General features: G+C 38.2%; 1 protein-coding gene across 1 annotated transcript; it reads left to right on the top strand.

Moving 5' to 3' along the window:
* The first annotated feature begins 21,412 nt into the window (after positions 1 to 21,412).
* Positions 21,413 to 50,479, top strand: LOC148570780 (uncharacterized). The gene is made up of 4 exons (XM_088507160.1): positions 21,413 to 21,434; positions 21,519 to 23,455; positions 50,026 to 50,080; positions 50,460 to 50,479. Exons 1-4 carry the CDS (start codon positions 21,413 to 21,415, stop codon positions 50,477 to 50,479), a joined length of 2,034 nt encoding a protein of 677 aa, XP_088363286.1.
* The last annotated feature ends 21,610 nt before the right edge of the window (positions 50,480 to 72,089 follow it).

Raw genomic sequence — 72,089 nt, 5'->3', positions numbered from 1 at the left:
CCAGAAAATACCTGAAATTATAGAAAAACACACAAACTCATAGTAAAGTCCAGAATTGTGATTTTTATTTAAAAACTAATAGAAATATAATAAAAACTAACTAAATTACATTGAAAACATACTAAAAACAGTGCCAAAAAGCGTATAAAGTATCCGCTCATCACAACACCAAACTTAAATTGTTGCTTGTCCCCAAGCAACTGAAAATCAAATAGGATAAAAAGAAGAGAATATACTATAAATTCCAAAATATCAATGAAACTTAGCTCCAATCAGATGAGCGGGACTTGTAGCTTTCTGCCTCTTGAATAGTTTTGGCATCTCGCTTTATCCATTGAGGTTCAGAATGATTGGCATCTATAGGAACTCAGAATTTAGATAGTGTTATTGATTCTCCTAGTTTAGTATGTTGATTCTTGAACACAGCTACTTTATGAGTCTTGGTCGTGGCCCTAAGCACTTTGTTTTCCAGTATTACCACCGGATACATAAATGCCACAAACACATAACTGGGTGAACCCTTTCAGATTGTGACTCAGCTTTGCTAAAGTCCCCAATTAGAGGTGTCCAGGGTTCTTAAGCACACTCTTATTTTGCTTTGGACCTTGACTTTAACCGCTCAGTCTCAAGTTTTCACTTGACACCTTCACGCCACAAGCACATGGTTAGGGACAGCTTGGTTTAGCCGCTTAGGCCAGGGTTTTATTCCTTTAGGCCCTCCTATCCACTGATGCTCAAAGCCTTGGATCCTTTTTATTTACCCTTGCCTTTTGGTTTTAAGGGCTATTGGCTTTTTGCTCTTGCCTTTTGGTTTAAAGAGCTTTTGACTTTTTCTGCTTGCTTTTTCTTCTTTTTTTTTTCGATATTTTCCTTTTTTTTTTCGCAAGCTTTTGTATTCACTGCTTTTTCTTGCTTCAAGAATCATTTTTATGATTTTTCAGATCATCAGATAACCTGTCTCCTTTTTACTTATTCTTCAAGAGCCAACATATTTAACATTCATAAACATCAACTTCAAAAGACATATGCACTATTCAAGCATTCATTCAGAAAACAAAAAGTATTGTCACCACATCAAAATAATTAAACTAGTTTCAAGGATGAATTTGAAACCATGTACTTCTTATTCTTTTGTAATTAAAACATTTTTTTTATTTAAGAACGGTGATGGATTCATAGGATATTCATGACTTTAAGGCATATACTCTAATTTTTATTTATTATTTAATAAAAATAATATAAATTAGGCATAAAAGAAGACACTTAATAATAAAAGACAGGAAATTAAAGACATAAAAATAAATGACTCTAACTCTAATACTCATATACTCTTAACATAGATAAAAGATTATCTCAGAGTTAGGACTCAACAACCTTTATTTTGGGAGGTAGATGCCTCTTTAGTCTGTGAAGTGCTTGGCCCTTCAAGAGACAGCTTCTGGCGCTTCAGTTCCTTTATGTCATGCCCTTGCTCTTCTTGTTCTTTAAGCAGTTTGCATAGCATGCTGTTTTGATTTTGCTATTCTTCCTTCAGTTGATCCACAGCTTCTTGCAACTTGGTGACAGATGCTTCTAGGCGCTACCAGTATTCAATTTGAGGGATTTCCGGGAGGAGCTCCTCTGCTTTTCTCTTGATGGGATCGTCCTGCACTTGTAGTCCTTCCATAGACTTTTTGGTGATTGGTTGTTCAACTAAGATATACTTATCTACTCCCATTTTTATTCCAGCATCTTTACATAGCAGAGAGACTAAGCTTGGATAAGCCAATTTGGCATCTTTGGAGTTCTTATTTGCAATTTTGTAGAGCTCACAAGTAATCAGCTGATGAACTTCCACTTCTTTTTCTAGCATAATGCAATGAATCATCACTGCTCTTCTGATGGTGACCTCAGAGCGGTTGCTGGTGGGCAGTATAGAGCGCCCAATGAAGTCCAGCCAGCCTCTGGCAACTGGTTTGAGATCTCCTCTCTTGAGTTGGTTCGGGGCACCCTTTGTGTTGGTTGTCCACTTGGCTCCAGGGAGGCATATGTCCTCTAAGATTTTGTCCAATCCCAGGTTTGATCTCATCATTCTCCTATTGAAGGAATCTGGGTCATCTTGCAGTTGAGGCAGCTTGAAGATTTCCCTTATTTTGTCAGGGTGGGCGTGAACAACCTTCCCTCTGACCAGAGTTCTATAGTCATAGAATGCGGTTCCAGCAATTCTCTGCCTGTCCGTCTGCCATAGATTAGCATAGAATTCCTGAACCATGTTTCTTCCCACCTTTGTTTCAGGATTAGCTAGGACTTCCCAGCTCCTGTTTCGAATTTGCTCTTGGATCTCCGGATATTCATCTTCTTTCAGATCGAATTTAACTTTCGGGATCACCGATCTTAGACTCATTATTTTGTAAAAATGGTCTGAATGTTCTTTGGTTATGAACTTCCCTTGATTCCAAAGTGGTTTTGGAATATTCTCCTTCTTGCCTCTTGAGTCGGTTTGTTTTCCCTTGGGAGCCATGATCTTAGTGGGTATTGGCTTAGTGATCACGGATAAACACACCAAATTTAGAGGCTTACTTGTCCTCAAGCAAAAGAAAAGAAAGGAGAGGGAAAGAGGGAGAGCCAAGCACAACTTGTGGAGGAGAGGAGGAGACCGAATGAGTATTTAAAGGGAAAAAGGGAGGGTGGGTTCGAAAATTTAGAAGGAGATATGATAGAAGATATGATTTGTAAAAGAAAAGTATACTAGGAAAAAGATATGATTTAAAATTGAAAAGATATGAAAGATATTTGAAAAAGATAAATCTGAATTTTGAAAAAGATGATGTGAAGATTTGAAAAAGATATTGATGATTTGAAAAGATTTTAGAGTGAAAAGAGATAGCTTTTTTTTAAAGGGATTTGAAAAAGGGCTTATGAATTAAGATACATTTGATTTTTTTGAAATTCGGGTTTTAGAAATTAGGGTTTGTGACATGTTTTTGCAAGAAATTATGAATTGAAACATAAAAAATGGAAAAAATTTGAATTGAAAACGAAATTGCCTACTTCCCACATTCCTGGCGTTAAACGCCCAACTGCTGCATGTTTTGGGTGTTTAACGCCCAGTTAGTGCTTGGTCTGGGTGTTTAACGCCCAGCTGTTGCTTCTAGCTGGCGTTAAACGCCAGAAACCCCTTTGTCACTGGGCGTTTTTCTGAACGCCCAGGATGCTGTCAATCTGGCTTTAAACGCCCATAAGCTGCTTCTTTCTGGCGTTTAATGCCCTGGCTATCATTACTGGCGTTAAACGCCCAGTAGATGCTCCTTTTGGGCGTTTAACGCCCAGTTGTGCCTCTTACTGGCGTTTTCTTGCCAGTGAGCTCTTTTTTTCTGTTTTGTGTGCTGAATCCTTCTGTAACCCTGTGAACCTCTGCAATTGACTCTTTACCTTATTAACAGTGAACTTTATATAAACAAATAAAATCAAGAATAGGGCAAAATAACAGAAAAAATTTTCCCAATGGCTGGGTTGCCTCCCAGCAAGCGCTTCTTTATTGTCTTTAGCTGGACCTTGCTGAGTTTTTTAATCTAGCCTCAGCCTTGAGCACTCTTGCTCAACATTTCCTTCAAGATAGTGTTTGATTCTCTGTCCATTAACAATGAACTTCTTATCAGAATCAATGTCTTGAAGCTCCACATAACCATATGGTGATACACTTGTAATCACATATGGTCCCCTCCACTGGGATTTTAGTTTCCCAGGGAATAGCCTGAGCCTAGAGTTAAACAACAGAACCTTTTGTCCTGGTTCAAAGATTCTTGATGACAGCTTTCACCTTTTTTATTTCTCCTTATAAAGCTTGGCATTTTCGAAAGCAGTGAGTCTAAATTCCTCTAGCTCATTTAGCTGGAGTAATCTTTTTTCTCCGGCTAATTTGGCATCAAAGTTCAGGAATCTGGTTGCCCAGTAGGCCTTATGTTCCAGTTCCACGGGCAGATGACAGGCCTTACCATACACAAGCTGGTATGGAGAGGTCCCTATAGGAGTCTTGAATGCTGTTCTGTAAGCCCACAGAGCATCATCCAAGTTTCTTGCCCAATCCTTTCTACGGGTACTTACAGTCTATTCCAGGATTCTCTTTAGTTCTCTATTAGAGACTTTAGCTTGCCCATTTGTCTGTGGATGATATAAAGTGGCCACCTTGTGGCTAATCCCATACCGGACCATGGCAGAGTAAAGCTGTTTGTTACAGAAGTGAGTGCCCCCATCATTGATTAGTACTCTAAGGACACCAAACATGCTGAAGATATGTTTCTGGAGGAACTTCAGCACTATCTTAGTATCATTAGGGGGTGTGGCAATGGCCTCTACCCATTTTGATACATAATCGACTGCCACCAGAATATAAGTGTTTGAGTATGATGGTGGGAAAGATCCCGTGAAGTTAATTCCCCATACATCAAACAACTCAATCTCCAAGATCTCTTGTTGAGGCATGGCGTAACCATGAGACAGATTACCAGCTCTTTGGCAGCTGTCACAGTTACGTACAAACTCTCGGGAATCTCTATATAGAGTAGGCCAGTAGAAGCCACATTGGAGGACCTTGGTGGCTGTTCGCTCACCCCCGAAATGGCCTCCATATTGTGATCCATGGCAATGCCATAAGATCTTCTGTGCTTCTTCTCTAGGCACACACCTACGGATTATTTCGTCTGCACATCTCTTAAAGAGATAGGGTTCATCCCACAAGTAGTACTTTGCATCAGTAATTAATTTTTTCTTTTGTTGCCTGCTGTACTCCTTGGGTATGAACCTTGCAGCTTTATAGTTTGCAATGTTTGCAAACCATGGTGTTTCCTGAATGGCGAATAAATGCTCATTCGAAAAGGTTTCAGAGATCTCAAAAGAGGGGGGGACGCCCCTTCTATTGGCTCTATCCGGGACAGATGATCAGCCACTTGGTTCTCTGTCCCTTTTTTGTCTCTTATTTCTATATCAAACTCTAGCAGAAGCAACACCCATCTTATAAGCCTGGGTTTTGAATCCTGTTTTGTGAGTAGATATTTAAGAGCAGCATGGTCAGTGTACACAATCACTTTTGATGCTACCAAGTATGATCTAAACTTGTCAATGGCATAAACCACTACAAGTAATTCTTTTTCTGTGGTTGTGTAATTTTTCTGGGCATCATTTAAAACACGGCTAGCATAATAAATAACATGCAGAAGCTTGTCATGCCTCTGCCCCAGTACTGCACCAATGGCGTGGTCACTGGCATCACACATTAGTTCAAATGGTAATGTCCAGTCTGGTGCAGAAATAACTGGTGCTGTGACCAGCTTAGCTATAAGAGTCTCAAATTCTTGCAGACACTCTGTGTCAAACACAAATGGCGTGTCAGCAGCTAGTAGATTTCTCAGGGATTTTGCAATTTTTGAAAAATTCTTTATAAACCTCCTATAGAATCCTGCATGCCCCAGAAAGCTTCTGATTGCCTTAACATTAGCAGGTGGTGGTAGTTTTTCAATTACCTCCACTTTAGCTTGATCCACCTCTATTCCCTTGTTTGAAATTTTATGCCCAAGGACAATTCCTTCAGTTACCATAAAGTGATATTTTTCCCAGTTTAAAACTAGGTTGGTCTCTTGGCATCTTTTCAGAACAAGTGCTAAATGGTTAAGGCAGGAGCTGAATGAGTCTCTAAATACTGAAAAGTCATCCATGAAGACTTCCAAAAATTTTTCTACCATATCAGAGAAGATAGAGAGCATGCACGTCTGAAAGGTTGCAGGTGCATTACACAGACCAAAAGGCATCCTTCTATAAGCAAACACTCCAGAAGGACATGTAAATACTGTTTTCTCTTGGTCCTGAGGATCTACTGCAATTTGGTTATAACCTGAATAGCCATCCAAAAAGCAGTAGTATTCATGACCTGCTAGTCTCTCTAGCATCTGGTCTATGAATGGTAAAGGAAAATGATCCTTTCTGGTGGCTGTATTGAGCCTTCTATAGTCAATACACATGCGCCACCCTATAACTGTTCTTGTAGGAACCAGTTCATTCTTTTCATTATGAACCACTGTCATACCTCCCTTTTTGGGGACAACATGAACAGGGCTCACCCAGGGGCTATCAGAAATAGGATAAATAATCCCAGCCTCCAGTAATTTGGTGACCTCTTTTTGCACCACTTCCTTCATGGCTGGATTTAGCCGCCTCTATGGTTGAACCACTGGCTTAGCATTATCCTCCAATAGGATATTGTGCATGCATCTAGCTGGGCTTATGCCCTTAAGGTCACTTATGGACCACCCAAGAGCTGTCTTGTGTGTCCTTAGCACTTGAAGTAGTGCTTCCTCTTCCAGTGGATTTAAGGCAGAGCTTATGATCACTGGAAAAGTGTCACCTTCTCCTAGAAATACATATTTTAGGGATGGTGGTAATGGCTTGAGCTCGGGTTTAGGAGGTTTCTCCTCTTCCTGAGGAAGTTTCAGAGGTTCTTTCGATTCCTCTGAATCCTCCAAATCAGGCTGAACATCTTTAAAGATGTCTTCCAGCTCTGACTCGAGACTCTCAGCCATGTTGATCTCCTCTACCAAAGAGTCAATAAGATCAACTTTCATGCAGTCTTTGGGTGTGTCTGGATGCTGCATGGCTTTGACAGCATTTAACTTGAACTCATCCTCATTGACCCTTAGGGTTACTTCCCCCTTTTGGACATTAATGAGAGTTCGTCCAGTTGCTAGGAAAGGTCTTCCTAGAATGAGAGTAGCACTCTTGTGCTCTTCCATTTCCAGCACCACAAAGTCAGTGGGAAAGGCGAATGGCTCAACCCTGACAATCATGTCTTCAATCACGCCTAATGGGTATTTAATGGAGCCATCAGCAAGTTGGAGACATATCCGGGTTGGTTTGACTTCTTCAGTTAAACCAAGCTTTCTAATAGTGGATGCAGGTATTAGATTGATGCTTGCTCCAAGATCACATAAAGCTGTCTTGGTGCAATTACCCTCTAGTGTGCATGGTATCAGAAAGCTCCCGGGATCCTTAAGCTTTTCTGGGAAGCTTTTCAGAATGACTGCACTACATTCTTCAGTGAGGAGAACTCTTTCAGTTTCTCTCCAATCCTTCTTATGACTCAAGACTTCTTTCATGAACTTGGCATAAGAAGGTATTTGCTCAAGTGCCTCTGCAAACGGAATCTTTATTTCAAGAGTCCGAAGATAGTCTGTAAAGCGAGCAAATTGCTTATCCTGCTCCTCCTTATGGAGTTTTTGAGGATAAGGCATCTTGGCTTTGTATTCCTCAACCTTAGTTCCTGAAGGTTTACTTCCTACAGAGGTGGTTGGAGAAGCTTTTTTAGAGGGGTTGTTATCAGAACTTGTGTGTGTCTGATCCCTCACTGGCATTTGAATGCCAGAGTCAGAAACTGGAGTGGCGTTGGACGCCAACTCCTTACTTGTTCCTGGCATTTGAACGCCAGAACTGAGCTTCCATTGGGCGTTTGACGCCAAATCCTTGCTTGTTTCTGGCGTTTGAACGCCAGAGTTATTCCTCTCTGGCCTCTTACTGTCCTCAGAGGGATTGTGAATAGTAGTTTGTTCATTCCTTGGCTTCCTACTGCTTTGAAGTGAGGTATTTAATGTTTTCCCTCTTCTTAATTGAACTGCTTGGCACTCTTCTGTTATTTGTTTTGATAACTGCTATTCTGTTTGCTTCAACTGCACTTCCATATTTGTATTAGCCATTCTTGTATCTTGTAATATCTCCTTGAATTTGGTGAGCTGTTTTGTTAAAAAATCTAATTGCTGATTGAATTCAGTAAATTGTTCTGCAGGATTGAGTTCAGCAGTTACTGTTTTAGCCTCTTCTTTCATGGAAGATTCACTGCTTAGGTACAGATGCTGATTTTTGGCAACTGTATCAATGAGCTCTTGAGCTTCTTCAATTGTCTTTCTCATGTGTATAGACCCACCAGCTGAGTGGTCTAGAGAAGTCTGAGCTTTCTCTATAAGCCCATAATAGAAGATGTCTAACTGCACCCATTCTGAAAACATTTCAGAGGGGCATTTTCTTAGCATCTCTCTGTATCTCTCCCAGGCATCATAAAGAGATTCATTATCTCCTTGTTTAAAGCCTTGGATGTCCAACCTTAGCTGTGTCATCCGTTTGGGCGGGAAGTATTGATTCAGGAATTTTTCTGACAGCTGTTTCCATGTCTTTATGCTAGCCTTAGGTTGGTTATTTAACCACCTCTTAGCTTGGTCTTTTACAGCAAATGGAAACAGTAATAATCTGTAGACATCCTGATCTACTTCCTTATCATGGACTGTGTCAGCAAGTTGTAAAAACTGTGCCAGAAACTCTGTAGGTTCTTCCTGTGGAAGACCGGAATACTGGCAACTTTGCTGCACTATGATAATGAGCTGAGGATTCAACTCAAAGCTACTGACTCCAATGGAGCGTATACATATACCGCTCCCATATGAAGCAGTAGTGGGGTTAGCATATGACCCCAGAGTCCTTCTGGACTGTTCACTTCCACTTAGGTCCATGATGGAGAAAAGGGAATTGATTTGAATTGCAAATAGAATATATATAAATTTTTTTTTATAAAAAAAACAAATAGATAAATAAAAATGAAATAAAATAAAATAAAATAATTAGAAATTAATTATAAATTTCAAAAATTAAAAATTTAAAACTAAAGTAATTACTTAATTAAGAAGATTTGAAAAACTTTGGATATGATTTTTGAAAAAGATTTTAAATTTTGAAATAAAAATCTGAATTTTAAAAGTAAATTTCGAAAATTTGCTTTAAAATAGAGAGAAAAGATATTTTTGAATTTAAAGAGGAAAGAGAAAAACAATAAGATAGCACAAGACTTAAAATTTTTAGATCTAATGCTCTTTGTTTTCGAAAATTTTGGAGGAAAAACACCAAGGAACACCAAACTTAAAAATTTTAAGATCAAGACACAAGGAAAACTCAAGAACACTTTGAAGACTCACAAGAATAACAAGAACATGAAGAAAGAATACCAAACTTAAAATTTTTAGAAAATCACAATAAAATTTTCGAAAATTATAGAAAGATTAACAAGAAAACACCAAACTTAAAGTATGAAACTAAACTTAAACAGAAAAACTCAATTATTAGTAAAAATAAAAATAAAATAAAATAAAATAAATAAAATAAAAAAATAAAGTTTCGAAATTTTTTTTTTGAAAAAGAAAATAAGGATTCTGACCCAAAAGACAAAATCTTCCTAATCTAAGCAACAGGATGAACCGTCAGTTGTTCAAACTCGAACAATCCCCGGCAACGGCGCCAAAAACTTGATGCACGAATTGTGAATTACACTTTTCACAACTCGTACCACTAACCAGCAAGTGCACTGGGTCGTCCAAGTAATACCTTACGTGAGTAAGGGTCGAATCCCACGGAGATTGTTGGCTTGAAGCAATCTATGGTTATCTTGTAACTCTTAGTCAGGATATCAATTATAGTTATCAGTTTGAATTGCGAAGAATAAAAGAGCATGAAATAAATACTTGTTCTGCGGTAATAGAGAATATGCTGGAGTTTTGGAGATGCTTTGTCTTCTGAATCTCTGCTTTCTCCCTGTCTTCTTCTTCACGCACGCAAGGTTCCTCCTATGTCAAGCTGTGTGTTGGTGGATCACCGTTGTCAATGGCTACCATCCGTCCTCTCAGTGAAAAAGGTCCAGGTGCGTTGTCACCGCACGGCTAATCATCTGTCGGTTCTCGATCATGTCGGAATAGGATACATTGATCCTTTTGCGTCTGTCACTATGCCCAACACTCGCGAGTTTGAAGCTCGTCACAATCATTCAATCCCTGAATCCTACTCGGAATACCACAGACAAGGTTTAGACTTCCGGATTCTCAAGAATGCTGCCAATGGATTTTAGCTTATACCATGAAGATTCTGATTAAGGAATCCAAGAGATATTCATTCAAACGAAGGTAGAACGGAAGTGGTTGTCAGGCACGCATTCATAGGTTGAGAATGGTGATGACTGTCACGGATCATCACATCCATCATATTGAAGTGCGAATGAACATCTTAAATAGAAACAAGCGTGTTTGAATAGAAAACAGAAATAGTTGCATTAATTCATCGAAACACAGCAGAGCTCCTCACCCCCAACAATGGAGTTTAGAGACTCATGTCGTCAAAGAGTATAAAGCTCAGATCTAAAATGTCATGAGGTGCGAAATAGACCTCTAAAAGTTGTTTAAATACTAAACTAGTGAACCTAGGTTTACAGAAAATGACTAAACTATGATAGATGGTGCAGAAATCCACTTCTGGGGCCCACTTGGTGTGTGCTGGGGCTGAGACTTAAGCTTCTCATGTGCCTAGGCTGTTTCTGGAGTTGAACGCTAGGTTGTAACCTGTTTTTAGCGTTTGACGCCAGACTGCAACATAGAACTGGCGTTGAATGCCAGTTTACATCGTCTATCCTTGAGCAAAGTATGGACTATTATATATTGCTGGAAAGCCCTAAATGTCTACTTTCCAACGCAATTGAGAGCGCGCCATTTGGAGTTCTGTAGCTCCATAAAATCCATTTCGAGTGCAGGGAGGTTAGAATCCAACAGCATCAGCAGTCCTTTTTCAGCCTGAATCAAATTTTTGCTCAGCTCCTTCAATTTCAGCCAGAAAATACCTGAAATTATAGAAAAACACACAAACTCATAGTAAAGTCCAGAATTGTGATTTTTATTTAAAAACTAATAGAAATATAATAAAAACTAACTAAATTACATTGAAAACATACTAAAAACAGTGTCAAAAAGCGTATAAATTATCCGCTCATCAATTATCTTTTATTTCTTAGATACATAAACAAAAATTCAAATTTAACTTCCTCATATCTTCTTCAAATCTCTTCAATTTTGAAAACAATCTTCTCTTTTGCATATCATGTTTATCTTTTATCAATCATATCTTTCAATCATATCTGTTTTTTTTTTAATTTTCGAAACCATACCCCCTCCCCTCTACTTATACATTCGGCCATCACCCCTCCTCCATCATTCGAATCACTCTCTCCATCTACTCATCTTCTTTCTTTGCTTTTGCTTGAAGACAAGCAAACCTCTAAGTTTGGTGTGATTTTCCGTGATCACTGACCAAGATCATGGCCCCTAAAGGAAAACAAACCACTCCAAGAGGCAAGAAAGAAAACAATCCAAAACCACAATGGATGCAAGAGAAGTTCTGCACCAAAGAACATGCAGGTCATTACTTCAAAATAGTGTGTAGAAGATTGACGAACCACTATTTTATGGTTTATAATGTGTTTAATTGTGTAGTTTTATCATGATCTTTACCCACTTATTCATATAATTAGCATCCATTTATATTTCCTTCCTAAAATTATTACATGATTGAAAACTTGCTTCCTAGAGACTTTTAATTATGTATTTTAATTCTCCTTTATTCCATTCGATGTCGTGATCTGTGTGTTAAGTGTTTCAGGCTTTATAGGGCACGAATGAGTTGGAGATTGGAAAGGAAGCTTCCAAAAAATGGAAGGAACACAAGAAATTAAGGAGATGACCAGCGAGAAGTGACGCGACCGCATGGCTCACGCGACCGCGCGGATTGGAATAGCATAAGTGACGCGGAGGCGTGGACGACACGTTCGCCTGGAGAAGCAAAACGCCGAATGACGCGTCCGTATGAATGACGCGATCGCGTGACGTGTGCGATCTGCATAATCTGCAGAATCGCTGGGGACGATTTCGGGCCCTATTTTGACCCAGTTTTTGGCCCAGAAAAGCAGACTAGAGCCAGAGAACATGCAGAGACCAAAAACAACATTCATTCCGCATAGTTTTAGTTTTTTTTAGATCTAGTTTTCCTCTCCTCTAGGTTTTTCTCTCTACACATTCATAGTTCTTAGGATTCTTATTTTCTATTGCTTTTTGCATTGGGATTTTGAGAAGAGTTATTACCTCATCAAGACTTCGTCATTCTAGTTCGTTTTCTTTACTTGGCTTTACTCTTCCATGTCCTTTAATTTACTTCAATTTTACTATTGGATTATTTTAGAATTTATTAATACAAGAGTTATTTTTATTTTTAATTGATTCCTTTGAGTTTTATTTATCATGTCTTTCTTTAATTCCCTTTCCTATGTTATGAATTCCACATTCACAATGAGTGAGTAGTTCCCTAACTTGATGGGGAGTTGATTGAAAGGAACCCTTGAGTTAGAATGCTCAAAGGAGAAATTATAATTGGGTTTATTGTTGGATTGCTCTCTTATCACTAACGCCAGTCCTTCCAAGTAAGCGGACTGGGACTTGTGAATAGAAACAGCATTCCAATTTATTTGACTTTCCCTTACCTAGTAAGGGATAACTAAACAGAACAACCCCCAATTATCAATTAATCTTGAGAGTACTGCAACAAGAATAGGGCTTCCAACTAATCTACTCCCAGTCAAGGCTTTTATTTAAATTACATTAATTCTCTGATTTAATTTCCTATCATTCAACTCAAATCTTTTTGAAAACCATCTGATTAATAAAATAGCACACTTTCCTACAACTCGTTGAGAGACGACCTGGGATTCATACTCCCAGTATTTTAATTTTAATTTCTGTGACACCCTTTTTAAATTGATAAGCGGATTTCTGGTTGGTTAAGGACTATACTTGCAACGCATATCTTATAACAATTCTTAACTCGCCAATTTCCGCCACGTCAATTTTTGGCGCCGTTGCCGGGGAGTTGCAATAGAGTGCTAAAGTTATTAGTTGGAATTTATTTATTTGCATTTTATTTTATTTTGCTACTATGAGCTGCTTGTTTCTTTCGCTAGATGACGCGTTCACTTCCTGATCCAAGCTTGCCAGTATTCGATCCTGAGATTGAAAGAACTATTTCACGAATAAGGCAAGCTCGGCATCGGTTAGTCCTCTCTGAAGGCAGATCTGAAATGTCATTTGAGGAAGAAAACAGCCCCCGTTCTACTGATTCGGTTGATTTACGTATAGGTGACATGGCAGCACCTAGGAGAGTTACTATCCAGGAGGCTGGAGCCCCTGATTTTACAATGCAACCGTTTCAAGCGCATCATCCAGCGGTGGCTACAGACTTCGAAATAAAGACCGCACTGCTCAATTTAATGCCCAAGTTTCATGGCCTACCTACTCAAGAGCCTATCAAGCACTCGAGAGATTTTCAAGCAGCCTGTTCTATTGTCAGGCGTGATGGTGCAGATGAAACTTCAATTTCGCTGAAAGCCTTCCCGTTTTCTCTTGAGGGAAAGGCAAGAGAGTGGTACTACACTCAACCCGCTGCAACTGTATCCAACTGGGATACACTCAGAAGAGAATTTTTGGAAAAGTTCTTTCCAGCTGAAGTTACTGATAAACTAAGGAAAGACATTTTCATGATTGTTCAGGATGAATCTGAAACTCTCTATGAGTACTGGGAGCGCTTCAATAATCTTTTGGAAGCCTGCCCCAACCATATAATTGACAAGATAGTGTTACTCGGCTACGTCACACAGGGCATGAGGCCCCAAGATAAGACCACATTGGAAAGTGCTAGCAATGGGTCTATGAAAAAGTACAAGACCACTGATGAGGCATGGCAATTGATCAGCGACTTAGCTGAATCTACTAGGAATCACAGGCAGAAACAAGGCCGTGCAAAAGCCGTTGCAGAAGTATCCTCTAGCAGATAGACTGCTGCTTTAACTCAGAGTATCTGTGAAATGACCAACTTGCTGAAGCAGATACAATTAAACCAACAACAAGTTCAGCAAGCTCAACCTTCTCCACCACAGCAAAACCAACAGTTAGTCCCACAGAGAGTTTGCGGAATCTGTACTAATTATAGCCACTATACTGATGAATGTCCACAGCTCCAGCAGGAAGACAACACCGTGGCAGCCACTCATAACTTCTATGACCACCCCAACCAAGGATACAATCAAGGTGGCAATTACAACCACGGATGGCAAGACAATTCTAACCAAAATTGGAGGGACAACAACAACAACAGAGGCGGCAGAGATAATCAGGGAAATCAGAGGTGGAATAACAACAACAACAGGCAGCAGAACCAGTACCAGCCTTACAGAGCACCTCACCTGAGGCAATCCTAAGGACCACAGAATACCCAACAGCAGACCTCTCAAATTACCTATCCTTCTTCTTCTGCTAATGATGACTTACTACAATCTATTGATCGGAGACAACAGACCATAGAAAATAACATTAATGCCACTCTGAATGGTCTGAACGCTACTTTGCAAGCTCTTGTCTCACAGATTGGTTCAATGAATAACTCCAATAACCAACCCTTGAGCTCTAGTGGAATTCCCTCTCAACCATTACCCAATCCTGATGTGTGGAAAACGATCTGACACAAAACTCACTGACAAGTGTACCGGGTCGCATCAAGTAATAAAACTCACGGGAGTGAGATCGATCCCACAAGGATTGAAGGATTGAGCAACTTTAGTTTAGTGGTTGAATTAGTCAAGCAAACAAGTGTTGATTGTGTGAAATTGTGTTGACAGGAATTAAATTACATAGAATGTAAAGGGGAGTGGGTGATTTACAGGAAATTAAAGGGAACAAAAAGAAAAAAAGAGCTGAATCTTAAAGTGCAAGTAATATAAATTGCAGAAACTTAAAGTGCAAGAAATATAAATGACTTGAAAAATAAAAGGGGAATCCGAATTAGATCTGCAGGAATTAAACAGGGAAAAGCAAAACTTAACAGAATGAAGAGTAGTTGATGTAATTAGTTGAACCGGATCTCAAAACTAAAAGGAAAATAAACTTGGTGTAGTAATTAAACAAGGAAATTAAAATGGAAACCAATAGATCTCAGGACCCAAGAGACTAGATAACTAAGTCTAGATCTCAATGCCTTCTTAGATCCAAATTTAGAGAGCAAATGCCAAATTAAAGAAGAGAGCAATGTAGAAATGTAAATCCAAGTTCAATTTTCCAGAAGCTGCAGTAAGAAAAACAGAGAGATCTCAAGGTGAGATTGAGACAGAATTTCCTCAATTCTTCAACACCCAAGACTCAAGACAAGTGTAGATGAAATTGAAAAACAAGAAAACTAAGAGGAAGAGAATTCAATTCTCCTTCCCCAAGACTCAAAATCTCCAAACAGCTCAAAACCCAAAAGCTTTATACTGTGAATACTATGAAAATTCTTAAAGAAAACTCTAAAAAGAAAAGCTCCCCTAAAACTTCAAATCCTAAGCTATTTATACACTTTTTTCAAATGATCATTAAGCCTTGAATTGGGCCTTTAGTCTTGATGGAATTGGGTTGATAATAGCCTCCGTTGATTGTTCTTGGTGTTGGGAAGAAATCCATTTGTGAACCGGGCCATGAACCATTCACGTTTGAGTCAACGTTTGAGGCAAACGTTGACTCAAACGTCCCTTGTGTGAGGCATTATGCAGATAGCCCATTTGCTGTCATCCACGTTTGAGCCAACGTTTGAGGTCAAACGTGAGCTTAAACGTGGTTCTTCCCAGGCTCCCTTTTTGGCCAACGTTTGGCCCAACGTTTGAGGCAAATGTTGGCGCAAACGTAGCTCATCTAACCCATCAATCAAGGGTGCTCTTCCATGCTCTTTCTTGCCAAAATGTAGCCAGCGTTTGACCTCACGTTTGAGGCAAACGTTGGCTCAAACGTTGCAGTGCCCAGGAGTGCTATTTCTCTTCTTTTTGGCGCCAATGTTTGACCTCACGTTTGAGGCAAACGTTGGCGCAAACGCTGGCTCCTTCCCCTGTTTCTTCTTCAGCCAACGTTTGCCTCAACATTTGAGGCAAACGTTGGTGCAAACATTGGCGACATCCAGGGGTGTTCTTCAGCTGCTTCTCACGTTTGAGTTAACGTTTGAGGCAAACGTTAGCTCAAACGTTGATCCCTCTTTTCAAGCCCATTCTTGCAACCTTCTTCCAAGCTTTATTCCACCTATCATCAATCAACAATTGTATCAAAGCTATGCCATAATCCTGAGAGTTGTTCTTCTTCTTGTCACATGAGCAATTATGGCACAAAAACTCATGAAAATGCATCAATTTATCCCTGGTTAATTGAATCAAAGGAAACATGAAATTCAACCCAATTGGCTTACTTATGGCTTAAGAAAGTGCATAAAACTAAATGAAAACAAAGGAAAAAGACTAGTGAAACTAGGCTAAGATGACTTGTCATCACAACACCAAACTTAAAACTTGCTTGTCCCCAAGCAAGAACATAATTATGTTCAAAGGTTCTTTCGACTAAGATGGATTGAAGAATAACTTGTAATGTCCTGTGAGTGAAGTGATTAAGTGACAGTGGGGTGAACTCTAAATTATATGTTCATGCAAGGGTTTCAGTGCTTACTAGTCCTTACATATTGGAAGTCTTAGGTCCTAGGACTTTCACCCAAATGATATCATGGAGATCTCTCTATAGGTAATCACCTTGAAGTAGCTTATAGTTGTTGTGCTTTGGCCTTGACTCTAAGTGTCATGTCTCAAAGCGGCTCTTTAAATAAGCTTTCAATTAATACTCCTAAACCAGTTGGTTTTAAGGTATTAGGTGTTAAAGCACCCCTGAGGATTTACTTACTCAAGCCTCTCTCTTTGACACAATTCGACCACAAGCATTTACTAGGATAATAACTCTTTGAGTTCCTGTTTCTTTCTTCTTTTCTGCCTAGTAATTGATGCTCAGAGCCTTGGGCCATGTTCTTTTTGTTTTTGTATTTTCTTTATTTTCTTTTGTTTTGTTTGCTGCTTCTTGGATCAATAAATGTTTGAGAATCTCCACAATATTTCTTTGAACTCTATGTCCTGCCTATGAGCTCCCATGCAAGTTTTCATAAGCATGCAACCTCAATGCATAATCAAACAACTAGAACCATCACTTCTCATAATCTTTTGCTTGCCTCAAGATTGTTTAATTCCTCATTCCTTCTTTTCAAAGAACTTTCGTGTGATGTATATTTTTATTTTATTTTTTATTTTTTATTTTTTTTTGAAATCTAGAGTGCATGCAAGTTTGAAAAGTGTAGTGTTGTGAAAAATCAAACATCTTAATTATTGAATTATAGAGAAACTATACCGGACAGACAGACAGACACGGAAACAAAATCATTCTCACTCATAGCAGTGTTTGATGTAAAATAATCACTTAACAATACAACCTTTTGGAGTTCGCTTGCTTTACTTCTCATCATCACTATCACTGATCCTCACATTCCTCTTTCATCTCTTTGGTTGATGATGTTTAATCCTTCCAAAAGTTTGTATGATACTCTGCAATGATATTGAAAGTTGCTTGTTCCCTAAGCACTTGAAAAATGGTTAGCACGCATGAATTATTTGTGGGCTTTTGAACTTACTTTGGTGTGGAAACACCAAACTTAGTAAGTTGCCAATGGTTTTCATGCATCAAATTAACCATGTGTGAAACTCTTTTTCTTTTTCAAAAGCAATAAAACTGAAGACAGCAGAATAGTTAACTAGTTTGTCTAAATGCTTGAAGCTAGCACTATGCAGAAGGTGAGAATATGTTATGGAATTTTGGTGGAACACCAAACTTAGAATCCTTCATCCTCCCTTAGATTGTTTTGGTGTGCAACATCAAACTTAGCTTCTTGCAATATAGATACAACTAATTAACCTTTTTATTGAAATAGATATGAGAAGATGGTTACCTCCGGTTGGGTTGCCTTCCAACAAGCGCTCTTTTATTGTCACTAGCTTGACGTCCTCCATCCTTTGATCATGGAAGCTGAGGCTTCTGTTGCCTTTGGTTTTCTCCTCCCATCCTGAGTTTCCTTTCCTCTGTTTCTTCTTCTGGAATTTCTCTGTGATGCTTTTCTTGGGTGAGTAATTCTTTTCCCGTGACCTTCTCACTTTCCTTTAGAATTGCTTTCCATTTCAACCCAGCAGCTTTTTCGCTGTTCTTTGGGTTGACTTCAGTGGCCCTTAGGGGTATATTTGCCTTTCTCTCGCTCATTTCAGCAAAGTTTTGAGCTAGTTGTTCCAATTGCTTTTCAATTCTTCTGAGTGAGGCTTCTTGGTTCCTGCTTATCATCTCTTGATTTTTCCTTATTTCTTCCTGCTCTATTGTTGTCATTTCTTGAACTTTCATAAACCTCTCCATCATCATTTCTAGAGTGTAGAGTCTTTGAAAGTTTAGAATTGGTTGTGGCTGTGTCAACTGTGGTGGTTGGTGAAAGTCATTTTGGGCGAGTGGTGAGGTAGGACGGGGTTGGAAGTGTGTGTATTGGGGTGGTGAGTGATGATTGTTGTTCTGGGAGTGGTTCAAATGTATGAGATGGACTGGTGGCTGTGGAAAACCTTGCGAAGGAATTCCACATGTATTGTGTGGGTAAAAGGTAGGTGTTGCAAAGGTATTCTGTGGATTTTGTGGGTTGTTATGAGGTTGAGGGTGCATGTTTTGTGAGCATTGGTTTTGTTTGTCATTATTGGATGGATGACTTTGGTTGTTTGTGATCATGGGTTTGCCTATGTTGGAACTCCTCTATTCCTGATGTTGATATTCCCCCATTCTTAGATAAGAATGTGGCTTCCATGGTGGAAATTGTGCATTCACTGTAGTAGAATGTAGAAATTCAATTTGTCTAGCTATTGACTCCAATTGTTGCTGAGTTTGCTGGTGTAGCTGTTTGTTTTGATTCATGATTGCCTTCACTCCTTCAAGATTCATCACTTCCTTTTCTGAAATTGCATTCTGTGGTTTCTCAAATGGGTGTTGGTTATTGGCTCTTTTGTCATTGAATTCTGCAGTTCCTTGGCCGGTTGTTGTTGCTTTGAGTAGGCCATCTGAGAAGTAATTCACCGCTCTTCTTGTTTCTGAGGTTAATCCTTCATAGAACGCTTGATAACCCACTTTGTCACTTGCTTTCTTGTATCTTTCCCATGCTTTGAACAATGGTTCTTCCTCTCCTTGTATGAATGGATGTATTCCCTCTTTCATCTTGATGTTTTATTGGGATGAGGAAAATTTGGCTAGAAACTTGGCAACCAAATCATCCCAACTAGTGATACTTCCTTGGAGAAAGGTTTCAAGCCATTGTGCTGCTTCATCCCTCAGTGAGAAGGGAAATAACAAGAGCTTATAGGTATCATGATTTACACCATCGAGATTGACAGCACCACAAATCCTCAGAAAAATGGATATGTGCTGTTTAGGATCCTCCAATGGATTTCCACCATAGGAACAATTGTTCTTGATTAGTGTAATGAGTTGCGGCTTCATGTTGTGGTGTTCTTCTCTCTCAGAAACTCCTTCTTCAATGATATCCTTCCCTCTGGCCTCTTCTTAATCTCCTGAGAGTCCTCTGGTCAGCTTCGGATAAGATAGGAGTAGCTCTCCCTGTTCCTGACATACAAACAAAACAAGAGAAACACACAACCAGTGATACTTCAATCTATTGCTAGAATGAAGTTTTAGTTAGCTTAAGCAAAAATTCAAACAGTTAGTAGGTTAGTCAAAATTAAAGAAAAAGTGCTTGATCTAAACTACCACTTCACTTAATCATTGTCAATCTATTCAATCCCCGGCAACGGCGCCAAAAACTTGATGTGTAGAAAACGATCCGACACAAAACTTACCGGCAAGTGTACCGGGTCGCATCAAGTAATAAAACTCACGGGAGTGAGGTCGATCCCACAAGGATTGAAGGATTGAGCAACTTTAGTTTAGTGGTTGAATTAGTCAAGCAAACAAGTATTGATTGTGTGAAATTGTGTTGACAGGAATTAAATTACATAGAATGTAAAGGGGAGTGGGTGATTTGCAGGAAATTAAAGGGAACAAAAAGAAAAAAAGAGCTGAATCTTAAAGTGCAAGTAATGTAAATTGCAGAAACTTAAAGTGCAAGAAATATAAATGACTTGAAAAATAAAAGGGGAATGAGAATTGGATCTGCAGGAATTAAACAGGGAAAAGCAAAACTTAACAGAATGAAGAGTAGTTGATGTAATTAGTTGAACCAGATCTCAAAACTAAAAGGAAAATAAACTTGGTGTAGTAATTAAACAAGGAAATTAAAATGGAAACCAATAGATCTCAGGACCCAAGAGACTAGATAACTAAGTCTAGATCTCAATGCCTTCTTAGATCCAAATTTAGAGAGCAAATGCCAAATTAAAGAAGAGAGCAATGTAGAAATGTAAATCCAAGTTCAATTTTCCAGAAGCTGCAGTAAGAAAAACAGAGAGATCTCAAGGTGAGATTGAGACAGAATTTCCTCAATTCTTCAACACCCAAGACTCAAGACAAGTGTAGATGAAATTGAAAAACAAGAAAACTAAAAGGAAGAGAATTCAATTCTCCTTCCCCAAGACTCAGAATCTCCAAACAGCTCAAAACCCAAAAGCTCTCTACTGTGAATACTATGAAAATTCTTAAAGAAAACTCTAAAAAGAAAAGCTCCCCTAAAACTTCAAATCCTAAGCTATTTATACACTTTCTTCAAATGATCATTAAAACTTGAATTGGGCCTTTAGTCTTGATGAAATTGGGTTGATAATAGCCTCCGTTGATTGTTCTTGGTGTTGGGAAGAAATCCATTTGTGAACCGGGCCATGAACCATTCACGTTTGAGTCAACGTTTGAGGCAAACGTTGACTCAAACGTCCCTTGTGTGAGGCATTATGCAGATAGCCCATTTGCTGTCATCCACGTTTGAGCCAACGTTTGAGGTCAAACATGAGCTCAAACGTGGTTCTTCCCAGGCTCCCTTTTTGGCCAACGTTTGGCCCAACGTTTGAGGCAAACGTTGGCGCAAACGTAGCTCATCTAACCCATCAATCAAGGGTACTCTTCCATGCTCTTTCTTACCAAAATGTAGCCAATGTTTGACCTCACGTTTGAGGCAAACGTTGGCTCAAACGTTGCTGTGCCCAGGAGTGCTATTTCTCTTCTTTTTGGCACCAACGTTTGACCTCACGTTTGAGGCAAACGTTGGCACAAACGCTGGCTCCTTCCCCTGTTTCTTCTTCAGCCAACGTTTGCCTCAACGTTTGAGGCAAACGTTGGCGCAAACGTTGGCGACATCCAGGGGTGTTCTTCAGCTACTTCTCACGTTTGAGTTCACGTTAGCTCAAACGTTGATCCCTCTTTTCAAGCCCATTCTTGCAACCTTCTTCCAAGCTTTATTCCACCTATCATCAATCCAATTATATCAAAGCTATGCCATAATCATGAGAGTTGTTCTTCTTCTTGTCACATGAGCAATTATGGCACAAAAACTCATGAAAATGCATCAACTTATCCCTGGTTGATTGAATCAAAGGAAACATGAAATTCAACCCAATTGGCTTACTTATGGCTTAAGAAAGTGCATAAAACTAAATGAAAACAAAGGAAAAAGACTAGTGAACTAGGCTAAGATGACTTGTCATCACAAGGGTGGTATTAACGCCATCACCCTAAGGTCCGGAACCACACTGCAGGAGAGGAACCAGGAGGAGCCAAGCCCACCAGAACACACCTCAGCTGAAGAGGTAGTGGAAATAGAAGATGTTGAAGAGGAAGAAGACATACAGGACATAACTGAAAAAGAAGAAGTTCAACCACAGGAGGAAGCATCAAAAGGCGCAGACACTGCAGAAGACACCACTCCTATTCCATTTCCACAACTTGCAAGGAAGCCCAGGAAGCAGCTGGAACCTGATCCAAAAATGGTAGAGATATTCAAAAAGGTTGAGGTAACTGTTTCTCTATTTGATGTTATTCAACAGGTACCTAAGTATGCAAAGTTTCTAAAAGATTTATGTATACATAAGGACAAAATTAATGAATTAGAAACTATTCCTTTAGGAAGTTCCATATCTGCTTTAATGGGTGGTTTACCTGAAAAGTGTAGTGACCCAGGTCCTTGTATGGTTAATTGTACTATTGGTGGTGTAGTATTTTCTGATTGCATGTGTGATTTAGGAGCATGTGTGAGTATAATGCCTTTGTCTATATATGATATTTTGAGGCTTCCCCCCTTAAAAAGGTCGGCAGCTCGTTTTGTGTTAGCAGATAAAAGCATTATTACAGTGGCTGGAGTTGTTGAAGATGTATTAGTGGGCATTAAGGGACTCACGTTCCCCACTGATTTTTATATCCTGGAAATGCCCCAAAATAACTCAGACAAGCCATCATCAATCCTACTCGGAAGGCCATTCCTGAAGACCTCAAAGTTTAAATTAGATGCTTTTTCAGGAACATACTCTTTTGAAATAGATGGCCGAGTAGTGATCTTCAATCTGAACGGAGTTATGAAGCATCCACCGGAGGATCACTCTATCCTCAAGTGTGACATTATAGATGATACCGTGGCTGAAGTCCATCAGGAGGAATTTAAAGAGAAGCACGCAGGACAAGGTCCAAGTGTGGGGATATTCTCAGAGGACAATGACAGTGCTCTACCACTGTTACTAGCTCCAGACAACCCAGAGCCTGACCATGATCAGAAGTTAGAATTAAAACCCCTTCCTCCACACCTCAAATATGATTACCTTGAAGATGGGCAGAGGTTTCCAGTTATCATTGCAAGGGAACTTACTTCTCAACAAGAAGAGCAGTTACTTAGTGTGCTGAGGAGGCACAAGAAGGCAATTGGGTGGAGTTTGGCAGACATAGTAGGCATAAACCCTCAAGTCTGTGAGCATAGAATATTTTTAGAAGAGGGAGCGAGACCTGTCCGTCAACCCCAGAGAAGACTGAACCCCACTATCTTAGAGGTTGTCAAAAAGGAAGTGACCAGACTACTAGAGGCAGATATCATCTATCCCATCTCAGACAGTGAATGGGTAAGCCCAGTACAAGTGGTGCCAAAGAAGTCTGGAGTCACTACAGTGAAGAATGAGCATGGAGAGCTCCTGACAACCAGAGTTCAGAACGCCTGGAGGGTCTGCATTGACTATAGACGCCTCAACCAAGCAACCCGCAAGGATCACTATCCTCTTCCATTCATTGATCAAATGCTGGATCTCCTGTCAGGTAAATCACATTATTGTTTTTTAGATGGGTATACAGGTTATTTTCAGATTCATATAGCTCCTGAGGATCAGGAAAAGACCACTTTTACAGGTCCTTTTGGGACTTATGCTTACAAGAGAATGCCCTTTGGCTTGTGCAATGCACCAGCTACTTTCCAGAGGTGCATGATGAGTCCTTTCTCTGATCTTATTGAGGACTGTATGGAGGTTTTTATGGATGATTTCAGTGTATACGACGATTCCTTTAGCCTTTGCTTAGATGGATTATCTAGAGTATTAGATAGATGTGTCAGTACAAATCTTGTATTAAATTTTGAGAAATGTCACTTTATGGTAAAACAAGGTATTGTACTAGGACATGTTGTGTCTAATACTGGCATTTCTGTAGATCCAACAAAAGTGGATGTTATTTCTAGTTTACCTTACCCCTCTTCTGTGAGGGAAGTCCGTTCGTTCCTTGGCCATGCAGGCTTTTATAGGAGATTTATCAAGGACTTCAGTAAGGTAGCACTTCCCTTATCCAGGCTACTGCAGAAAGATATTGAGTTCGAGTTCAGTGAAAATTGCAAACAAGCGTTTGATAAGCTGAAGACCGCCCTGACTCAAGCTCCAATTGTGAGAGGACCAGATTAGAGCCAACCATTTGAAATAATGTGTGATGCTTCCAACCATGCCGTAGGAGCAGCACTGGCTCAGCGTGAAGGTAAGGATCCTTTTGTTATTGCTTATGCGTCTAAAACTTTAGATGCCGCTCAGTCCAATTACACTACTACTGAGAAAGAGCTTATTGCTATTGTTTTTGCTCTGGATAAATTCTGAGCCTATTTACTTGGTACTAAAGTAATAGTGTATTCAGACCATGCAGCTCTAAAGTATTTATTAGCTAAAAAGGAGTCCAAACCAAGACTTATACGTTGGATACTGCTATTACAAGAATTTGATTTGAAAATTAAGGACAGGAGTGGTAACCAGAATTTAGTGGCAGACCACTTGAGTCGCCTTGAACATATTATAGATGACTCCACTCCTATAGCTGATAATTTCCCATTTGATAACCTGCAAGCAGTATATGAGATAGTCCCTTGGTATGCACCTGTAGCTAATTATCTAGTTAGCCGCACTTTTCCTCCAAACTTTTCTAAGCATCAAAGAGACAAGCTGAAAAAGCGAGTCTAAATTTTATATATGGGATGACCCATATTTATGGAGATGTGGCGCTGACCAGGTAATTAGACGGTGTGTGCCTCAATCAGAATTACAGTCCATCTTAGAGGCCTGTCACTCATCTGAGAGTGGAGGACATTTTGGCCCTCAAAGAACTGTTAGAAAAATCTTAGACTGTGGATTCTGGTGGCCTACTCTTTTTAGAGATGCTGCTGAATTTTGTAGATCTTGTTTCCCATGACAGAAATTTGGTAATATATCCAGGAAGGATGAGATGCCTCAATAAATTATGCTTTTTTGTGAAATTTTTGATGTTTGGGGCATTGACTTCATGGGTCCATTTCCAAATTCTAATGGTTATTTATATATATTGTTAGCTGTAGATTACGTTTCCAAATGGGTGGAAGTAATTCCTACCCGCACTGATGATGCTAACACTGTTGTTTCCTTTGTGAGAAACTATATTATTTGTCGCTTTGGATCACCACGAGCAATCGTAAGCGATCAAGGCACCCATTTTTGTAATAGGAGACTAACTGGATTAATGAAGAAGCATGGGATAATTCATAAGGTTGCAATAGCATACCACCCTCAGACTAATGGGCAAGCCGAGGTGTCAAACAGAGAAATAAAGTGTATCCTGCAGAAGATAGTCAAACCTCATAGAAGAGACTGGAGCACCAAGCTACAAGATGCACTTTGGGTGTACAGAACCGCATACAAAACACCCATTGGGATGAGTCCTTTCCGCTTAGTTTATGGAAAAGCTTGTCATCTCCCTGTTGAAGTAGAGCACAAAGCCTTCTGGGCAGTAAAGGAGTGCAACATGGGAATTGAGAAAGCCGGAGCTGAAAGGAAATTGTAACTGCAAGAATTGGAAAGCCTTCGCCTGGAAGCTTATGAGAACTCAAGACTATATAAGGAGAAGATGAAGGCTGTACATGATCAGCACATCAGGAGGAAAGAGTTCCAACCTGGGGATTTAGTCCTCCTTTACAAATCTCGACTGAGGCTCATGCTAGGCAAGTTGAGATCAAGATGGAAAGGTCCATACGGAGTAGAGAAGGCCGAACCGTACGGAGTTTATCACCTAAGCCATCCTTCAAGCTCTGAACTTATCAAAATTAATAGACATCGTTTAAAGCTGTACCATGGCGAGCAGCTGAGGAAAAACAAGGAGCTCGAGATGTTCCTCTTGGAAGATCCCCACATAGCCGAAGACTGAGCTAGTGGAGCGTCCAACTTACGGACGTTAAAGCAAAGTGCTAGGTGGGAGACAACCCAACATGGTATGATCGTTCTCTTCTTTATTTTTAATTTTCCTATTCAATAACTCTTCTCTTTATTAGTAGATTTCGTGCATCTGCATTTACATACCTTTAAATTAAAAAAAAGCTACGCGACGCGATCGCATCATTGACACGTCCGTGTCGCAAGGAGATGGGAGAAAATAATAAACGAACAGAGAGTTATGCAGGAGCGTGGCTGGAGGCGTGCCAATGGCACAAATCGCCTCACGCGACCGCGTCGCCGACGCGTCCGCGTCGAGTGGGAATAATGGCCTCCCACGCGACTGCGTGCCCCACGCGGCCGCGTGACCTGGACTTCGACGTAAAAAAGGTGCACGACAGAAAGTTGTGCTAGAGTGGTGCTGGATTGGTGCTGAACGCATAATCCTTTCCACGCGGCCGCGTGACCGACGCGACCGCGTCACCTCGCAACAATTGACCACTCACGCGATCGCATGCCCCACGCGATCATGTCACCCAATATTTGGCAATTAATGATTTTGAATAGAGAGTTGTGCGAGCGCGAGGCTGCCCTCGCGCCATTAGCCTAAAACGGGTCACGCGACCGCATGACCGACGCGACCGCGTCATTCAGTTTAAGCGCAAGTCGCGCGACCGCGTGCCTCACGCGACCGCGTCGCTTGCGCCGCACAGTTTTCCTGATTTGCCAATTATCTTATCTTTTTCTCCCCAAATCCTATTTTCTCTTTTCCCTCCTTATTTCTTTTTCTTCCCTTCTTCCTTCTTCCTTCTTTCTCACTTTTTACACTTTCTCTCTCTCTCTCACCCCATTAACAAGGTTTTTCTTTTTCTCCTTCCCCCGTTACTTTTCCATTATTCTTCTTATTTTTATATATTATCTTCTTTTCTTTTCGTTTTACCTTCATTATTCATATTTTCTTTCTCCTTTCTTTTTCCTTTTTATTTGGTGTTATAAATTTATGTGAGTCATTATATGCTTGTGGATTGTTATAAATTTGTTAGACAATTATATATTACTTTTTCAAGGGATACTTGCATGTTCAAATTCATGCTTTCAATAACTTAACTATCATGCATGCTATGTGTTTGTGAAAAGGCCCATATGGCATTATGCATTTTTTTTCTTCTACTTTATTCTACTTTTCAATGCTTGCTTTTCACAAAACCCTTTTTATATTTTATTAATTAAATATAATTGTTATTACAAACAAATTGTTAGTTTGAAAGACTTGGTAATCTAACTTGAACATTGAATGCTTGATCTATGCTACTCATGCCTTTGCCTGCATGCCAATAAACCCCTTGCATTTAATTGTCCCCACATGCACTTGCTATATTTTCATTGATGAACTTTTCACATGTAGTCATGACCATGTGTTAACGTCATTCTTCTTTATTGTGCATTGATTACCACCTTCCCCGCTCTCTTCCTTACTCTACCCCTTTAAATTTAATTTACTTTCTCTTTTCTTTTTCAGGATGGCCACCAAGAAAGGAAAGGAGAAAGCCACTCCCAAACAACCAGCAAGAGGAGGAACGAAAAGAGCATTAATGGCAGAACCCTCTTCAACTGCGGTTAAGCCCTCAACAAAGAAAATTAAGAGGATTATAAAAGTTGATGATAAAGAAAGAGCCTTCCCAGCAAAGGACACTGCGCGATTCCCCAATCGCTACTGTGAGCAGATGTTCCCCATCCTGGCAGAAAGGAATTACAACAACGAATACCTTCTTCTCCTTCCAAACCACATTGCTACATTTGTTGAGCCGCAGATTTCACGAAAACAATGGGATTTCCTACAGAGACATCCAAGGCAGGTCAATCTTTCTTGGGTAGTCGAGTTCTACTCCAACTTCCACCTACCAACCCTGCAGTCTGTCTACGTCTGTTAGAAGCAAGTCCCCATTACAGAAGAGGCCATTCAAAAAGCTCTAGGTCTTCCCCTTGTTCTAGAAGGATTGGACGCCTTTCAAGAAGCTGCACTCAAGCGCCAGATGGAATGACCTTAGAGCAGATATATAATTTGCCACTATCGCCACTATGCCTTTCAAGATGGAATGGCCTTAGAGCTACACAATTGATATTCACTGTAGGTGAACTTCGGCCTACAGGAATAACAACTTACTGTAGGTGAACTTGGGCCTACAGGACCTCTAGGGCCAACGGAAAAACAGCAGATAAACATACAATAGAATATCATGCCACAAGGCTTAACTCTTTATTATATTACTCTTCTCTCTTTGTCTTATTACTCTGTTCTGATTACTTTTTTCTCTGTATCTCTTTACTCTGCTCTGGTTTCTCTGCTTAACGTATATATTTAAAGCTTATGTAAATTTTGGTATGAATAGTTAGCCTGTCCCAAGTATAGGTTCATTAAGTGTATACTGAAACAGTCTAACTTTTCTTATAATACCTAACCCTAGTCGCAATTCAAGAACTAACCATGTTGCCCTAGTTCGTTCACTAATCTCTGTCTGCTTTTTTGTTATTAAAACTTTACAGACTTTTCTTTATTTTTTATCTTTTCTTTAACTTTATATCTTTCCTTTATCTTTGCCTTACTAACATGTTATTACCATTCCCTAAGTGTTTTATGAAGGTAATTATTAGCTTCTACGCTTAAAGTTATCTTTCTAAAGCTTTTACAGAAAACTGCCTTTTCTGCATTATTTTATTATTTTTATTAAAATATTATTTTTAATTAAATATTATTATTTAATATTTTATTATTATTTATTATTTTATTAATATATTTTCGAAAATTACCTCACTTTAACTTTTAACCTTTAAAATTCACTTTTTACCACCGGTAACTTTTAATATTTCTACTTTAACCACCCTAACTTTCAGAAATTACCAAATAACCCCTCAAACACCAAAATAATTACAACCTTACCCTTTTTAAGATCTAAAAGGTGTTCTTCAATGTTCTTCACCACACTCAAAGTGTTCTTCATGTTCTTCGTAAATTCTTCAGATTCTTTCTCTGTTTTCACCCGTTTTTCAGTCTTTTCAGCAACCGATTTTTACCAAAATTCAAAATAAATTCTCAGCCACTAAAACCCCATCTTTTCTACATGATTTTAACACAAATTGAATCGAGTCCGGTTCATCAAACAGAGACTATTTACAAAAATCAGAATCAAAACTGCCAACCGATATGGTTCAAAAACTAGGTTCTTCGTGACTGCGTTATCGAGCTTGCCTCGGAAAAGGTTCTAGCTTAAGGATGACATAATGACTATGAGGATTGAGATACTTGTTGATATAGAAGAGGTGTTCCCTTTACTGATCTTCTAGCGAAATTCGTGCCTTCGGAAAAGATCTCGCATACTCGAAAATCAGGGTTGTTACAAAATGCATGAAAACCAAGTACAAACTAATGAAAAAGGCTTGTGAAACTAGCCTAAGATGACTTGTCATCAGCTTCACTAAATCTAATATTTGATTAGGACTTGTGAACTTAAGTTGATTTTGCTCACTTGACTTTCCTTCATTGTTAGAGGTTAACTAAGTAAAAGCAAAAGACAATTACCATCACAATTGATAATGATAATGAGGATAGAAATTCCAATTCTCAATCCTTGCTAGGACTTTTCTTAGTTGTTATTTTATTTCCTTGTTATTTACATTACTTGTCTCTTATCACAAAAACTCCAAAAATACTTTTCCATATATAACCAATTCCTTGAGAGACGACCCGAGGTTTAAATACTCCGGTTAATTTTATTGAGTTTGCTTAAGTGACAACAAATTAATTATTGATTGAGGTTTAATTGTCGGTTTAGAACTATACTTGCAACGCGACATTTTTGTGAAAATCTTTACCGACATTTTCCCTCCGTCAAATTTTTGGTGCCGTTGCTGGGGAATTGCAAACGTGTGCCTTATTATTGGTTATTTTATATATTTACCTTTTGCATGTTTGTTAGTTTTTGTTAATTTTAGGAGTTTGTTGCTTATTTTTACTAGTTTTTATTTCTATTTACTGCTATGAATTCTCATCCCTTTGGCTATGAGAGTGATTACAACTATATATATTGTAGGGAATGAAAGCTACAATGAAGATATGTATCAAGAATGGAACCATCAAAGGTGGGAGGAGCCTCGAGCATATGATCAACCTTTTTGGCAACAACTTCCACCAACGTACTATGAGCAAGAGCCATTCCAGGATGCATATCAATCCAATAGCTATGGTGGACCCCTTGTAGTTACCAACAAGCCCCACCATATGACTATGAACCCCCTCCTCAGCATAGCTTTGAACCACCATACTCACAAGCTATCTACAATCAAACACTTCCATATGACCCTAATCCTTATCCACCATACTAACCACCATATGAACTATATGAACCATATACATAACCACCCCAATTCCAACACAATTACCCCCAAGAACCACCACCTCAATATACACCATCTCCATATCCTTATCAAGAAGAACCACCCTCCCATTATGAGCTCTTTTTTCCAACAAAAGAACCCTCTATTCTACCCCAAACTCCCATAGATTATACCTTAAGTGTTATTCACCAAGGGCAAAGAGAGCTGCAAGCAACACTTACCTCTACTCACACCGGTCTCACATCTACTCTCCAAGATCTTATATCCCATGTGGATCCATCCTCTACCCCCAATACTCAACCCTCAAGCTCTAGTGCACTTCTTTTTCACCCATATCCATCAATCCAAGAGTAACATGATCCCAATTATGCTATTGACATGGAACAAGAGAGAAGAGATCATCTTAGGGACTTAATGGCTCGGGTTCACGCATCCATACTTTAAGAGAAGCAAGAGGAAGCCCAAAAGTGAAGGTAGGAGAGACCCTTGAAGATGTAGGAATAGTTGAAGAATTAGGGGAGGCTAAACAAGAGGGAAGTTCCACCATTGAAGACAACTCTACACTAAGTGATAATAGGAATTTTGTTGAAGCTTCTTCCATCGGATGTGAAACCAATATTGAGAAGGAATGTATACACCCTCCAACACATGACTTGATCAATGAGGAAGAGTTGAAAGAAGTTAACAAGAAAGTGGGAATTGAAGAAAGTTGTCAAGAGGTGGAAGACATCAAGGAGGAGTTTGATTTTGTACTAGAGCAAGTGGAGAACGCCGAAATTATTGAAGAAGAGGAAGTTGTTGAAGATTTAGGAGATGCAGAACCTCCATGGGAAACTCAGGTCATAAAGCCTCCTTCCAAGATGTTTGAATTTGATGTTGAGGAAAGTGTACAACCTCCAAGGCATATCATGGTTGAAGACTTTGAGGAGGTTGATCATGAGATGGATTCAATAATTGATGAGTTTTTATCTACAATTGAATCCTCTACCATTGGACTTGAAAAAAAGGTTAATGTTGAAGAAGCTTGTCAGGAGGTGGAGATCATCAAAGAGGAGTCCAAGAGAGTGAAGCGTACATTGGCAGGGCCGCCATTGGAGACACCTCTCCCGAAACCATCACCATCCGTCCTACCATTCAAGGGGGTAAATCTCTACTCCTTAAGCTTTAATTTCTTGCTTGCATATGGTTTGCTTGAGACGGATGGACAACTTAGAGATATCTATGGTTTTAAGAGTAAAAGGGGGATGGTTAGTGGTTGGCAATACAATCCTAGGTTCGTTATGGTTGGATGTTCAAGGCCTAAGTGCAATGGTTGGTATAATTATCAATTGATTGGGTCTAGAATGTTGTTGGGATGCCTCAGTGAGAATTCAGATTGCTTGCCACCCGGTTGGAACAATGATGATCAACTTGAAGATGGGTGTAAAAATAGGATTTGGGATCCAGGAATATATGAGGATCAATTTTGGGAGCTCAAAGCTTGTGAAGAACTTCATCAAGGCTTGGTGAATTCACTTGGAAATGTTGGAGCTTATTGGAAGTCCAAGCGTTGGTGGAAGTTTCAGGATTTTAAGCACAAGCCACCATGACAAGGAGCTCCTCAATTGTCTAACTTAAGGACTTAAACTAAAAGTGCTAGGTGGGAGGCACCCCACCATGGCATGATCTTCTTTTTTATTAGTTCTATTTTATTTATGTCAGTGTTAATTTCCATATCTGCATGTTTACTTTTATTTTGATTTATTTTTATAATATAAAAAAAAGTGCAGCTGACGCGTAAGCGTTAATGACGCGCACGCATCATGTGGAGGTCGGCGCTCTCCCATACAATGAACAGAGAGTTACGCTGGAACTGTGTGGGTGGGGTGCCTGGCACGCAAACCACCCCATGCGTACGCGTCACTAGCAATTTTGTGGTTCCACGCGTGTACATCAGCGACGCATACGCGTGGTATGAAAAATCGGCGCACTTTGGTACATTGAACAGAGAGTTGTGTTGGTATAATGCTGGAATCGTGCGTCTGGTAAGCCGAGTATGTACGCCTACGCGTGACTGACGCTCACTCGTCACTTCACATTTTGGGGAATCTACGCGTACGCGTGGACGACACTCACGCGTCGTATGCTTATGAGAACATTTTCATATGGTTAGGAATTTCATTCAAAATAATTCCGTTATTAATATAGTTTCCAACCAACTAGTAATGCTCAATTCAAATTTTAATAGATATTGGTTGTCAAAAGTACAAACCCCAATGAAAATTAACCGAAGTATTCAAATCTCGGGTTGTCTCACAAGGAATTGCAATGAAGTGTTCAATTTTTTGCTATGAAGGAACATGGAGGGGTTTGATTTGATGAAAGGGCAAGAAAACAAATGACGAGAAAAGTAAAGTAAACAATTAAAGAAAGCAATTAATAAAGAGAAACATTCATGGCAAGGATTGAGAATATAGGCTTTCTATCCTAGTCACTAATCATAACAATGATTAACAAGAATTTATCTTATTTCATCATCTCCAACAATAGAAGAAGGTACAATGTTATCTTCACATAGGGAGAAAGTCAAATAAGACTAGTTAATCTCAATCCAAAAGTCCTAATCAACTCACTAATTGAATTAGCAAAAGATTAGCGTCAATGGAAACAATATTAACAAACAATCCTAGATCACCAACATAAGTTGGGTATTCATGACTCAAGATTGCTTAATTCCTCTTTCCAAGCGAAGAATGATAAAAAATCTACTCTAACAACCAACCAAGCATTTTGTCAAACACTTGGAAGGCATAAAAGGAAAGCATAATAAAAGTGCAAGAATAATAAAATCTACAACTACCAAATTGCAAGGAAACAATAACAACAACTCAATTAACAATAAAAGAACATCAAATATGAAATTGCATTAAATGGAAACCAAATCCAACAAAGTACTTATTAATGAAATCTACTATTATCCAATACAAGAAATTAACAACAACAACTAAGGAAAGCACATTGAGCATGAAATACCTCAAAATTGCATTAAAGAGAATGAAAATTAACAAGAGTTTATCACATAAAAATAACTAAAATGAGAAATTAATAAGAGAAAATAGGAGAATTAAGACAATTCAACAAGGAATTGTAAATAAGACAAGATGAAAACAAGGAATTAAACTTAGATCTAAGAGAATTTGACCTAATCCTAACCTAATTCTAGAGAGAAGAGGGAGCTTCTCTCTCTAGAAACTAACTACATGCCTCCTAGTCTACAACTAATTGCTCCCGCTTTGCCCAAGCTTGAATTCTGCATGAAATAGCCTCAGGAACGAGTTAGATTTGGGTCTGGGAAGCTCAGAAATCGCCCCCTAGCGTTTTCACTTTAATGAGGTCACGTGCCTGCTGTGACGCGTGCGCGTGGGTGACGCATGCGCGTCGTTGGCCAAAATTCCTCCTCACATGTACGCGTGGGTGATGCATGCGCGTGGCCCTTAATTCTCCAAATGCTCATTTCTTCATGAATTCTCCACTTTGCATGCTTTTTCTCTTCACTTCTTCCATCTAATACTTGCCTTATGAACCTGAAATCACTCAACAAACACATCAAGGCATCGAATAGAATTAAAGTGAATTAAATTTAGCTATTTTAAGGTCTAAAAAGCATGTTTTTACACTTAAGCACAAATTAAGGGAGAATTTCAAAACCATGCTATTTCATTGAATAAATGTGAGATAAGTTGATAAAATCCCCTAAAATAAGCACAAGATAACCACAAAATTGGGGTTTATCAAACATCCCCACACTTAAACCAAGCATGTCCTCATGCTAAACTCAAGAAAGAAGCAAAGGGTATTAAACATTTATTCAATGCAAACTACCTAAATGCAATCTATCTACATGTAATTGATGTGCGGAAAATGATCCAACACAAAACTCACCGGCAAGTGCACCGGGTTGCATCAAGTAATAATAACTCACGGGAGTGAGGTCGATCCCACAGGGATTGAAGGATTGAGCAACTTTAGTTTAGTGGTTGAATTAGTCAAGCAAACAAGTGTTGATTGTGTGAAATTGTGTTGACAGGAATTAAATTGCATAGAATGTAAAGGGGAGTGGGTGATTTGCATGAAATTAAAGGGAACAAAAAGAAAAAAAGCGGAATCTTAAAGAACAAGAAATTAAATGGCAGAAACTTAGAACGCAAGAAATGTAAATTGCAGAATCTTAAAATGCAAGAAATGTAAATTGCTTGAATTATGAAAGGAATTGGGAATTGGGATTGCAGAAATTAAACAAGAAAAAGTAAATTGCAACAAGCAGGAATATAAAATATGGATTCAATCAAACCGGATCTCAAATAACAATAACAATAAGCTTGGTGTAGCAACGAAACAAGGAAATTTAAATTGAAAGATGTAGATCTCAGGACCCAAGAGACTAGATAACCAAGTCTAGATCTTAATGCCTTCCTAGATCCAAATTTAGAATTCAATTGCAAGAAAAGTAAAGATCCAGCAGTAGAAGAAAAAAGTGAAATCGCAAATTCTCAATGATGCAGTAAATCAAAACAGAGAGATCTCAAGGTGAGATTGAAACAGAATTCCTTCAATTCTCAACACTCAAGACTCAAACAAAGTGTGTAGAAAAGAAAACAAAAACAACCCAGAGGAAGAGAATTCAATTCTCCTTCCCAAGAACTCTCAAATTCTAAAAGCAACTACTAAGGTGAGCTCTCTACTGCAAGTATTAAAAATTCTAAAAAGGAAGCTCCTCTAAAACTTCAAATCCTAAGCTATTTATACACTTTCTTCAAATGATCATTAAGCCTTGAATTGGGCCTTTAGCCTTGATGGAATTGGGTTGATAGTAGCCTCCGTTGATTGCTCTTGGTGTTGGGAAGAAATCCATTAGTGAACCGGGCCATGAACCATTCACGTTTGAGTCAACGTTTAAGGCAAACGTTGACTCAAACGTCCCTTGTGTGACATTATGCAGCTCGGCCAAGTTGCTGTCTTCCACGTTTGAGCCAACGTTTGAGGTCAAACGTGAGCTCAAACGTGGTTCCCCCATGCTACTCCTTTGGCCAACGTTTGGCGCAACGTTTGAGGCAAACGTTGGCGCAAACGTGGCTCACTCAATGCATCAAACAGAGGTGCTCTTCTTTGCTTTTATGGCGCCAACGTTTGACCTCACGTTTGAGGCAAACGTTGGCGCAAACATTGGTTTGCTCCAGGGGTGCTTCTCCTTGTTAATATGTGGCCAACGTTTGACCTCACGTTTGAGGCAAACGTTGGCTCAAATGTTGCCATGCCCAGGAGTGCTCTTTCTCTTCTCTTTGGCGCCAATGTTTGACCTCACGTTTGAGGCAAACGTTGGCGCAAACGTGGCTCACTCAATGCATCAAACAGAGGTGCTCTTCTTTGCTTTTATGGCGCCAACGTTTGACCTCACGTTTGAGGCAAACGTTGGCGCAAACATTGGTTTGCTCCAGGGGTGCTTCTCCTTGTTAATATGTGGCCAACGTTTGACCTCACGTTTGAGGCAAACGTTGGCTCAAATGTTGCCATGCCCAGGAGTGCTCTTTCTCTTCTCTTTGGCGCCAATGTTTGACCTCACGTTTGAGGCAAACGTTGGCGCAAACGTTGCCTTCCCTTGCTCCTTCTTCATCCAACGTTTGCCTCAACGTTTGAGGCAAACGTTGGCGCAAATGTTGGCTCTTCTCCAGGGTGTTCTTCATCTGCTTCTCACGTTTGAGTTAACGTTTGAGGCAAACGTTAGCTCAAACGTGAATCCCTCTTTTCAAGCCCATTCTTGCAACCTTCTTCCAAGCTTTATTCCACCTATCATCAACCAACAATTGCATCAAAGCTATGCTCTAATTATGAGAGTTATTCTTTTTCTTGTCATATAAGCAATTATGGCATAAAACTCATGAAAATGCATCAATTCATCCATAGTTGATTGAATCTAGGGAGACATGATATTCCACCCAATTGGCTTACTTATGGCCCAAGAAAGTGCATAAAACTAAATGAAAACAAAGGAAAAAGACTAGTGAAACTAGGCTAAGATGACTTGTCATCACAACACCAAACTTAAAACTTGCTTGTCCCCAAGCAAGAACAGAATTATTAAGAAGAAAGAATGAAAAAAAAAGAGAATGCTCATGTTAGCAGAGTATTATTGGTAGCTCATGGGGTTTTATACAGATATGTAACTACTCACTTCTTATTGACAAGTAAGCCTAGAAAGTTCTCTCTAAGCATCAAGCAAAACACTGCTATGACCTCTCATTATTCCTTTGTCCTTGTTTACTGAATTCTTTTCTTTATAAGCTTTAGTTCAGTGTCATGTGTAACAAGCTCTTTTCTTTATTTATGCTTGACACATTATTCACTTTAGACACTTGGCTCACATCCCTTCTTAGAACATTGATGCCCAGCACCTCTTTGGGTTACTAAATGTCTTATAGCTAGGTTGCTCTTGATAGTGGACCTTCAGTTGATAATCCCGGGTTAGTTAACCCAAGTTACCAAGTGTTAATGCACTCCAAAGAACTTAATAATCCAAGCAGATCCTAGTACAAAGACACCACAAGCATATATTCTAAAGTTCAAACTATTGGTGTCTAGCTTTGTTTCTTTTTATTTTTCTTTTGTTCTGTTGCCACTTTTGGCTTTTTCTCTTCTCTTTTTGTTTTTCTTTACACCCAAGGACTTTTATTTTGTTGAAATTCATAGACAGTGAACTACTTTCTTCTTAAAAAGAGAACAATCTATTCCTTTTATTCACTAATAGTGAGTTGCCACACAATCACACATATATACCACCACTTACTATTATTTGACTTCTAGCTAACAATGAACCATCTTACTTCATGCTTCAAACATTTCTTTTATTGAATTGAAAAGATGCAGGGGACAAAGCATGCATTAGTTAAGTGAAAGTAAACACACAATCACACTTAGACTAGCATTCTTATTGACAATAATATTCGAGATGCATAACTACTGAACTAACTGTTACTGCTAAGATAGGCATATTCAAACTTCAAATTTAGAAAAATTGCATGTTGATGGAATTAAGTGTCAATACAACCTTTTGGTGGCTTCTTCTTCTTACTCTCAACTGATGGTGTGAAGTCCTCTCGAGAAAGTGTTTGAATCCCTGCAGAATTAAAGGGAAGTTGCTTGTTTCTCAAGCCCTTAGATAACTAGTTAGTGTGCAGGACCTTCTTGTGGGCTTTTGAACTTACTTTGGTGTGTGTGAACACCAAACTTAGTCCCTTGCCACTACCTTTGATGCATCGAGTTAACCATATGTGAATTCCTAGTGTCTTAGCTAAAAATAATAAAACTACAAAGTAGAAACAAACAATGATTAAATGATTCATCTGATTGCTTGGAACTAGCAACCATTTATGCAGAAGGTGAGAATGTGTTTTTAAACTAGATTTTTGGTGGAACACCAAACTTAAAATCTTTCATTCTCCTTTAAATTATTTTGACGTGTGACACCAAACTTAGCTCGTTGCACTGTAGGTGAATCCACTTAATCTTTTTATTGAACTATCATTGAAAGAAAATGACTACCTCAGGTTGGGTTGCCTCCCAACAAGCGCTCTTTTAATGTCACTAGCTTGACATTCTTCAATTTTTGCTTCAAGGATGTTGTAAGCTCTGGACCTCTTTTTCCTTGCCCAATGTCCTCATAAGTACAGCTTTGCTCTGTGACCATTTGCTGTGAATTGACTCTTTGTTGCTTCATCTAGCAATTCAATACTTCCATAAGGAAAAACCTTGGTTACCAAATATGGACCAGTCCACTTAGATTTAAGCTTGCCAGGGAATATCTTGAGCCGTGAGTTGTACAAAAGTACTTGCTGCCCTGGTTTGAATTCTTTCTTCATGACCTTCTTATCATGCCACCTCTTAGCTTTTTCCTTGTATATCTTGGCACTTTCATAGGCTTCTAGCCTAAATTCATCCAGCTCATTTAGCTGCAACAACCTTTTCTCTCCTGCTGCTTCAGAGTCAAGGTTTAGGAGTTTAGTAGCCCAAAAAGCTTTGTGTTCAAGCTCCACAGGGAGGTGACATGATTTGCCATATAATAGCTGAAAGGGTGACTTCCCAATGGGAGTTTTGAAAGCTGTCCTGTATGCCCAGAGTGCATCCTCCAGCTTCTGAGCCCAATCTTTTCTTGAACTTCCTACTGTCTTTTCCAGAATCTTCTTCAGTTCCCGATTTGCCAATTCAGCCTGTCCATTGGTCTGGGGGTGATATGGCGTGGCTACTTTATGAATCACTCCATATTTATGGAGGAGCTTCTCCATCTGTTTGTTGCAAAAATGGCTACCACCGTCACTCACAAGACCCTTGGGAACCCCATATCTAGTGAAAATATGCTTCTTAAGGAATTGAAGGACAATTTGTGCATCACAGGTGGTTGTGGCTATGGCTTCCACCCACTTTGAGACGTATTCTACTGCCACCAAAATATATCTGAAAGAATAGGAAGGGGGAAAAGGTCCCATGAAGTCAATACCCCATAAATCAAATAATTCCACTTCCAGAATGAAGTTTTGAGGCATCTCATTCCTTCTTGTCAGGCCTCCTGTTCTCTGGCATTCGTTGCATTGGTGAACAAATTCTCTATCATCTTTGAAGATAGTTGGCCAATAGAACCCGCTCTGTAGTATCTTTGCAGCTGTTCTTTCTGGCCCAAAATGTCCACCATAGGCTGAGCCATGACAATGCCACAGTATATTTCTTATTTCACTCTCAGGAACACATCTCCTAATTACTCTATCAGAGCATGTCTTGAACAGGAAAGGTTCATCCCACAAGAACTTCCTTGCTTCATTGATTAACTTCTTCACTTGTTGCTTAGATAATTCTTGAGGTATCTTCCTCCCTACTTTGTAGTTTGCTATGTCAGCAAACCAAGGTGCTTGTTGAATCTGCAGCAAATGTTCATCTGGGAAGCTTTCATTCACAGGCTGTGAGGCTTCTTGGATTGTTTCTTGTGGTAGTCTTGATAAATGATCAGCAACTTGGTTTTCAGTGCCCTTCCTGTCCTTTATTTCAATATCAAATTCTTGTAAGAGTAATATCCACCTGATAAGTCTTGGCTTAGCATCATGTTTTGACATTAAACACTTAATGACAGCATGATCAGTATAAACCACAATTTTGGATCCTATCAAGTATGATCTGAACTTATCAAATGCATAAACCACAGCTAACAATTCCTTCTCTGTTGTGGTGTAATTTTTTTGAGCTTCATTCAATACTTTACTTGCATAATATATGACGTGATGCAAGTTTCCCTTCTTTTGTCCAAGTACAGCACCAATTGCAATGTCACTTGCATCACACATGAGTTCAAAAGGTAGTTCCCAATTTGGGAGTGTGATGATTGGTGCTGTTGTGAGCCTGTTTTTTAAAGTTTCAAAGGCATGCTGGCAATTTTCATCAAAAACAAAAGGAGTATCAATCATAAGAAGATTACTCAAAGGTTTAGCTATTTTAGAAAAATCCTTGATAAACCTTCTATAAAATCCTGCATGCCCCAAGAAACTTCTAACAGATTTCACATTAGTTGGTGGAGGGAGCTTCTCTATGATTTCCACTTTTGCCTTGTCAACTTCTATCCCTTTTCTTGAAACTTTGTGACCAAGAACAATCCCTTCGGGCACCATGAAATGGCATTTCTCCCAGTTCAAAACCAAATTAGTTTCTTGGCACCGTTTCAAGACGAGAGTTAGATATTTCAGGCAAGTATTGAAATTGTCACCAAAAACAGAGAAGTCATCCATGAAGACTTCTAGAAACTTTTCGACCATATCAGAGAAGATGGAGAGCATACACCTTTGAAATGTGGCTAGGGTGTTACAAAGCCCAAAGGGCATCCTCTTGTATGCAAAGACTCCAAATGGGCATGTAAAGACAGTCTTCTCTTGATCCTTGGGGTCCACCACGATTTGATTATACCCATAATATCCGTCCAAAAAGCAATAATAGGCATGGCCGGCCAATCTTTCCAGCATCTGATCAATGAATGGGAGAGGAAAATGATCTTTCCTGGTGGCGTCATTCAATCTTCTATAGTCTATGCACATCCTCCACCCAGTCACTGTTCTAGTAGGGATTAACTCATTCTTCTCATTGGTGATGACAGTCATTCCTCCTTTCTTTGGTACAACTTGGACTGGGCTTACCCATGAGCTGTCGGATATTGGGAAGATTATCCCTGCATTCCACAACTTCATTACTTCCTTCTGGACAACTTCCTTCATCGTGGGATTTAGCCTTCTTTGAGGTTGAACTACTGGCTTGGAGTTGTCTTCCAAGAAGATCTTATGCATACATACTGCAGGGCTGATGCCTCTCAGGTCGTCAATGGTCCATCCTAAAGCGTCTTTGTGAGCTTTGAGTACATCAAGAAGTTCTCCTTCTTCCTTTTTTGTTAATGACGAATTGATGATCACTGGGAAGCTCTCTGATACACCCAGGAATGCATATTTGAGATGGGTGGTTAATGGCTTTAGTTCTTGTTTTCGTACTTCTTCCTTCTTGTCTTTTTTTTCCTCTTGCTCAATAGACATCTCGGCTACTTGTTCCTCTGTTGTCTCTTGATTTTCTTCTTGCTCTTGAGGATTATCTTCCAATATTTCTTCCACCAAACTCTCTATCATATCCACTCTCATGTAATCCTCTTGCTCAGGGATGTGTTGCATTGACTTGAAAACGTTTATGACCATTTGTTCATTGTGGACCCTGAAGATCATCTCTCCTTTTTCTACATCAATGATGGCTCTTGCTGTGGCTAGAAATGGCCTTCCCAAAATGATTGAATTATTTCCTTCCTCTTCAGTATCCAAAATTACAAAATCTGTTGGAAAAATAAACTCCCCAACCTTCACCAACAGGTTTTCCACAATTCCATTGGGTGTCTTGATCGATCTATCAGCCATGACTAGTGACATCCTGGTGGGTTTGAGTTCTTCTATAGCAAGCTTCCTCATCATAGACAGGGGCATTAGGTTGATGCTAGCTCCGAGATCACAAAGAGCCTTGTCTAATGTCATGTTGCCTATGGTGCAAGCAACTACAAAACTTCCTGGATCTTTAAGCTTTGGTGGGATTCCCTTTTGAAGCACCGCGCTACATTCTTCAGTGAGAACTATAGTTTCCTTCTCCAACCAGCTTCTTTTCTTGTTAATGAGTTCCTTCAAGAACTTGGCATATAAAGGCATCTGTTCCAATGCTTCAGCCAAGGGAATGTTGATTTCCAGCTTCTTGAAAGTTTCCAGGAATTTGCAGAAGTGTTGATCCTTGGTTTCTTTGTTGAATCTCTGAGGGTATGGTAGTGGAGGTGTAATGCTCTTCTCCACTTGCTGTTGTCCCGGAATTGCTTCCTTTGAACTATGTGGGTGGTTGTCTTTCTCTTTAAGCTTCTCTGGGGCATTTCTTCTTGTTGTCATATCTTCCTTGCTAGCTTCCCCTTTCTCTGATAATTCTTTGTTGCTATCCAAAGGCTTCTTGGTTACCTCCTTGTTGTTGTCTGTCAATGTCTTTCCACTCCGTAGTTGTACAGCTTTGCACTCTTCTTTTGGATTAGGAATGGTGTCACTTGGTAGTGAGCTTGAAGGTCTCTCAACATAAATCTGCTTGGAGATTTGCCCAATCTGCCTCTCTAGGCTCTTCATGGAGGCTTCATGGTTCTTGGTTGTCATTTCTTGGTGTTTCCACATTTTGTCTATCAAGGTTTCTAAGTTAGTGATTCTTTGAGATTCTGGTGATACTTGTGGTGGGTTGTGAGGTGTGGATGGTGGATGGTAGGCATTTTGGTTGGTGGGTTGGTTATTGGATTGATAATGGTTGGGGTTGGGGTAGTTGTTTTGAGGTTTTCTGTAAGGGTTTTGGTTAGTTTGCTGCTGGTTGTGGTTTTGGTTGTTCCTTGAAGTGTTTTGGTTTGAGTTCCTCTGTCATGGTTGTTGGTTCTGGTTGTGATTGTCTCCCCATCTGAGGTTTGGGTGGTTCTTCCAGGATGGATTGTAGGTATCACCATAAACTTCATTCTGTCCAGAGTTTTGGTTATACATATACTGCACTTGCTCCTGTTGTTGCTCTTCTTGGCTTTCTTCATTCTGCACATATACAGTTGATGGGTGGCTTGTGTTCACAGCTGCTACTTGAAGGCTATCAATTCTTTTGGCCATTTGTTCAAACTGTTGTTGAATTTGTTGTTGCATCATCTTGTTTTGAGCCGAAATGGAGTCTACTCCTTCCAGTTCTAATACCCCCTTTCTCTGTGATGGTTGGCGGTTTCTTTGATGAGCAAAGAAATATTGATTGTTGGCCACCATGTCCACAAGATTCTGGGCTTCCTCAGCAGTTTTCATCAGTTGTAGTGAACCTCCAGCAGAATGATCTAATGCCTCTTGAGATTTCAATGTCAGTCCTTCATAGAAATTTTGCAGCACGTCCCATTCATTGAACATCTCTGGAGGACACTTTCTGATTAAGGCTTTGTACCTCTCCCATGCTTCATACAAGGATTCGGCATCTAATTGTGTGAATGTCTGCACCTCGGTTTTCAGCCTGATGACTCTTTGGGGTGGATAGAATTTGGCTAGAAATTTAGTCACCAAATCATCCCAACTAGTGATACTTCCTTGGGAAAAAGTTTCAAGCCATTGTGCGGCCTTGTCCCTTAATGAGAACGGGAACAGCAGAAGCTTGTAAGTTTCAGCATTCACGCCATTGGATTTGACAGTGTCACAAATCCTTAAGAAAGTAGATAGATGCTGGTTGGGATCTTCCAATGGGCTGCCTCCATAGGAACAATTGTTCTGGACAAGTGAAATGAGTTGTGGTTTTAGCTCGAAGTTGTTTGCATTGACATTGGGAGTTAAGATGCTGCTTCCACAGTGTCTGGGATTTGCAAAAGTGTAGGAGGCCAACACTCTCCTCTGTGGTGGATTGGGATTAGATGGATCTCCTTCCATCTTGTGATATTCTTCCTCAGATTCTTCCTCTCCAACAATACCTTTCCCTCTCTCAGCTCTTCTTAATCTCTTGAGAGTTCTCTGGTCAGCTTCGGATAAGATAGGAGTAGCTCTCCCTGTACCTGACATACAAACAAAACAAGAAACACACAATCAGTGATACTTCAATCTATTGCTAGAATGAAGTTTTAGTTAGCTTAAGCAAAAATTCAAACAGTTAGTAGGTTAGTCAAAATTAAAGAAAAAAATGCTTAATCTAAACTACCACCTCACTTAATCATTGTCAATATATTCAATCCCCGGCAACGGCACCAAAAACTTGATGTGCGGAAAACGATCCGACACAAAACTCACCGGCAAGTGCACCGGGTCGCATCAAGTAATAATAACTCACGGGAGTGAGGTCGATCCCACAGGGATTGAAGGATTGAGCAACTTTAGTTTAGTGGTTGAATTAGTCAAGCAAACAAGTGTTGATTGTGTGAAATTGTGTTGACAGGAATTAAATTGCATAGAATGTAAAGGGGAGTGGGTGATTTGCATAAAATTAAAGGGAACAAAAAGAAAAAGAGCGGAATCTTAAAGAACAAGAAATTAAATGGCAGAAACTTAGAACGCAAGAAATGTAAATTGCAGAATCTTAAAGTGCAAGAAATGTAAATTGCTTGAATTATAAAAGGAATTGGGAATTGGGATTGCAGAAATTAAACAAGGAAAAGTAAATTGCAACAAGCAGGAATATAAAATATGGATTCAATCAAACCGGATCTCAAATAACAATAACAATAAGCTTGGTGTAGCAACGAAACAAGGAAATTTAAATTGAAAGATGTAGATCTCAGGACCCAAGAGACTAGATAACCAAGTCTAGATCTTAATGCCTTCCTAGATCCAAATTTAGAATTCAATTGCAAGAAAAGTAAAGATCCAGCAGTAGAAGAAAAAAGTGAAATCGCAAATTCTCAATGATGCAGTAAATCAAAACAGAGAGATCTCAAGGTGAGATTGAAACAGAATTCCTTCAATTCTCAACACTCAAGACTCAAACAAAGTGTGTAGAAAAGAAAACAAAAACAACCCAGAGGAAGAGAATTCAATTCTCCTTCCCAGGAACTCTCAAATTCTAAAAGCAACTACTAAGGTGAGCTCTCTACTGCAAGTATTAAAAATTCTAAAAAGGAAGCTCCTCTAAAACTTCAAATCCTAAGCTATTTATACACTTTCTTCAAATGATCATTAAGCCTTGAATTGGGCCTTTAGCCTTGATGGAATTGGGTTGATAGTAGCCTCCGTTGATTGCTCTTGGTGTTAGGAAGAAATCCATTAGTGAATCGGGCCATGAACCATTCACGTTTGAGTCAACGTTTGAGGCAAACGTTGACTCAAACGTCCCTTGTGTGACATTATGCAGCTCGGCCAAGTTGCTGTCTTCCACGTTTGAGCCAACGTTTGAGGTCAAACGTGAGCTCAAACGTGGTTCCCCCATGCTACTCCTTTGGCCAACGTTTGGCCCAACGTTTGAGGCAAACGTTGGTGCAAACGTGGCTCACTAAATGCATCAAACAGAGGTGCTCTTCTTTGCTTTTATCGCGCCAACGTTTGACCTCACGTTTGAGGCAAACGTTGGCGCAAACGTTGGTTTGCTCCAGGGGTGCTTCTCCTTGTTAATATGTGGCCAACGTTTGACCTCACGTTTGAGGCAAACGTTGGCTCAAACGTTGCCATGCCTAGGAGTGCTCTTTCTCTTCTCTTTGGCGCCAACGTTTGACCTCACATTTGAGGCAAACGTTGGCGCAAACGTTGCCTTCCCTTGCTCCTTCTTCAGCCAACGTTTGCCTCAACGTTTGGGGAAAACGTTGGCGCAAACGTTGGCTCTTCTCCAGGGTGTTCTTCATCTGCTTCTCACGTTTGAGTTAACGTTTGAGGCAAACGTTAGCTCAAATGTGAATCCCTCTTTTCAAGCCCATTCTTGCAACCTTCTTCCAAGCTTTATTCCACCTATCATCAACCAACAATTGCATCAAAGCTATGCTCTAATCATGATAGTTATTCTTTTTCTTGTCATATAAGCAATTATGGCATAAAATTCATGAAAATGCATCAATTCATCCATAGTTGATTGAATCTAGGGAGACATGATATTCCACCCAATTGGCTTACTTATGGCCCAAGAAAGTGCATAAAACTAAATGAAAACAAAGGAAAAAGACTAGTGAAACTAGGCTAAGATGACTTGTCATCAGTAATCTATCTAAATGAATGCATTTACTTAGTCAAAATAAATCAATCTCCAAGAAAACATGATGAACATGAGGGCTCAAGGTATTAACAACCAAGTCAAATCCACAATTGAATTGAGTCATTAAAAATAGTTCACAAACTTGCAAGAAAAGATGATCACGGGTGGAAGCATGTAATTGAGCGATCGAACCCTCACCGGATGTGTATCCGCTCTAGTCACTCACGTGTATGGGGTTGATTCACTAAATTTTCCCCTAATCATGCTTTCCAAGATTTGTTTTTCATCTAACAATCAACAATTATTTCATGCGTACATACAAATATCATGAGGACTTTCCCATAGGTTGTAATGGGACTAGGGTCGCGTCAAGGTAGGATGTATATTTGGTCAAGTGAGCTTGAAATTTGAATCTTTGATTAATTAAACTTCCCACCTAACCTATGACAACCTATACAATTTCAAAGCTAACCTAACTACCCATTCTTCACTTTTTCACACACTCATGCATTCTCTTTTTTATCACCATACATATGCATTGATTTTATTGAACTTTACTTTGGGGAATTTTGTCCCCTTTTTATTGCTTTTCTTTTTCTTTCTTTTTTCTATTTTTTTCTTTTTATTTTTCAACATTTTTTTCTATTGTTTTTCTCAAACTAAAATATACATAAAAGCATCAATGCATATGGTTTAAACATAATTGATACATGAGTATGTACCAAATTCCCATGATTTTAAACAAAACCACAAAATACACTTTTATCTCTATCCAATGTTCCTAACTCTCCCCCAAACTTGAATGATAAACACTCTCACTAGCCTAAGTGGTGCGGTATTTTACAACTACACTTACTAACCGGCAAGTGCACCGGGTCGTACCAAGTAATACCTTACGTGAGTAAGGGTCGATCCCACGAGGATTGATGGATTAAGCAACAATAGCGTTTGATAGGATTAGTTAGACAAACAGAAAAGAGTATTTGAATATTCAATCGTGCAGAAATTAAAGTAGTAAAGTAAATAAATTGGGAAGAAAATATGGAGAAAATAGTTAAGGTTTTAGAGTTATTTATTTTTCCTGATTAATTTTTCTTACTAACTATTTTAATCATGTAGGATTTAATTTATGGCAAACTATATGTGACTAGACCCTAATTCCTTAGACCTTCCTAGTCTCCTCTAAAATTCATCAACAGCCAATTCCTTGGTCAATTAATTCCAATTAGAAGGTGATAATCAATTTCTAGTTTATATGCTACAAAAACTCTAATTACCCAAAAATAAAAGGATTATATGTCACGTATCCCGTTAAATCCAAATAATTAAAATTTAGGAGAAATTGTTTTCAAGCTGTTGTTCAAGTAAAGAGCTTTTCCAAGTTTTACAGGAACTCAAATAGAAAGAGGGTCATACTTCCGTTCCACCCAAATTCATAAAATAAAGAGCGAAAACAATTCTTAAATTATAAATCCATACATAAATTAAAATAGAAAAAGCAATAAAATCAATCCATACAAATAGACAGAGCTCCTAACCTTAACAGTGGAGGTTTAGTTGCTCATAGAAAAGAGAGAAAATTAGGATTGTCAATTATGTTCCCCTAATGGGATGAGGTGGAATCTCCCCCAGGACCTCTCTCCAAAGGAAGGAAAGTTTTTCCCTTTTTATAACTAATCCTAATAAATTTAAAATCTAATATCTAAAACTAAAAATTAAAATAATATCTTTTCCTAATTTAAGATTTGAATTTAAATTTGAATTAATTTAAATAATCAAGTCTTCAAGGGATGGATGGGGACCACTTGTTTCGTCCATTCTACAGCTTCTAATCTGTGTTTTCTGGGCTGGAAACTGGGTCAAAACAGCCCAGAAATCGCCCCCAGCGTTTTCTGCATTTTTCTGCACATGGCACATGTGACGCGTCCGCGTCGTCCATGCGTTCGCGTCATTTGTGCAGATTCCAGTGCACACGTTCGCGTCAGGCACGCGATCACGTCATTGTGATTTCCTCCATTCCGCGCGGTCGCGTGAGCCATGCGTCCACGTCGGTATTCGCTGGTCATCTCCTTGGCTTCTTCTCTTTCTCTGCAGAAACTCCATCAAATTCTGCCAAATGCTACCTAAAATAAATAGTATTGTACAAAACTCAAAATAGCATCCATAGTGGCTAAAATATAATTAATTCTTAATTAAATTCAACAATTTAGATGCAAATTCACTAGGAAAAGGTAGACAAGATGCTCACGCATCACAACACCAAACTTAAACTATTGCTTGTCCTCAAGAAACCCAAACTAATATAAGCTTAGGATGTGAATTTGCATGAGAATGAGAGTTCGATTAAGCCCATGTCTTCTCTTATAGTGGGGTTTACAACTGCAATCCTGAACAGTTTTGGCATCTCACTTTATCCTTTGAAGTTTAGAATGATTGGCATCCATAGGAACTCAGAATTCAGATAGTGTTATTGACTCTCCTAGTTCAGTGTGTTGATTCTTGAACAGAGCTACTTTATGAGTCTTTGGCTGTGACCCTAAGCATTTTGTTTTCCAGTATTACCACCGGATACGTAAATGCCACAGACACATAACTGGGTGAACCTTTTCAGATTGTGACTCAGCTTTGCTAGAGTCCCCAGTTAGAGGTGCCCAGAGTTCTTAAGCACACTCTTTTTGCTTTGGACCACGACTTTAACCGCTCAGTCTCAAGCTTTTCACTTGACAACTTCACGCCACAAGTACATGGTTAGGGACAGCTTTATTTAGCCGCTTAGGCCAGGATTTTATTCCTTTGGGCCCTCTTATCCATTAATGCTCAAAGTCTTGGATCCTTTTTTTTACCCTTTGCCTTTTAGTTTAAGGGGTTATTAGCTTTTTCTGCTTGCTTTTTTTTTTCTCTTTGTATTTTATATATATATATATATATATATATATATATATATTTATATATTTTTTCGCAAGCTTTGTGTTTTTCACTACTTTTTCTTGCTTCAAGAATCAATTTTATGGTTTTTCAGATTATCAATAACATTTCTCTTTTTTTTTCATCATTCTTTCAAGAGCCAACAATTTTAACCTTCATAAACTTCACTATCAAAAATATGCACTGTTCAAGCATGCATTCAGAGTCACAGAAAATACCACCACATTTAAGTAAATAAGACTACTCTAAAAATTAAACTCAAATTCTCATGCACTACATCACTTCTTTTTCTTTTCTTTTTAGGTTCAAGTTCAGTGAGTGGTACATGAAACATCTTTTCAGCATTAAAGTAATTAAAAGAAAACTAATCTAGTCCTATGATTCTAACTAATAAAGGATCATGCAACAAACAAAGAAAAATAGCAGAAAACCGGAACATAACATAGACAAAGAGGGGAGAAATAAAAAAAATGAAAGGAACTCAACCACCTTAGTTATCCTAGCAATCGTTTATTCTTCAGGTTGTGCTCCTCAGTGAAGATGATTCGCCTCCCTTTTGGTGCCATAGGAATAAACAGAAAACCCTTAAGCGAAGCGTCAACACCAAACTTAAAAGTTTGCTTGTCCTTAAGCAAAGAAGAACTGAAAATAGAAAGAGATAATTTATTATGAAAGAAAGAAAAAGAAGAGGATAAAAGAATAAGAGAAAATTAAGATTGGGAGAGAGAGGGAAAGAAAACTGGGTGGAATTAGTGTGGCGCAAGCGGCGCGGACGCGTGAGTCACGCGATTGCGCGGTTAGCGCGCTGTTGAAGTGGCACGAACGCGTGGGTAACGCGATCGCGTGGATGGCCGATATTGAAAAAACGACGCGATTGCATGGGGTACGCGTTCGCATGACCAAATTTGTGCTTTTAGCACACTTCTTGCCCGAAGCCAGCACAACTCTCTGCCCAAGCACTCTTTTACGTCGATTCTATAGGTCACGCGTTCGCGTGAGTGACACGGACGCATGGGAGGCAATTTTCCTACATGACGCGGGCGCGTCATCGACGCGGTCGCGTGGAACAATTTGTGCCAAAGGCACTATTCCAGCGCCACTCCCTCGCAACTCTCTATCAAATTTATTTTTTTCACACACATCCATCTGACGCGGACGCGTTAGCGACGCGTGCGCGTCGTGTGCACTCTTTTTTTTATAGCCTGAGGTGTTCGGTTCCTGTGATAAAATAGCTGCATGATCAAAAAATTAGTAAGAACTTAATAAAAATCAACTAAGTAAGAAAACTACTATTACGAAAAACAACTAAGAATAAAAAAGAACGATCATACCACGGTGGGTTGTCTCCCACCAAGCACTTTTAGTTAAAGTCCTTAAGTTGGACATGTTGTGAGCTTCCTTGTCATGGTGGCTTGTGCTTATACTGATCCAGGAATCTCCACCAATGTTTGTAATTCCAATGGCTACCGGGATCCCAAACTAGGCGCATAACGCCTTTGAGCAAGTTGAAGTAAGTGACAAGGTCCCAAGAGTGTTAATTGTGGGAATGAATTCCAGGGTCCCAAACCTTGCTTTTACACCCGTCTTCTTGTGTATCACCATTGTTCCCACCGGGTGGCAAGTAATCTGAATTCTCACAGAGACATCCAAACAACCTTCTAGACCCATTCAAATTAGCTCTACACCAATTCTTGCACTTCAATTCGGAGCATGCAACCATATTGAACCTTGCTTGACAACTCTTACCACTAACCATCTTCCTCTTGCTCTTAATTCCACAAAGAGCTCTAAGTTGACCATCCGTCTCCAGTAGCCCATATTCAAGTGGGAAAGTAAGGATTAAGGATAGGAATTTTACCCACTTGAATGTTGTATTGGATGGTGATGGCTTTGGAAGAGGTCTTGCAAGCTCTACTCCCTTGTGTTCTACTTTGAATTCTACCACCTCCTTGCAAGCTTCCTCAATTTCAACCTCTTCTTCTTGGTGGCTTTCTTTTTCAACTAATTCTTCATTGGCCTTGGTCTCAGATCCAGCTACTTTACCACTTCTCAACTGAATAACCTTGCAGTCTTCTCTTGGGTTCACCACTGTATCACTTGGAAATGTACTGGCAGACCTCTCAGGTAATTGCTTGCTTATTTGGCCCATTTGCACTTCCAAGTTTCTAATGGAGGCTCTGGTTTCCTGCATAAAATTCATCATCATCTCCCAATTAGAATCTTCTTGGAATTTAGAGTTTGCCTGCTGAGTTGATTGAAACTGGTGGTTATTAAAATTATTCTGTTGAAAGCCGCCCTGAGAGTTATTGTTGAAATTCTGAGGTCTCTGATGTTGGTCTCTCCACCCAAAGTTTGGGTGATTTCTCCACCCCTGATTGTGGGTCTTAAAATAGGGATCATTATTGGGATTTCCAGGAGCACTCCTTATGTAATTGACCTTTTGAAGAGAATTTTGGGTGTCGATAGCTGAAACTTGTATGCTACCCATCTGTTGTGTAAGTAGATTTAATTGCTGAGACATAAGCTTGTTCTGAGCAAGAATAGCATTAAGAGTTTCTACTTTCATAACACCCTTCTTCTGAGGAGCCTCAATATCTGATGGTGGCTCTTGATATGAATATGGAGATGGTGGCTCTAGATAGTTGGAACATGGAGCAATGGAGTTTCTTTGGTTTTGACTTTGCCAACCAAAATTTGGATAGTTCCTCCGTCCACCATAATATGAATCACTACTTGGGTGTGAGTAGTAACCCATGTGATCTCTCTCCATTATTTTTCCTTAGCACAAAACACCAAACAAAATCAAACGCACCATGTGGTAAACAGGAAAGCAAAGAAGATAAATTTTTTTATTTTTTTTATTTTTTTATTTTAGAGAAAAATTACTACGGGGACACCAAACTTAATTTCAAAAATTAAGAGAGAAAAAAATTTTTTTTATATAAAATAAATCAAAATATTTTTATTTTTATTTTTTTTCTAAATAAAAAAAGAAACGAATAAGGGAGGGGGGAAGTAAACAAAACGAAAAAAAGAAAAAAAAAGGACGTAAGTTTTTTTTTTTAGAAGTAGAATAATAAAAAAAAGAAACAGGGAAACGAAAGGAAAAAAAACAGAAGAAAGGAAAAAAATAAATAAATAAATAGCGAAATAAAGAAAAATAAAATAAACTTTTTTTTTGAAAATATTTAAGGTAAGATTTAAATAAAATTAAAAATAAAATGCCTAATCTAAGCAATCAAACAACTAATAGTTGTTAATCACAATCAATCCCCGGCAACGGCGCCAAAAACTTGGTGCAGTATTTTACAACCACACTTACTAACCGGCAAGTGCACCGGGTCGTACCAAGTAATACCTTACGTGAGTAAGGGTTGATCCCACGAGGATTGATGGATTAAGCAACAATAGCGTTTGATAGGATTAGTTAGACAAACAGAAAAGAGTATTTGAATATTCAATCGTGCAGAAATTAAAGTAGCAAAGTAAATAAATTGGGAAGAAAATATGGAGAAAATAGTTAAGGTTTCAGAGTTATCTATTTTTCCTAATTAATTTTTCTTACTAACTATTTTAATCATGTAGGATTTAATTTATGGCAAACTATATGTGACTAGACCCTGATTCCTTAGACCTTCCTAGTCTCCTCTAAAATTCATCAACAGCCAATTCCTTGGTCAATTAATTCCAATTAAAAGGTGATAATCAGTTTCTAGTTTATATGCTACAAAAACTCTAATTACCCAAAAATAAAAGGATTATATGTCACGCATCCCGTTAAATCCAAATAATTAAAATTTAGGAGAAATTGTTTTCAAGCTGTTGTTCAAGTAAAGAGCTTTTCCAAGTTTTACAGGAACTCAAATAGAAAGAGGGTCATACTTCCGTTCCACCCAAATTCATAAAATAAAGAGCGAAAACAATTCTTAAATTATAAATCCATACATAAATTAAAATAGAAAAAGCAATAAAATCAATCCATACAAATAGACAGAGCTCCTAACCTTAACAGTGGAGGTTTAGTTGCTCATAGAAAAGAGAGAAAATTAGGATTGTCAATTATGTTCCCCTAATGGGATGAGGTGGAATCTCCCCCAGGACCTCTCTCCAAAGGAAGGAAAGTTTTTCCCTTTTTATAACTAATCCTAATAAATTTAAAATCTAATATCTAAAACTAAAAATTAAAATAATATCTTTTCCTAATTTAAGATTTGAATTTAAATTTGAATTAATTTAAATAATCAAGTCTTTAAGGGATGGATGGGGACCACTTATTTCGTCCATTCTGCAGCTTCTAATCTGTGTTTTCTGGGATGGAAACTGGGTCAAAACAGCCCAGAAATCGCCCCCAGCGTTTTCTGCATTTTTCTGCACATGGCACATGTGACGCGTCCGCGTCGTCCACGCGTTCGCGTCATTTGTGCAGATTCCAGTCCACGCGTTTGCGTCAGGCACGCGATCACGTCATTGTGATTTCCTCCATTCTGCGCGGTCGCGTGAGCCATGCGTCCACGTCGGTATTCGCTGGTCATCTCCTTGGCTTCTTCTCTTTCTCTGCAGAAACTCCATCAAATTCCACCAAATGCTACCTAAAATAAATAGTATTGTACAAAACTCAAAATAGCATCCATAGTGGCTAAAATATAATTAATTCTTAATTAAATTCAACAATTTAGATGCAAATTCACTAGGAAAAGATAGACAAGATGCTCACGCATCACAACACCAAACTTAAACTGTTGCTTGTCCTCAAGCAACCCAAACTAATATAAGCTTAGGATGTGAATTTGCATGAGAATGAGAGTTCGATTAAGCCCATGTCTTCTCTTATAGTGGGGTTTACAACTGCAATCCTGAACAGTTTTGGCATCTCACTTTATCCTTTGAAGTTCAGAATGATTGGCATCCATAGGAATTCAGAATTCAGATAGTGTTATTGACTCTCCTAGTTCAGTATGTTGATTCTTGAACACAGCTACTCTATGAGTCTTTGGCTGTGACTAAAATGCAACTAAAAATTCTAAAAAGACCTAAGAATGAAATGCAAAAGTGTTGGGATTAGAAACTTGTCACTCAAAAACGCCGACTGGTCGGATGACCTCCCCACACTTAAAAGTTTACACCGTCCTTGGTGCATTCGGAGATGAGCAAGGGGGTACGGCGACTTTTCTAGCTGGCACCTTCAGCTGGCGGATCAACCAGTGCTGCGTGTTCTTTCTTCTGCTTCCATTTTTGCTTATGGTGCATCAGTCATGAAAAATAGAAAATAACACCGTAAGATGAGAAAATACAAAAGCAAGGAAGCGTAAATTGTTGGAATGAGGTAAATCACTAGGATGAAGTGAGTGAATTAGTGTGACATTGATGAAAAATCGATGTGAGTTCTAAGATTGCGCGCGGTTTAGAACACACACACTATCATAAAAAATTGTCACAATTACACAAAAGAAAGCATACACTTCACTCATTCTAGTCTCACTACAAGAAAATACGTCTATTGCCACGCTTTTTGAGCTACCGCCACGCTTTTTTCAGTCTATTGCCACGCTTTTTGTTTGCCACACTTTTTTACAAACTGCCACTTGTAAAAGCGTGGCTGTAGGCAGGAAATATGGCCACGCTTTTAAAGCGTGGCGATAGGTAGAGATATGGCGACGCTGTTAAAGCGTGGCGATAGGATAGATCTGGCCACGCTTTAAAGCGTGGCGATAAGTGGAGATACAGCCACGCTTTTAAAGCGTGGCGATAAGAAGAGATACAGCCACGCTTTTAAAGCGTGGCCATAGCAAAATATACAGCCACGCTTTAAAAGTGTGGCGAAAGCCTTGTTAAATTAAAAAAAATTTCTTTCCCTTACTTGATCTTCATTGCTACACAATATAAATTTTTAATCCTTTTTTATTACCAAACCTACAAATATAGTATGCAATTTTTATTACAATAAAAATCAAACAATAATTAGTGAGATATATAATTTACTATAATTGTTTTATACATTAAAAAACTATTACTCAAATACAAAATAAATCTCGAGTTCAAATTACAAAACTAAAAACCGAAGAAAAATACAGAAACAATACAAGTTAGAACTGCTCATAATATATCAAATTACATTAATAGAGATGATCATCAACCTAAATACTTAGTAAAAGATCAAAATCAACCTAAAACTGCTCCACTTTGTGCATTAAGCGTTCAAGTTATCCATTCCAATACTAGCCTGCAGCAAAATATCAAGAACAAATTGAACCAACAAAAACGATATATATAAAAATATTATAAGAAATAATCTAATTTATGCATGTATTAACAATTCCAAATTAAACCAGGTTCACATTCTACTATAAAAAAAAAAAACTTGACAGGTATATTGAAATAAAGAAAGCATTTTTCAATCATTTTCCCTTTCTTAATTATATTTTAGCATTTGATAGTCAAGCTTTATCTAGAGAAAGGAAAAGTCAAAAATCATTCTTTTCAAAATAGTGATTATATCTATCAAGTATTCAAGTTGTTTTTTTCCTTATGCCGCCTTATATGATAAATTAATATTACTAAATAGATAAATATCAAAAGAACATACCATATAATTTTCATTTGTTCAATATTACTCAATGTTACATTGTTACACTTTCCTCTCTTCCAATTAAATCCATAGCTCTTATCAATATTCTGAAGAGTTTTACTACTTTTTAAAAATCCACAAGTAGAAAAACTTTTAAAGGTTGATAAATTTGATGGACTGCTTAATTTTCTATGCAAAAACATTCCACTCTTAACTACTTAAAAGCCAATCGCTAGCAAAATCTTTAATTTAAATACCAGAATTTATACATGAGATATGGATTTTTTGGTTTCAAAACTAAATTCAACTCCAACCACCTGAACGTCTTGTTATTGTTATTAGGGATACTATACCAAAAATTAATAGGTAATGGCAATGGATAGTGAAACTAGAGAAATTAAAAATAGAAGAAAACTGGAAACACCTTGAGCAGAGTTGATCCCCATGCATGTAAAACTAGTGTTGCTTAAAAAATTGATAGTACCAAACTACCAATACCAATAAAATAAACATACAATTAGACGGACCTTTGCTAATTCCTCAGGTGCTGTCATTCCAGCAGGCAATTCCAAAATAATTCTTCCAGTAGGAACCCTTGCTTGATAAATAAAAAATAATAAGCATAATATGGAACTCTAGTTAAAATGTTTGAAAAAAAACATATAGTTCTCTCTACAAGGATCCAACATCTAAGAACCTGTTTAGTAAGGATAGCATAAGTTTCACCATCTGATTCCAGAAGTATCAACATAGTCATAGCAGGTCCTCTTGCAAATACAATACCTGGAACCGAATCACGGTTTACTTTATTATATATAAACAAAGAAATCAGCATCAGGTGCAAGTGCACAGAAATTACAAGCAAAAGAGGAATGATGGATGCCTGAGAACATAAGGTAAGAAGCAAAAGATCCTAATAGTTGTGCATTTTAGATACCACATAGCTCAGAATGTGGTATGCCTATGAATCAAATACTATTAATACATTGCTAGCCATGATGAGGAATCCAATTTTTGGATTGAAGCACAAGAAGCTATTTTTGAATAATATATATAGAGCATAACAGGTAAAATGTCTATTAGTTCATAGCCCCTTGCTAAAATTAACACAAGAAAAATGGAAACATAGACTGGCTTATAAATGTCAGCTTTAAATTTGAGAAACCCAATGCACTTTCCAAACATGTCTACACCCTGTTTACACCAAAAAGAGTCCAACTAGTTTCATTGATTTTGATTTGAGAACATGAATAAGACTAGAAGACTAACAGGTTAGTCAGTTACTTAAATTACCAATTAACAAGGCCTAATTATCAGAAATCATATCCACTTTTTAAACACTGATGATGCAATTACCTGAATTAGAACTTGTCTCAGAGCCAAGGTGCCATCAGCTAGAATCCCAATCTCACTTTGCAAGTTATGCAACCATTTCTTGAATAAAGAGGAATCAATAGCATTCCTGTAATGGAAAACAACAAAATGTTAAAGAGTGTCATTATAATGTGTAACATAAGTTTCTTCATTATTAATTCATGTAAGAGAAATAAAATCAAATGAGATGAAAGGGGAACCTGGGAAGCAGGGAATTGGAACAGAGGAAGGGAAGGGAAAGATTGATGATGATGAGTGAATGGCTGGAGCAACACGGTGGCGGCCTAGTGGTGGCGCTGGGGTAGCGGCAGTGGCGGAGGGTGGGTGCATAGTAAAACAGGGTCTAGTAGTGGCTCTTAACAGAATCTTGGACAAGTGCCCCGAGAGTGCCATGTTGAACAAGAATAAAGGTAATTAATTAGTTCAAATAATCACAGTTGCTAGTCCAAAATTTAGTACAGAAAATAGAAAAATGCTCAAAATTTGACTCACATTCTGGCTTATTAATACATTTTCTGCAAGTTAAACTTACATAGCTATTTAAAGAAACAAGATAAACAACTCTTTGTAAAGAACAACATTCAGAGTTTGAGCATTGATAACAAAAAATTAATTTCTGAAACAAAACAAACACTGCAAAACCAACAGAACATCATTTAAAGTTTGAGCATTGATCACAAAAAATTAATTTCTGAAACAAAACAAACAATCAACAAAACAATGAAAACAGAATTTTTTTTCCTTCAGAAGAAGAAAACAATGAAAACATGAAGCATATAATAAATCAATGATCACCAATATCCAGCAAGAATCTCAAAGACAACAATAAATACACAACAACAATTTAGCAAATAAACAAGAACAAGACCTAAATAGAAAATCCAACAAATTAAATCACAGAAACCTAACAATTTAGCAAATTAAAACAACAACAGCCCAATAATTTAGCAAATTATCAACTTAACAGGTTTAAAAACAGAAAATCACAACAAAAAAAATAAAATAAAAATAACAGAAGAACAACAGAACAACAACACAAGAACAATTAGCAAATTAACAAGTTCACACTAACAGTTAAAATTTACCAGAAGAACACTAATGCAAGTGGAATCATCATGCTAATATGTTTTCTACAAAGATGCTATTTTTGCAGCTAAAATTTCCGAATTACTAAGATCCAATTATTCTAATTTCACGCCCAATCAACTTACTAAGTTTCTAAAAGCTAGAAATGATAAAACCAACCCGAAATATGGTTAAAGCATTTCATCAAACATGTTGAGTGCGGAAAACTTGAAACGAAATAAGAGAATTCAAAGCTTAGTATCAATGTGATAGAGAAGAGAACATAACTATTGTATACTTTAATTCAGTCTATAAAAAAAATCCAAACCCAAATCAAATAGTTACTTATTGTAATAGAAATAAGAAGTTGAAGAGTTTCAAGCAGAGTATTGGTGTTGTGTGAGTGTATTGTCTGGTGGTGGGTTTAGGGAACTCACGGCGGCAACAAAAGAGAGCAGTTCGACGGCTAGGTGGAGCGCACGGGTTGGTCGCAGAGTTTGAATCAGCGCAACGTGGCTTCCAGACGAACGCGAACCCGAACGGTGAACGGCGAGTAAACGCGAATGGTGAACGGCGAGTGAACGCGAACGGTGAACGGCGAGTGAACGCGAATGGTAAACGCCGAGCAAACTTGAATGACGAAGAAAGCGAACGAAGACGACGGCTGAACAAAGACACGAACGTTAACGGCAACCAACGGCGGCGGAAGCGCGGCTGAGCAGACAAAGATGATGGATGCCGAGCTCGAGGAAGCAGCTGCGATCGGTGACAGCGAACAGGGGTTGGAGACTTGGAGCATGAGGGAAGCTAGATAGACAGATGGACGGCAGCAGTATGCCACTCCTTGCGGCGGCAGTGGTGTAGGCTTACAGTGCTAGGGTTTTTTGGCTGAGTTTCTGTGAATGAAAGAAATGGAGGGAGAAAGAGAGAAAGAAACGAAGGAGCTTTAGAACCAAGCTAAGAGTGAAAGTAAGCAAGTTTGGCAAAAATGACACCGTTTCTTTTAAACCGGTCAGTTCTCTGTCCGGTTCAACCCTCTTGCCACGCTTTTAAAACGTTCCTGTAGCTCTCTACGGCTACGCTTTTGAAGCGTGGCAAAAAAACCTTTTGGCCACGCTTTTAAAGCGTTCCAAAAGAGTACCAGGATATGGCTACGTTTTGTAAGCATGGCCGTAATGAAACCCTGTCGCCACGCTTTTAAAACGTCCTTGTTTCTCTCTATGGCCACGCTTTTGAAGTGTGGCAGAAAAAAATGTGGCCGTTTCTCTAATCAATTGCCACCCTTACAAAAGCGTGGCCGTTGATCCTTTTCACCACGCTTTTGAAGCGTGGCAAAAAAAAGTGGCCAAATCTCTAATCTACCGCCACCCTCATAGAAGCGTGGCCATTGACCACTTTTGGCCACGCTTCAAAAGCGTGGCAAGAAAAAAGCGTGGCCATAGGCCTTTTTTCTTGTAGTTTGTGCTTGAAATACTTTAAAAGACTTGTAGGTTAAGATACAAACAAGTAGTGAAGAAGCATAAAAGCATTCAAGCAACAATCAAGCAATTGTGAAATTGGATAATGCATGTGTATTGATTGATGTGCAAGGAAACTTAATGAACTAATAGAAATATAGAGCTCACACATCAAACAATGACACATGTTAAAGTTGTTGCAACACCTAAGCGATATAGAAGTGGAACACATGAGTTCTATAGAACTTAGGAAAAAGAAGATAGAAGTGAAAATCAATTACATAGCAAGCATGGTCCACAAAGCTTTAGAGAGCTAAAAAATATGTCAATAGGTAAGCTTTCGATCCAATTTCATGATTCCACAAATCTCAATGCATGAAATAGGTGGTGTCAATAAAGGTCAATCATAAACAAGCATCACCTAAAAGTAAATGCATTGATAATGTACAATTTCCTAACAATGAATGATGAATACATGGTGGCCAAAACATGCAATTCAAAAGAGTTACAATGCTTGAAGGCAATGTACAAGTAATTGGTATGCACAAATGTTCAACATGAAAACTCAAAACCAAGTAACAAAATACAACCTCATAAAAGAAATCCAACAATGGAAATTAACAACAATGATGTTAAACTAACATCCTATCAGTAATCAGCAGCAATAAACAGTAAACAAGCTCAATAATCCAACACTTATAATGAAAAATAGAGAATTAAACAAAAATTGAACTAACTAAATAGCTAAATAACTAACTAACTAAAAGAAATGGTGATAAATGGTTCTTGGTAGTGTCGGATGATAGTTGGAGGAGGGAAAGGAAAGAGGAAAAGAAAGAAGAAGGAAAGAAATGGAAAGAAGAGAAGAAAAGAGGGTGGTGAAATAGGGCAATCCATGCGTACGCGTCGTGTGACGTGTAAGCGTGGTGGGGTGAAAGGGGATCAACGCGTACGCGTGTGTCACGCGTACGCGTGAGGGACAAATCAGAGAGGCGACGCGTACGCATAGGGTGGCACGAACGCGTGGGTGGATTTTGTGCTAGATGCACAATTCCAGCCCAAAACTCACATAACTCTTTGGAATTTGTATGGGAGGTGAAAAAGTGGATTCCATGTGTACGCGTGGGTGAGGCGTACGCGTGGATTGTCGAAAAACTTGGTGTCACGCGTACGCATGGGTGACGCGTACGCATGGCATGGTGCTCTATTTTTCAAAAATTTTCAAGTTCTTGCACCAAACCAAGCATTATAAACCTCCAAAACAGCTACCAAAACACCATAAAACCTTATTTAACCTACTAGACTCCCAAATAAACTCAATAAACTAAACAAGACATGAAATTAAACCTATTTTACCAATATTTACGAAAAGAAAAAAGGGAAAGATGTTACCATGGTGGAGTGTCTCCCACCTAGCACTTTTGTTTATTGTCCTTAAGTTGGACTTATGGGGAGCTCTTCATCAAGGTGGCTTGTGCTTGAATCCATCCTTGAACATCCACCAATGCTTAGACTTCCAATAAGCTCCACTATTCAAAGTTAATAGCTCCAAGATTTGATGGAGTTCTTCACAAACCATAGGCTCCTAAAGTTGATTCTCACATTGTAATCCGGGATCCCACACTTTGTTTTCACACCCATGTTGAAGTCAATCATGGTAATCCTCTCCGGGTGGTATAAAAGTCAAATTCTCATGAAGGCACCAAACCACCCTCCTAGACCCATCCAATTGAGCACTACACCAATCCTTGCTCCTCAATTTTGAGCTTCCAACCACATTGAGCCTAGATTTACACCGCCATCCACTAAACATCCTCCTCTTACGCTTCATTCCACAAAGCGCCCTAAGTTGGCCATCCGTTTTAAGAATACCATATTCAAGTGGGATAATAAAGCTAAAAGTTAAAAATTTTTACCCACACAAATGAAGGATTAGATGGCAACTTAGGTGGAGGAGTTCCCAATGATCTTGACAAAGTACGTTCCACTCCCACCCATCCTCTTCTAGAGGCTTCCACCACTTGGCAAGGTTCTTCAAGCTCTACCTCTTGCCAACCTTCCTCAAGTTCACATTCTTTTTCACCAATGTCCTCTAGCTCTTCCCCATCACTCAAATCATATATTGGAGGTTTAGTGAAATCTACCTCTTTGTCAATTCCAAGCCCAATGGGGAAGGATCCATCAAGCTCAAAAGGATTATATGTTGATGCGGAATCATCATAGATAGGAGAACTTGGTGCTTGCCCCACTTCTTCCAATTCTTCAATCACATTATGCCTTGGAGGTTGTGCACTATCCTCCTTGACATCAACTTCAAACTCCATGGAAGAGGGTTCTTCAATTCTAGATTCCTCCTTGCATCCAACATCTCCTAAATCTTCAACTACTTCTTTTTGTTCAATAATCTATACCTCCTCTTCTTGTTGCACTTCTTGTCTCAATTCCTCCTCTTCACCTCGAAGCTTCAAGTCCATTCCCTCACTAAGCTCCTTGAGTGCTTATCCACATTCAACAATGGGAGTGCCTTGATTGTATAAGCTTAGGCGGGATGAGACCATGTTGCTAACGGCTTCCATCATGATAGCAATCTTAGCTTTTAGCTCCTTAAACTCCTTTTCTGTCTCCTCTTGTTGCCTTAGGATACGATATCTAAGATCTCTATGTTCTAGCATGAGGGCATAGAGACCTTCATCCATTGAAGGTGGTGAAAGAGAGGGTTCGTTGTTTGAGGGAAATATATTATAGTTGGAAGGTAGTTCATATTGGTGAAAGTCTTGAGGTGGTGTGTATGGAAATTGTGATTCATGAGAGTATTGGTGTTGGAATGGTGGTGGCTCTAGATATGGTTGATATGGTGGTTGGTATGGTGGATATAGGTTAGGGTCATATAGGGATGAATGGTGGTATGAGGCTTGTGAGTATGGTGGTTGATAATGTTGCGAAAGGGGTTCATAAGCATATGGTGATTGTGGTTGACAACCACAATGAGGGTCACCACACACATTAGATTGGTATGCATCTTGGAGTGATTCTTGCTCATAGTACATTGGTGGGGGTTATTGCGGTTGAACAAATGCTTGAGGCTCCTCCTACCTTTGATTTTCCCATCCTTGATGCATATCCTCATTGTAGCTTCTATCTCCTACAACATAGTTGTAACCATATTCATAGCCAAAAGGGTGAGAATTCCTACTGACAAGAGAAAATAAAAACAAAGTTAACAAAAAACAAAGAAAGCAAAGTCCTACAACTAGCAACAACTAACAAAGAAGCAAAAGGCAAACATATTCACAAAATCAAAATATATACAATAGCCAATAATATAGCACCATTGCAATTTCCCAGCAACGGCGCCAAAAATTTGATGAAAACATTTTCATATGGTTAGGAATTTCATTCAAAATAATTCTGTTGATAGTATAGTTCCCAACCAATTAGTAATGCTCAATTCAAATTTTAATAGATACTGGTTGTCACAAGTACAAACCCTAATGAAAATTAACCGAAGTACTCAAACCTCGGGTCGTCTCACAAGGAATTGCAATGAAGTGTTCAATTATTGGCATTGAAGGAACATGGGGGGTTTGATTTGATGAAAGGGCAAGAAAATAAATGACGAAAAAAATAAAGTAAACAATTAAAGAAAGCAATTAATAAAAAGAGACATTCATGGCAAGGATTGAGAATATAGGCTTTCTATCATAGTCACTAATCATAACAATGATTAACAAGAATTTATCTTATTTCGTCATCTTCAACAATGGAAGAAGGTACAATGTTATCTTCACATAGGGAGAAAGTCAAATAAGACTAGTTAATCTCAATCCCAAAGTCCTAATCAACTCACTAATTGAATTAGCAAAAGATTAGCGTCAATGGAAACAATATTAACTAACAACCCTAGATCACCAACATAAGTTGGGTATTCATGACTCAAGATTGCATAATTCATCTTCCCAAGCCAAGAATGCTCAAAAATCTACTCTAACAACCAACCAAGCATTTTGTCAAACACTTGGAAGGCATAAAAGGAAAGCATAATAAAATTGCAAGAATAATAAAATCTGCAAGGAAACAATAACAACAACTCAATTAACAATAAAAGAACATCAAATATCAAATTGCATTAAATGAAAACAAAATCCAACAAAGTACTCATTAATGAAATCTACTACTATCTAATATAAAAAATTAATAACAACAACTAAGGAAAGCACATTGAGCATGAAATACCTCAAAATTGCATTAAAGAGAATGAAAATTAACAAGAGTTCAGGACATAAAAATAACCAAAATGAGAAATTAACAAGAGAAAATAGGAGAATTTAGACAATACAGCAAGGAATTGTAAAGAAGACAAGATGAAAACAAGGAATTAAACCTAGATCTAAGAGAATTTGACCTAATCCTAACCTAATTCTAGAGAGAAGAGGGAGCTTCTCTCTCTAGAAACTAACTACATGCTTCCTAGTCTACAAGTAATTGCTCCCCCTTTGTCCAAGCTTGAATTCTGCATGAAATAGCCTCAGGAATGAGTTGGATTTGGGCCTGGGAAGCTCAGAAATTGCCTCCAGCGTTTTCACTTTAATGAGGTCACGTGCCTGCTGTGACGCGTGCGTGTGGGTGACGCATGCGCGTCGTTGGCCAAAATTCCTCCTCACGCGTACGCGTGGGTGACGCGTGCGTGTGGCCTGCAAATCTTCAACTCACGCGTACGCGTGGATGACGCGTGCGCGTGGCCCATAATTCTCCAAATGCTCATTTCTTCATGAATTCTCCACTTTGCATGCTTTTTCTCTTCACTTCTTCCATCCAATACTTACCTTATGAACCTGAAATCACTCAACAAACACATCAAGGCATCGAATGGAATTAAAGTGAATTAAATTTAGCTATTTTAAGGCCTAAAAAGCATGTTTTTACACTTAAGCACAAATTAAGGGAGAATTACAAAACCATGCTATTTCATTGAATAAATGTGAGATAAGTTGATAAAATCCCCTAAAATAAGCACAAGATAAACCACAAAATTGAGGTTTATCACATGCCTATTTCTGTTTTCACGCGTACGCGTTACTCATGCGCGCGCGTCGCGTTCGCGCCTTGTTTATGCCTTTCTTCTTCTTTATTTCTCCTTTCTTCTTCTTTCTTCTTCCTTTCTTACATTCTTCTTCTCTCACTTTTCAAAAGTTCACTCATCATTTTTCTTATCCTTCATTCTATTTTACAAATTACATTTGCATACTATCATTCATTGTATTTTAACTTTGTGCATGTTTTTAATTTCTTTTCTAAGTCTGCTATTTTTCCATTGGTGTTAACTTTTCTTACTCAACTGTTGCATATTTCTTGCATTGTTTTGGGTGCTTCTTGACTTGTTCGCTATTTAGTTGACACGCCCTTTGCTTCTATTGTTTTTTCACTTGCATGTTGTAGCTACCATGTAGTTGAGAACTTTATTATTATTTAGCATTAGCCTACCCATATTTTATTTGTTTACATATCTTTGTTTGTGGTTTATTCTTCTTCCTTTTTCTCTTCTTTCAGGATGGCCACCAAAAAGGGGAATGGAACGCTTCTAATTGGGGGGACAAACAAGTTCCAGTGCACAATCTTTGGAGAACGAGCATCTATTGTAGCCACCCATCCACTTGCACATCTTTGCATGCATCGAAGACAGTGCAATCTTTAAGTGTGGGGAGGTCGATACCGACTTCGTGGGTTAGTTACTTTTTTTTCAACACCAATTCTTACTCTTCTTTGTTAGATTAGTTGTTGCATTGCATGATAGATTGCATAGTCAGTTAGTTTCTTGCATTAAGCTACTACTTGGTTGAAGTAATATTTTCTTTTTCAAGAAACTTTTTAGAGCATTTCACTAATTTGAATTAAATTTTTTGTTGAACTTTCTTGAAGTAACTTATTTTAGAACATGGTTTAGAGCTCGAACACACAAAACCAGTAAGATTTTGAACCTATTTAATTGGTTGCACTTTATCAACCAATATTTTATTTTTGGTGTGTGTTGTTCTCTCTAAAATTGTGATCTTTGTCTTGTTTTATTCTATATTTCCATTGTTTGATGTATGCATACACCTACGTGATTGAGGCCTTGTTTCACTGAGCTTACATACCCATATGGCCTTAACCTTTCATTATCCTTTGCAAACTAATGTTGAGCCTACTTATCCCATTTATTCTTTACTTTAGCTCATCACTAACTCTAAGCGGAAAATAATAAATGTCCCTAATTTAAATCCTTAATTAGCTTAGACTAATGAAGTGTACATGAATTAAGTATGGATAAATTGAATTGGGGAATACATGTTTAGAAAATTGGGTATTCTATATTCCTATATGAAAATGTGAAAACAGTTGGGCACTTGTTCATGCATCTAGCACATTAATCATATGCATTAACTCACTTAAAAAAAATAAAAAAAACATGAATAATAAGAAGAAAAAAGAAATGAAAAAAAGAGTAAATAATAAAAAGGGGATAAAATGCCCCAAAGTAAATGGTGGTAGCAATGCATATGTACTGTATTCAAATTTTGGATGCATGAATATGTGGCAAAACATAGTTAACGGGTAGTTAGATTTTATATTCTAATTACATGGATTGTCTTAGGTTAGGTGAGAAGTTTGGGTTAATCAAGGATTCCTATTTTAGTCCACTTGATCAAATACAATCCACCTTGACCCTAACCCCATTACAACCCTTAGAAGATCTCTTGATATGTGTATTTGTGCATTAAATTTTTGTTGATTGGTAGAAGAAGAGCAAGCCTTAGAAAGCAAGGTTAGTAGAGAATTGAGAGGATCGAACCTTAAACACTTGAGTGATTAGAGTGTATACACTTCCGGTGAGGGTTCGATGCTCGATTCTTTGTTCTCAGCTTTCACGAACTTTCTTCTTGCAAGTCTATTTGTACTTCATTTTATGATTTGAATTAGTGAGATCCAGTTCACATTTTTTTTCTTAAAAGATTTATTTACTTTTGACCAAGCAGGTAAAGCATTTTGCATGTAGTTGCATTTAGATAGGTTGCATTGCATAAATTCTACCATTCCTCTTCACTCCTTTATAGCTTCTCTTGAGCTTAGCATGAGGACGTGCTAATGTTTAAGTGTGGGGAGATTGATAAACCGCTATTTTACAGTTTATTTTGTATTGAATTGAGCGGATTTTATCCATTATTCTCACACTTATGCATATAATTCACATGTTTTACATTTTCCTTCCTAATTTTGTGCTATGATTGAAAACATGCTTCTTTGGCCTTAAATTTGCTAATTTTTTTAATCCTCTCTTATTACCATTCGATGCCGTGATATGTGTGCTAAGTGATTTCAGGGTTTATAGGGCAGGAATGGCTTAGAGGATAGAAAGGAAGCATGCAAAAGTGGAAGGAACACAAGAAATAGGGGATTTTAGAATCTGGTAGCGACGCGCACGCATGGGCGACGCGCACGCGTGACCAGTGCAGCAGGCAAGCGACGTGTACGCGTGGATGACGCGTACGCATGACAGAGCGTCACGTGCTGCATTAAACAAAAAATGCTGGGGCAATTTCTGGGCTGCTTTTGACCCAGTTTCAGGTCCGAAAATACTGATTAGAAGCTACAGAGTGGAGCTAGAAGGAGGAATCAATCATTCACACATTCATTCACATTAGTTAGGTTTTAGATGTAGTTTTCTAAAGAGAGAGGCTCTCTCCTCTCTCTAGGTTTTAGGATTTTTAGTCTTGTTTCTTCTCAATTTCAGAATTCTACCTCGCTTTAATTTAGTTTTCTTCTACTCTTATTTGTTCTAGCACTTTAGTTATCTACCTCTCTTATTGATTCTTTTATTTTGCTAATTTAGTTTATGAACTCGTGTTACTCTCAACTTTCATAATGCAATTTATGTTTCACGTTTCTTATTGTTCAATTGCCTTGTTATTGTTATTTCCTTGCTTTGTTTAGTCTTAGATTTTGCTACGTCTTGTTAGTTTTCTCTGTTTTTATTTTATGCCTTCCAAGTGTTTGATAAAATTCTTGGTTGGATTTTAAATTAGATTTTTATGTTCTTAACTTAGATTGATCAATTAGAGACTCTTGAGTTATCAAAATTCTTTTGTTGATTGGTGATTGAAAAATGCTAGTTGGCTTAGGCTTCACTAAATCCAATCTTTGATTAGGACTTGTGAACTTAAGTTGATTTTGCTCACTTGACTTTCCTTCATTGTTAGAGGTTAACTAAGTGAAAGCAAAAGGCAATTATCATCACAATTGATAATGATAATGAGAATAGAAATTCCAATTCTCAATCCTTGCTAGGACTTTTCTTAGTTGTTATTTTATTTCCTTGTTATTTACATTACTTGTCTCTTATCACAAAAACCCCAAAAATACTTTTCCATAACCAATTATAAGTACACTTCCCTGAAATTCCTTGAGAGACGACTTGGGGTTTAAATACTTTGGTTAATTTTATTGGGTTTGCTTAAGTAACAACAAATTAAATATTGATTGAGGTTTAATTGTCGGTTTAGAACTATACTTGCAACGCGACATTTTTGTGAAAATCTTTACCAACATTTTCCCTCCGTTAGTGTATGCATGACAAGGGGATGCGCGCGTGAGCTGCATTTATAGATGTAGTGGAGTGATTCTGCTTGCTTCGGGACGTGGTGAAATGTAATTGCCTGGGTAGTTGTAGTGGAGTGATTCCACTTGCTCTGGGATGTGGTGAAAATTTTGTTGACGTTGCGTTGCAAGTTGTTGCCGGACACTTATACTTTTCCGGATGTTCCTCCTTGAAGATGTAAAATTCCTCCTGGTAGATGCGTGCACACAGGGACTGTCCAGGGTTTGCTACCGGACATGTCGAGTTTGACTGTATAATCGACAGATGAGCTCATTGGCCATAGGACACACATTCATCATTTGCATTTATGTGTATTGTTTGGGTGTGAATCTTGTTTTTGGTTTACCTAATTGATTAATTTCATTAATTTGCTATTTAATCTAATTGTTCTATCTATACTCTTTATTTGTGTATGCTTTGCATTGTTTTGTATGTGTTTGACAACAGAGAAATCCTTCATGCTGGCGGTGGTGATGCTGAGGGTTGTTTTTGATATGTGTTGATAAAGGTTGAGGCAGGATGAACTAGGTGTTGCTTTATTACTCTAATTTATGTATTAGTTGGATGGGAGTGAGTGATATGAGTTGGGTAGGAAGCCCTTAGGCACGTCCTTGGTCGTTTTAATTTCTTTAATCTATTCACCTTACTTATTTGCAAACTAAAGGAGTTTCTTTACGACTTTTCAAAATAAGTTTTTTCACAACACTTTTTCAAAATGTTATTTTAAGGATAAACTATTTTATAATGAAATTAATTCTATTTGTAAGTATTGCTTTGCTTTGATGGTATTCCTTTCCCTACTGAGAACCTACGAGGACGATGCTCTCCCCCTTAAAGATTTCTTTTTCAGTGACAGGTTCAGGAAGCTTTGATGCAAGTCTGCAATTGAAGTACAAGCTTTATATATATATTGTATTTTTTGTTTGTTGGTTTAGCTAAGATTTTACCCCTTGTCATTTGTCATTTTGAGATTTTAGAGGGACAGGACTTGTATTTGAGAAGTTTTGAATAAATCTATGTATTTATTACTATGTGGATATAATTGTGTAATTGTGTAGTTTAAAGTGAAGAATTTTCTATTTCTTAAGTAAAAGTTCAGTTTATATTCGCAAAGGCTCAATATTAAATAAATATAGTATAAAATTAAAGGAGTAGAGGTAGGTAACGCCGTGACTTTTAGTGCGATCATGAGATGCTAAAAGTTAGGGTGTTACATTATGGTATCAGAGCAGTTCATCCTGATTAGAGCCTTGGAAATGGATAGACTATGCTTTATTGCATACTCTGAGTGTCTGTCATGTTATAGGCCTTGTCTTGATGACGAGAGTTAGAGCTCTATGCACATGACTGTCTATTGATTAACACTATTAGCTTACCATTGCAGAGCTGCTGATGTTAAGTTTGGCCAACTTAATGTTGATGGTTTATGTGTACGATAAGTTAACGGGTTATCATAGACGAGATAGGAGTAAAAGTAACAAATATCATGGGGTTTGGGAAATGATAGAGGTTGCTTCTCGAGGTTACTCAGTTACTTATCTTATTCTTTCATGGTTTGCCTTGAAATTCCTGTTTGAGATCTCTTTCTTGAAAAGTAAACTAATTATTCTCTAACCATGTTCCTTGTGCATTTGCATATTCGTTTGATGTAGACTGCATATGTTTGCTTACATTCTTGGATATCTGTCTTGTGCTATAAACTCTTTTTCTTGACTCGTGTACTTTTTTTGATGTGCTTCGAACTTGTTAGATGCATCAAAGTGATCGTTGAAATCTTTGAGATTTTGTTGTTGATTGAATTATCTTTTTTTTTGAGTTTTGTATTCATTTGGATCAGCTGAAAACTTGTTTAGTTTGACGTGCTCATAAACCCTATTTGAATGCCCTTGATTTAAGTTTTCTTCCTTGAAATGTAATTTGATTTTCCTTTTTAGCGCATCTTAATATTCTTGAATATTCTTATGAGGTTGCGAATTCAAGTATACTCTCAAAGTTTTGTTTTAAACCTTTTTGAATAAGTTTTTGGTTTATTCTTGTGCAAGGTTGTCATTGACTTTGCTTTCCTTTACTTGAGTTGTGCATCTCTTTGTTGTAATTTGAATCTGTTTTAGTGCGACATAACCATCTCTTGAAGTGTTAATAAAATTGCTTTTAACTCATCCTATACTCCTTTACCTCATACTTTGAAAATTTTTGTATGCGTTTAAACCTATTTGTTTGTAATCCACCCTCTATCCCTTTTTAATTTTTTATGAGCAAAACTTTATCTCAGGTTTTCTTCCAACCAGATCGCAGTTTTCATGCATGCTTTTGTTTAGTCAGGTACCTAAATATCTTTCAAAGTATTTGAGAAAATATAACTTTTCCCTTAGCCAAATTAATCTTTTCTTTTTAACCTTTGCATAGTTTATTTCAACTATAAATTATATTGGAATAATGCCACGTTCATATTTTTGTTATTCTTTTGAAGGATACTTGTTGCTTATCTTTTCTTTTAGACCACGAAATAATTTTTCCTCAAGTTTTCCATTTTTTATGAACAATGTATTCGAAAGTATTTTTAATCATACTCTTGAGTTCTATGAGCGTTGTCTTGGGTTTTAGATATTCTTTTCTGTAAACCTCATACTTCTTCGACTCAACTTGAATCTGTTTCAAACTGATGCGTTGTTTTTCTTCTTATTGACCTTATTGAATTTCTTTGATTCAAGAGTTATGCTTGAAGTTTCCAATTGATTCCTTTCTGAGTAAACTTGAGATTTGTTTTAGTGTCAAGTGTGACCTTTAAATATAGTAAGCGATTCGTTAGTTCGTAGGACACAGTTGGTGAATGCGAAAAGTGAAGCTTGTAAGTGTGCGATGCCACAGGATGTTATGGAGCTTTGTTTTATGCAAAAGAGTTTCGTTGATATTAGGCTTGTGACTAGCAATGGGTGATGTTGAGAATTTTTAGATGAGTCATTTGATAATGTAAAGTTGAGAGTTATGATGGTAAGCTATGTTAAAGCATGGAAAGTTGAAACCTTAAAGCTTGATGTGAAAACTAGTTATTACCATGGATGTAATCAAATGTAAGCAACAGAATGGAATCATGAGATTATGGAGTAAGAATGTTCTTGGAAAATTATAAGCGAGTTGAAAAGCGCCTAGTGATTGATTAGTTAAGGAAACAAGAGCGTTGGCCTATTGACCACATTGTTTTCGCAAAAACCTATCTTGAAAACTTGCACCTTATTGTGTTTCTTCAAGTTTTGGTAAAGTGTTGACACCATGTAACCCCTTTGTTTTGAGCATATCTTGTAACTCCTACTTTACACCGCACTCTTCCCTTGTATCTAAGTTTTATGACTTATCTAGCATTTGAAAATTTATATATATGCCAAGACTTCTTGCTTTTCTAAAGTATTCAAAAGTAAAGTATTAAAACTATGTAATATCTTGTATATTATTTTAATTTTTAAGGACAAAAATTTTTCTAAGATGGGTAGAATGTAAGACGCATAATTTTGGAAAATCTTATTATAAGCTAATTTCAATTTATTATTAAAATAGAAATTTTACTTAATTTTATAATTATTGAATAATTTTCTATATTTAAATTATAAAGTTTAGTAGTTGTAAATGAATAAGAATTTTAAATGATTTGGTTTAAATAATTGAAATTTTTGAATTTAATACTTGAATTTTTATAAACAAAGAAAATTAATTATATTATCTCTAATTTCAAATTTAGAATACTTGTTTAAAAGCCAATTAGCAAATGGATAAATTAAATAATATTTTTTTAAAGTAATTTTAAAGGATTAAATTAGAATTTTAATTAAGACTATACACCCTAATCTGATTAAAATTACCAAACCCTAATTTACCCAAAAATCTCTAATTTCACATTTGTCCCAAATTTAACCCTAGCCCTAAAATCTCAAAACATACACACACACACACCCTAACCTTAAACCCTTCTAATACTACCAGCTGCCATGCCATTCCCAAAAGAAAAAACAGGAAAACACAAACACACACGGCAGAAATAAAGAAAGAAAGAGAGGGGGGAAGCTGCGACGGGGGAGAAGAGAAGAGAGGAAGGAGACGTGCCGGTACTAGTGGACCTTGGTGCGCAAAATTTAGAACTCTGCACAACTCAACCGGCAAGTTTACCGGGTCATCCAAGTAATACCTCAGGTGAGTGAGGGTCGATCCCACGAGAAAGCAGTGGTTATCCTGCAGATCTTAGTCAGGCGAATAGAAAGTTGATTGGTTATTGTTGAATGCGCATAAACAAAACAAGAAAGTAATAAAGAAATAGCCAAGAAACAATAGTAAGAGGTCGGTTAAGGCTTTGGAGATGCTTTATCTCAACTTTTCTTACTGTCTATTCCAACAATGGATGATTCATTCCATAGCAAGCTGTAAGTGATTGACGCCACGTCAATGGCCATTAATCTCCTCTGATCCACATCAAACTCTACATCAATGGTCATTCAATCTGAACGAGGGTAAAGCTCTAGCAATTCAATCTCTGGTGATCCTACTCAAAATGCCACAGACAAGGTCAGATCTTCCGAATTGGAGAATGAAGCTTTATAATTCTAGCTTATACCACAAAGGCCCTAATCGCCCCAGACTCAGCTGAACAGATGTTCCCATGTCCCCAACGAGTGCGAGGATTAGCCGTCTAAGAGACGTATTCTCAAGCTTGTAGTTCAATGCTATCCTTTCTGAGACTTGCAAGAACTCATGTAGAACAAGGGGTTATACTTCCGTTCCACCCCATATTCATAAGGATTGAAAAACGAGAATACATCTTAGAATGGAATCAAACATATATTGAAATAGAAACAGTAATATTATTAATCCATGAGAATCAGCAGAGCTCCTAACCTTAACCTAGGAGGTTTAGTAACTCATGATGTACAATGTAATTCAAAAGTAATGGGAGAAGATGAGGAAGAAGCCCCTAAACACGGGCGATCATCTCCTATATATACTAATCTAATAATGAAAAAGTACATAAATATGATAGACTAGACTAAAGGTGCG

The sequence above is a fragment of the Arachis ipaensis genome, chromosome B3 (genome assembly GCF_059453495.1).
Source record: "Arachis ipaensis isolate K30076 ecotype BB chromosome B3, ASM5945349v1, whole genome shotgun sequence".
NCBI lineage: Eukaryota > Viridiplantae > Streptophyta > Magnoliopsida > Fabales > Fabaceae > Arachis > Arachis ipaensis.
This window is presented reverse-complemented; position numbering and strand designations above follow the sequence as displayed.

Coding starts and splice junctions, on each gene's coding strand:
- LOC148570780 (XM_088507160.1), top strand. CDS start 21,413: ATGACTTGTCATCACAAGGGTG. Junction 21,435..21,518: donor GACTTGTCATCACAAGGGTG/GTATTAACGCCA, acceptor AACACACCTCAG/CTGAAGAGGTAGTGGAAATA. Junction 23,456..50,025: donor ACCCCTCTTCTGTGAGGGAA/GTCCGTTCGTTC, acceptor ATAACCTTGCAG/TCTTCTCTTGGGTTCACCAC.